Source organism: Globicephala melas, chromosome 1, assembly GCF_963455315.2.
Source record: "Globicephala melas chromosome 1, mGloMel1.2, whole genome shotgun sequence".
NCBI classification, from domain to species: Eukaryota; Metazoa; Chordata; class Mammalia; order Artiodactyla; family Delphinidae; genus Globicephala; species Globicephala melas.
The window spans coordinates 163825487-163894801 of NC_083314.1; the positions used below are offsets into that span (position 1 = coordinate 163825487).

At 54.6% G+C, this 69315-nt stretch overlaps 2 protein-coding genes across 2 annotated transcripts; both read left to right on the forward strand.

Annotated features, from left to right (window-relative positions):
- The first annotated feature begins 1807 nt into the window (after positions 1-1807).
- On the forward strand, positions 1808-27024 carry LAPTM5 (lysosomal protein transmembrane 5). Its single transcript, XM_030871855.2, has 8 exons — positions 1808-2020; positions 16747-16840; positions 17525-17601; positions 19211-19345; positions 20400-20522; positions 21716-21811; positions 24484-24576; positions 25851-27024. Exons 1-8 carry the CDS (start codon positions 1934-1936, stop codon positions 25938-25940), a joined length of 795 nt encoding a protein of 264 aa, XP_030727715.2. The 5' UTR covers positions 1808-1933; the 3' UTR covers positions 25941-27024.
- Positions 27025-37936: 10912 nt separating this feature from the next.
- Positions 37937-45781, forward strand: MATN1 (matrilin 1). The gene is made up of 8 exons (XM_030865493.2): positions 37937-38027; positions 39745-40091; positions 41210-41432; positions 42388-42513; positions 42983-43399; positions 43966-44118; positions 44999-45079; positions 45732-45781. The coding sequence occupies exons 1-8, from the start codon at positions 37937-37939 to the stop codon at positions 45779-45781; spliced, it is 1488 nt and encodes a 495-aa protein (XP_030721353.1).
- Positions 45782-69315: the final 23534 nt, after the last annotated feature.

The window sequence follows — 69315 nt, forward strand, 5'->3', positions numbered from 1 at the left end:
ATATTACTCCCCAAATGGAAAATCACAGACTTCATGGGCTAGTTATATATATTTTTATAATGCACATTAAAATGAATTTATCATCATAAAAATGAAAAGTATTCATCCTTTTACCATGTAAAATGATCTCTTCTCCATTAGTACATTTGGCCCTCTGGGAACTGGCTCTGGTTTCACACACCTGCTCTGGTTTCACCAAATCATACTACTATTCATGGCTATCGTTTATTACAGTATTAAATTTTCAAATGTCTTCCCAGCACCATTAAATCCAGACTCCTTAGGCTGGCCTCAGGGCTCTACTGGCCTCTGCTGTCCTCATCTCTAGCCAGTCTGGCCTTGCTGCTCTTGGGCAAAACGGGGCTTTTCTTGCTTCATTGGCTACCCAGCTAGGAGGTGCCAGGGTTTGAACCCAGGCACGAGCCTTGGAGCCAAGCTGATAATCACTACACTGTACCACCTTTCTATGATGCCTGGTCTCAGCAACGCCTATAACAGAGGAAAGACAGGCCTGAAAATGAAGTAGTGAAGGGATTGGCTGGGTCACCCAGGAGCCCCAAGCTTGTAGAGCCCCCCTTGGTCTCATTGGCAAAGAGAAAGGCTTGATCAAGTCCTCCAGCCAAGTTTTGTAGGTCCAATAGAGCAACTCCTGCCAAGGGGGAGGAGCTAAGAGACCTTTTATAACCTCTCCTGGTGTAAAAATGATGGGCAGCTGTAGTGACCAATCCTAAATCTGAGATCTCATAAGAGGGTGGGACTTCACGGCAGGTCCTGCTGTGTTCTCCATTGGAAGATTCACATAGTGAGCTCAGTGTCTGGGCAGAGCAGACTTCTTACAGGAATTCTGCAAATGCCTCATATTCCCTTCCTTTATTGCCCTATGGATGGATAATTTATCATCTGAGAAGGGAGTATAGATCCCAGTGTAGCTTGCTTAATAGTCACGGTAGATTAATTCCAACTTTTCCCAGGAATGAGGTGGGGGGGATCCCTGATTGCCTGGGAGCATCAGGGGGCCTTGAGGCTCACAAAGGGGGGCTTGACGGCAGGTCTCCCAGATTGCTGTGACGCATTAATGACCCAGCTGTGGGAAGAGCCTAGCCCAGGGCCTGACGCACGTTGATGGACTTGTTTAGTAATTATTCTTGTCCTGGTTTGGACAGAGTTCAAGAAGACATGCTTCTCTCTGAGGCTTGGGGTAGAGTGAAGAGAACACCAGCTCCGAGGGGACAGCTTCTAGAACCAGTCAAGCCTTAGTTCAAATTCCCACTCCTCCACGGGCTAACTGTGTAACCTCGGACAAATCACTTCCCCTCTCTGTGCCCCAGTTTCTTCATTTGCAAAGTGGGGATAATAATAGTATCTCTCTCAAAGGGTTGAGGAGAGGATTAAAGGGGTGGTTAGAGGATTCAAGGTGAGGATCCAGGACCATGCTTAGAACATGTAGGAAATACTAGACAATAGCTATTTTTGTAGCCGGACAGACCTGGGTTTGAATCCTGCCACCAGCACTGACTACTGTGTGATTTGGCTGAATGCCTTGACTTCTCCGGACCTCTGTGTCTGTATCTGGAAATGGGATTGCTAACAGTCCTTGCTTCCAAGGGTGGTGGTGAGCATCCTCTAAGCAAGGCATGGGTGAAACTGCTTAAACCCCAGGACTGGCAAGTGGTAGGTACCGACGGTGTAAGGGAAGCCCCTCCTGGGAGTGGCAGGGGCCTGCTGCCGTGCTCTGAGGAAAGCTGGGGCCCTTCCCAGCTGCCCCGCCCCAGTTGTGACGCCCTTACCCCTGCCTGTCTGAGGGGCAGGAAGGAAGTGAGGAGGGCGCCCGCAGCTTTCCCTTTTCTGCCCTGTTTCAGGCTCCTGGCTCCTTCTCTGCTCCAGGCTCCTGGCTCCTTCCCTGTCAGTGCCTCGGAGGAGGGGAGGCAACACCATGGCCCCCCGTGCGGCCGCCATCCGCCAAACCTGCTGCTGCTTTAACGTTCGCATCGCCACCACTGCCCTGGCCGTCTACCATGTGGTGAGTGTGCAGGCGGCCCGGGACACTGTGTGCGTGTGTGTGTGTGAGGGCGGCCCCGATCTATGGAGACCCCTCGAACGGGAGGACCGTTGCTCACCACCTCCTCTTGGAACCCTGGACAAGTCCCTGCCCTGCTCCGGGCCTTGGGCTCCTTCTCTGTCCAAAGCGGGGGAGGGGACCCTGCAGCAGTGGCAGGAGTGGGAGGCGGGGTCCTTGTTCTAAGCAAACGTACCTCACATTCTCTCTGAGGCTCAGTTTCTGCCTCTGTGAAATGGGACCTTTAGCAGCCACAAGTTCATCCGGGTACAAACGGAGCAGCAGATGTGAAAGTGCTTTGGAAGCCAGGAATCTTGAGAGACATGTGAGCTGGGATCATTGTCAGGAAATGGGGTCAGGTCACAGGCATGGGGCCTGGGCCACTGGAGGGGATGAGAAGTGCGAACCTCCCCTTTGTGCTTCCAGAGGCGAGGGAGGGGGCTGTATCCTCTTAGCTTACATACGAGCAGGGTGCCTGGCCTGGCCTGAGCGCCTGTGGGCCCAGCCGAGGAGGAACGGACCCAGAGGTTCCCCTTTGGAGGCTGGTGTGCACAGCCGGGTACGGAGTCTTGTCTCTTATTAACTCAGAGTGACTCTGCGTGAGTCACAGCCCCTGGGGCCAGAGGCTCCCCCTCTGTCTTGGTGGCTGGAGGTTGGGGTCTCTGTTCTGCCCCGTCCAGAACTATCCCCTCAGCCCACAGCTCCAAGCCACACTCAGCTCCCCCAGACCCGGGGGCCTTCCTCCCAGGGTGACTCAGGGCCTGTGGTTAACAGTTCTTTTATGAGCCTGGAAGGTCTTCCTCAAAATTAGCCTAAATCTGGCACACTGTGATGGGCCGCTGGAAACTGCTCAGACCTGGCTGCATCTGCTTCCTGCCGCACGCAGAGCAGGCAGGGCTGCTGGCAAGAGCCCAGCCTTCGGAGGGCTGGTGCTCTTCAGTGTTTGGTGCACAGCCTCTGGATCCAGACTCCTGTGTGCAAATCCTGGCCTCATCACTTCCTAGCTGTGCAGCCTCAGGCCACTTCCTTAACCTCTCTGAATGTCCGTTTCCTCGTCTAAAAAATGCGCATGAGAATAATAATACTTCTCTGTTAGGGTTGTTCTCAGGATCAAGGGAGTAAATATCTACAAGGCACAGAGCAGTGCTTGACAGGTGTTTGACTGCTTTATTATTAGCAGTGCCTCAGACACGGAGCCTGCTGCCAGCACACCTGTAAGTCAAGCAGTCAGACCCCAGAACACTGATTTTGGGCGGGGCCCAGAGGTTGCTCTGCCTAGCTTCTCCAACGCAAGAGTGCTCCTGAGAGGAGTGAATGGCTCTTGACTGTCCCCAGACCAAGTCCTTAGGGCCTCTTCAAGCTCTCAGATTGTGCAACATTCTTGGAAACACAGTGTAGTAAGCAGGGGTGTCGCCGTGGGAAGCAGGCCCCTGGGTCCCTACCCCTGCTCTGCCACTAACTGGCTATGTGACCTTGGACAAGCTGCTCCCTTGGGCCTCAGTTTTTCCTTTATAAGATGATGGACAAGAGGGTATGGACCAGCTCAGAGGTCTCAAACTCCAATGCCTCCAGGGGCCAGGCAGCTCCTGTAAGTGAGCGTAGTGGGGCAGATGGACCTTGCAGTGACCTGGGGAGCCTGTTCTGGGTCTATTCTGGCGGCCACTCTCTGTTTCCGCTGATTGTTGCCATGGAGGAATGTGGGCCCCAGCAGCCGCTCTTTTGACATTTGGAGAAACAGGAAACAGAGGCTTTTATGTCACAATTTCTGCTGTTTCCATGTTGATGACTGATTTGAGGTAAAAAAGAAATCCCTGTGCAGACCAAGTCAAATCCATTTGCAGGCTGCTGGGTCTGACTTGCAAACCCTGGGTTTTGTAACCCTTGCGGTTTCTTTTTGATCATGCCGTCTGAGGTCCTCACCTGTACACAGTTAAGTGACATCAGTTCCTGCCCAAAGAGCTGGAGAATGTGTGGGCAAGTGATCAAGGAAGGCTTCTTGGAGGAGGTGTCACTGGCAGAGGTGTAGAGTTTGGTTGTGGGGAGTATGGATGGGGAAGGGATAGGTGTGCAGAGGTGTGGAGGCTGAGGACAGTGGCTTGTGCAGGGGACCCTACATAGACTAACCCGGGGGCTTTAGGTTGGGCAGCGAGAGGTGGGAGGGATTTGGAGGGACAGGCTGGAGGCTGGGCCTTCACTATAGGGCACTATTGATATTTGGGACTGGAGAATTCTTTGTTGTGGGGACTGAACAGTACATTGTAAGATGTTTAGCGGCATCCCTGGCCTTTATCTACAAGATGCCAGTAGCACACCGCCAGCTGTGATAACCCCAAATATCTACAGATATTGCAAATGTCTCCTGGGGCTGAAATCACTCCCAGTTGAGAACCACTGTCTTTAATGTGGGTCATGGGGAGCCATGGGATGTTCTAGACCCGAAGGCAGGAGAACAGAAGAAAAGTCTGGAAGCTGTACAACTGGCCCCGGGAGGTCTTCTCTGGGCTGGGGTCCTTGAGTGATTCCAGTGGAGGGTCATCCTCCTGCTTCCTCTGTAAGAGGCCTCTGCTCCTTCCCAGAAAGGGCAGGGCCTGGGGGCTTTCTCTGTGGCCTGGCAGTTGGGCGGCAGGTGTGCTGTCAGGGCCTCGAACATCTGGATGGAAAAAGAGAAGCTGCCATCCAGATGTGTTGATCACCCAGATTGGTCGTCGTCTGGAGCCAGTCATGGGCGACGGCCCTGCACACGGAGAGCTATTCGTGGACCGGACCCCTCTGGGGAGGGTTAAATCGGGCTCTTGGCATCCTGAGACAATGCCCCACTTTACTGAGTCATCGGGCCGTTATTACTGGAGGACCTCCGTGTCCAATGGCTGGAGGACCTTCCTCAGCATTTCACTGGGTTTGTGTAGAGGATTCCCTGGTTCATGAACATTTTCTGACTCCAACTTGCACACACAGAGGAGTCAGAGAACTTTTGTAAATTGGCCTCTTTCGTTCTGGTTTGCCTGGCGAGCCAAAGCATGTCTGTCCCAAGTTAATGGCGGGAGAGAGGGACCCAGAAGACCTTTTTGCCTAGAAATATCTCCCTCCCTAACCTCTCCTGTCCAAGGCACCTGGAATTCCATTAGAAATGTGTTGTCTGATCAAAAGCTTAAAGCTGTGGCGATTTCAACCCTGTAGCAACAGGATACACCAAAACAGGGCCGGGAGGAAATGAGACTGATGCTGGCCATGGCTTGTCTCTGGGTTATAGATTGTGAAAGCTCTCATTTTTTGCTACTTTTCTGTATTCTCTGTATTTGGTACAATGAACATGTATTACGTTTTAAAATAAACGTTTTATTTTAGAACAGTTTTGGATTTACAGAAAAATTGTATAGCACAGAGTTCCTGTATACCCCACGTCTGGGCTCCATGACTGTTAGCATCTTATATTAATATGGTACGTTTGTCACAACTGATGAGTCAATATTGATATACTATTATTAACTACCGTCCATACTTCATTCCGATTTCTTCAGCTTTTCTCTAACGTCCTTTTTCTCTTCCAGGATCCCATGTTATATATAGTCATGACACCTCCTTAGACTTCTCTTGGCTGTGAGAGTTTTCAGATTTTCCTTGTTTTTGAAGACCTTGACAGCTTTGAAGAGTACTAGTCACGTATTCTGTCAAATATTCATCAAATGGGACTTGCCTGCTTTTCTCATGGTTAGACTTGGGCAATGTGTTTGGGGAGGATGACCACAGAGGTAAAGTGCCCTTCTCCGCACTTCATATCAAGGGGGTGTACTTCCGCGTGTCTTATCACTTGATGTTGACCTTGATCACCTGGCTGAGGTCGCGTTTGTCAGGTTTCTCTACTGTGAAGTGACTTGCTCTACCGGTGCTCTGGGGTCTGACCACTTGACTTACAGTTGTGCTGACAACAGGCTCCGTGTCTGAGGCACCGCTAATAATAGAGCACTTAACCTCCATTATTTTAAGGAGCCTCCAGTGAAGGCAGATTTGTTCTCAAACGTGTCTTTCTTTTTGGTGCCCAGCCCCAGGCCAGCACATGGGCCTGACTCACTCCTGGCCTCTGCCCTCTAGGGATTCCAACCCGCCACGGAAAAACTGTGATAATGGCGTTGATGGATGACAGTGCTGGCTCTTATGGGGGCACAGACGAGAGGCCTTAGCCCAGCCCTGGGGTGGACGCTGGGGATGCAGCGAGGGCTTTTGGGAGGAGGCCGGAGTGATAAGGATGAGTGGGACTTTGCTTGGGAATGTTGGGGGGAAAAGGGCATATGCTTGTGGAGGGAGCAGAGAGCAAAGGCGGGGAAGTAGGAAAGGTCAGGTGATGCTCTGGAAGCACGGAGAAGCTCATAGAGCTGGGGTCAAGGGCAGGATGGTCGTGAGGTGTGGTGGGGGAGGCTACAGAGGCCAGCAGGGTTAAGACTGGACCAAATGCCTGACTTCTTTCAGGTTTCATGGTAGAAGGATGGATCTCTGTCCCAGTTCTCTCATTTAACAGATGAGTGAACAGAGGCCCAGGAGGGTCCCTGACTTGCTCCAGGTCACACAGGGAGGTGGGGGAAGGTCTTGCTCCAGGCCCCAGCTACCAGCACCCTGGTGTGTGGGATGAGCCAGCAAGTGAACAAATGAATTCTTTACCTGGCCCACGGCCCAGGGGTGGTCTGTCTCTCTGAGAGACCCTTCCGTCACCCAGTCTTCATTTCTTCTTTATGGTCCAGCTCATGGGAAGTCTCCTCCTCCAGGAAGCCCTCCTGCTTGTCCTCCTCAGAATTCCAGTGGCTCTTCTCTCTCTGCTCCACTTTGGGATGGAAAAGATCACAGACCTGTCTCTATTACTCACTCATGATGTGACTTTGAGCAGGCAGGTGCCTTTGCTGTCTGAGCCTCAATTTTCTCTTCTGTTAAATGGGGCCAGTGGTCCCTGTCTCAGGGTGACTGTTTTGAGGTATTGAGCTGATGTGACCCCACTGGAGAGGAGGGCTGGCAGGCGAGTGCCCAGTGTGGGCTGTGGGACGTGACCAGAGGCCACTCCCCTTTCGAGAGCTCATCTGTTTGGGGCCTAAAAATAGGTCCCAACTGTTAGGTCGTCTGTTAGAACCTCTGCCTTCACGCCTGATGCTCCCATGTGGGGTAGAGTGGGAGCCGTGGCCCCTCCCCAGTGCCCTGACCAAGGGGCCCTGGTGGGAACTCAGTTGTGCTCCCCATCTCTGGGGTGTGCACTCTGCCTTCTAGCTTATAAAATGTTGGAGCCATCGAGAGGACCGCTGGACCCCCTGGGCCAAAGCGGGGTGACACGCAGGGCCTTCTGGGGGCAAAGTTGGTCTCTTCCTGCACCAGGCCTGGTGGGCTGAGTGATGGTGACCAGTCATCTGTGTGAGGTGGGCCAGGACAGGCCAGACCCCAGGCTGGGCCTTATCCCCTCCCCACTTCCTGGTTCTCAGGCCCAAGGGAAGGGAAGGGAAGGGAAGGGGCTTCTGGGAATGGGGGGTAGGGAATGGTGGTTCCAGACATCGGGCATCACCTTGGTCAGAGGGACCCACTGCTGTCAGAGGGCCATAGCTGGGAGAGGCACCAACCTGGGGGAGGGTCCAGGGGCTGGTGCAGGGGCTGGGGCCCCACTCAGACCCGGCCCCGTGGCTGGAAGGCAGAGCCTGGGTGGGCCGAGGTTCTTGGTCACCACCCTAGTCCAGAGCCTCCCAGGAAGTGAGGCTTTTATTTTGAGCCCAGGGCAGTGGCCTGGAACCAGGGCTTCGCTCTGAGCTCACTATGAGGCCTGCATTGGTCTCCCAGGGGACCCGCACCCCACCAGGGGAAGGGGAGGGTGCACAGAACCTCCAATGAGGCAGGAAGCTGAGCAGGGAGCTGTACAGAGTGAGGCGCCGGCTCCCGCCTTCCACCCGCAGCCCTGCTGCAGGCCCGGCGTGTCCCTCCCCCTCCCCGAGCCTCAGTTTCCTCCCCTGTCAACTGGGGGCCAATAACTGTGACCTGCAAGGTCAGAGACTCAAAGGAAACCAGGTGGGAGACACACCTAGCGCCCAGCGAGTGCCTCACACATTGTAGCTACCCCTGGAGCCCCCATGTGACAGAAGAGGAAACCGAGGCTTGGACAGGCCAAGCGACTCTGCAGCCCGGGGTAGATAAAGAACAAGAGCCCGGGTGTCCTGCTCGGGGCCCAGGCTCCCCTGCTGCTGCTCCAGACCGCGGTGGGGGAGGGGCAGGCTTCTTGGCAGCAATGGGGTGAGGTTCAACCGTAATATCCGGGGGGCCTCGTTCTTAGAAACACGGAGCCCACATGCAAAGATGCAGTCTCAATGGCACCTGCAAAACGGGGGGAAAATGGGAATAATAATTGAAGTTGCCTCATAAGGCTGAGGTGAGGACGAATGAATGAGTGTGTGTCAGTGTTCAGGGGACCTGGCCTCTCCTAAATGCTCCAGTAATAGTAACATTTACTGTCACGTGGGGACCTTTGCCCTGAAGGTAAATAAGGAATTGATGTTTTATGGGGATTGTTTGGTGGGTGCAGGGTACTTCTCTAGATACTCAAGAAGTGGAGGAGGATGGGGGTGTGGACCAAGCCTGGAGGCTGACTCTGAGCTCCCAAATGGGTGCCTATAAAGGATGACCACCGCTCCCCCTACCAAGAATGACAGAAGCCACTGGGATTCCCTGGGCCAGAAATTTTGCGCTTAGTGCCTGCTCCTTCAGGGGAAGGCTTGCCATCCTGTCTTCTTTCATGGGGGCAGGTCTGAAAGGTCAAAGGGCAGAGAGCAGAGGACAGGCCTTGCTGGGCTGTCACACGCAGGGCACAGGCAAGGGACAGGGCTCAGAGGATGACACGCTGGCTTTCCTGGACGTGGTGCCAGAGCGAGCTGCTCCCGTCCTGGCCCTTCCCACCCTGCAGGGTGATGAACCTTGGCACACGCCATCCGAACTGTGTTCTCTGGCAGCTCCCGGCCTTTGTACAAGCTGTCCCCTCTGCCCGGGGTGCTCCTTCTCCCACCCCTGCTGACCCCAAAGTCACATCCCTGTAAAACCACATGTCCCCCTAGCATCTCCTGCATCCCTCCACTGGCCCAGCCACCCAGAAGCTGCCATTTCCTGGGGGCCTCCTCTGTACCTGGCACATGGTAAGCCCAAGTCACAGTTCCCCAAGAGAAGCTTCTTGCAGTTTCCTAAATGCGTCTCACTCTCTTTTGCTTTCGCCCCTGCTGTTCCCTCTGCCTGGAACACCCTTCCCACTGCCCTTTGGGAGAAATCTTCTTTTAAGACTCACTGCCTCTCAGAAGCCTTCCTGGAGCCCCAACTCCTGGACCCTGAGCTCCCAGCGTTTCCCTCCATCCCAGGGCAGCTCCCACCCCCACCTGCTGGGGTCCTGGGGGTCATGTGGTCCGCCCTGGAGGCCCGGAGGCTCACCCAGCCTGATCCATCTGTGTAATCCCCAGGGTCTGACCCGGTGGCAGCCAATCTCGATTTTATTTTACTTTTGCAAACCTTTTATTGATGCATAATTTATATAAGTGCATATCTTGGTGACCTTTTTCAAAGTGAACAGCCAGGTAACCTCTACCCAGATTGAGAAATAGGATGGGACCAGCCCCCAAGGGCCCCTGGTGTCCCCACCTCATCACTACGTGGGCCCCACTGACTTCTTCCAACACACGTAGTTCTAGAAGTACCCAGGGATGAGATTACACAACATGGGCTCTTTCTTTCTCTCAACATTGCATTTGCGACCTTCCTCCGTGTGGCCGTGTGTATCCAGCTCATTTCCCCCTTGCTGTCTAGTATTTCACTGCATGAATATATCACAATGTATTTGGCCTGTTGTACTGGGGGAGGACATTGGGGTTGTTTCCAGGGTGGGCTATTACAACGGCCACGGGGACCTGTGGCTTGGAGTCCACACCAAATGCTTCTGCTGGTCACTCGATCTTTCTGAATCATCATCTTTGGTAGCAGACATATGTCACGTCATGTCCTCCTTCCTCACTACAGCTTTGCTAGTGGGTGGAGCCTTCTCTCTGTTCTACAGATGAGGAAACTGAGGCACAGAGGAGTAAAGGGGCCAGGCGGGGTTGTGGGGGGACAATTAATAGTAGGAGGGGGCGGGGATGGGAGGGTGGACAGCAGAGCCGCAGCCTCCAGAGGAGCCAGGCTCCCAGGGAGGTGAAGGCTGCCCGGCTGGGGCAACAGCTGAGCCTTGGCTTTGGCGGGGGGGCGGGGGGGGGGAGGGGGGGCACATCGTGATGTTTATCTGGGCCAGCTGGGGAGGCGGCTGGGGAGATAGTGCTGCAGCGGCGGGGGAATGATCCCCACGCAGTCGCCCCCGATAAGCTGTGACAGGAAGTATGGGGTGGGGTTGGGGGAGGGGAGCTTCCTCTTGACGCTGACACATCTGGTTCTTTGCTCCCATCCTCTCGCCAGACAGCCCCAGGGGACCCCCAGGGAAAACAGGGTGGGTGGGTGAGGTAGAGGGGACTGAGCTTCAGGGTGGGGGCGATGCTGCTGCTGCTGAAGACGAAGAGGACGACAGTGATAATAATAACAGTCTGAGTGTCAGAGCCCCTGAGTTCTTAGGCCGCCAGAGCCGGAGGATGTAGGGTCAGGGTGGAGCAGCCCTGGAAGGGGAGAGGGGCAGGAAGGGCTGTGCACTTGGGACCGGTTTCCCATTGTGCAAACGGCGTTATCTCTGTTGGGAAGGGTTGAGGACAAGCCCAGGCCGGACTCCTTGTGCCGCTTCGGCCGCGGCACCCACAGTCCCTGTTCTCCTTGGACGTAAGTGGGTAAACAGTCCTGACCTCACAGACTTGTGAGGAGAAGTGGAGTTAACAGACAGGAAAGTGTCCACGCACTGGCTGGCACATAGTAAATGCTCACTGAGCATTGGGTGTCCCTGTAAATTTTATCCCCCGGAAGCTCAGAGGATGGGTTCCTGCCTGCCTGCTTATGAGACGGTGTGTCTTAAGCCCCCCAGGAGGTCCGAGAGGGTGGGCCCATGTTCTCGGACCGGGAACTGGTGTTTGATCCCCAGAGCCAGGGGATCTGGTGTCACCACCATCAGAACATGCCCTCACCTCTGCCATCAACAGCAGCAGCACAGCATGGCCTGACTGTCATTGCAGTTAATTACCACTTCCCAGCAGCCCTGTGGTTACCTCTATCACCAGCACCCCTGCAGCATCCACCGCCACCTCTATTATCACTGCCCAGAGGGTCATAACTGTCACCGGCCTGCCAAATGCAGCCACGGGACGGCCAGTTCCGCCTCCCAGCATGTCACCATTGTCAGTCCCACCTGACCCTCATCTCTCTTCCATTCAGCTGCGGCATCGCCATCGTTATGGCCACGGCCATGTTCAGTAGTGCTCTCATCCCTCCACCCTACCTGATTCTTCCTCTCCTCCTACAACTGCTGCCCCCTTCATTTCAGCTCAGGCTGCTGGTTGCTTCTCAGAGCCACCAGGAAAACAAGTAGAAATTCTCCTGGCCTCCCAGCCACTTCCTCCATTGCTCAGCTTAGGGAAGTTGTGTTTGTTACTGAGAAAGAAGAGTCGGGGAGGGGATGAAAATGAGAACTGAAACCAGGGAGAAGCCGAGGGAAGAGGTGAGAAAGGGGAATGGAGAGTGGAGGTGGCAGTGGGCGTGCTGAGCGTGGCCAGGACTGATTCGGTCATGCAGCCCGAGCCCTGGTGTGGTGTCAGGAGGACTGAGGCTGATTCTGACTCTGCAACACGCTTGCTGTGTGGCCTTGGGCTGGCTACTGCCTCTCTCTGGGCTTCACTTTCCCACAAGTGACATCCCCTCTTTCAGGCAAGAGGCCTTCCCTGCCTCTTCCCTGCCCCCGGGGTTTCGCTGGGTCTGTACTGCTGGCTCTGGGCCTTTACACACGATGATCACTCTGGCTGGAATGCTTTTCTCTCCTCTCTGCCACGGTCAAGCTTTTCCTGTTTGTGAAACCCTCCCTGTGCCTTCCAAACAGCTGTCATCACTCCCTCATCAGGGGACTCTGAGTCCCCTGCATGTCCCATGTCGTGATTCTAAACACACTGGTCACCTGTTGGGTTCCCCTGGGGACTGTGACACTTGCAGGCCAGGGTCCGTGGTTTTCCCAGACAGGGCCTGGAGGCAGCATGTGCTCAGAGAGTGTTTACTGGATGAAGAAACGAGGGAGCAAGTGTGTGCCTGCCCAGCAGTGTGCACTGATGGAGCACTTGCTGTATGCCAGGGTTGGCGCGGGCGCGTCATTTGACCTGAGAGCAACCCTACGAGGCAGGTCCAGTTATTAGCCCCATTTCCCAGATGAGGAGACTGAGGATCATAGAGGTTAGTGGCTTGCTCAAGGCCACAGAGCTGGGGCTGGGGCCCTGGCCACTTGATTCCAGCACCTGGCTCTTAACCACGTGATCTCACCATGTGGAATTAAGGTACAGTGAGTGAGGAGATGCTATTATGGAGGAAAAGTTGGGCGAGTGAATGCCATCTGCCTGGGCACTGTGGGAGGAGAGAAGCCCCGTTCTTGTAGCAGGAGGGCATGAGTCATGGCCCAGGCAGGTCCTCAGAGATCAGGGAGAGGGCAGTTCTGTGTCCAGGTGGAAACCAGGGGCGTGAGGGGAAGGGGAGGGCCAGGTGGCCTGGGAAATCTTGACTCTTGGAGTTTCCTGGCCTCTCCCAGCTTATGCTACAGGTAAGCCAGGCACTTTCTGGAATTACAAACAGCTCTTGGTTGGGGACTTGGGTGGAGCAGTGAGGGCCTTCTGATGAGTGGGGTGCAGCTCTGGGGTGGGAGACCCTGGGCAGCCTAGGTATGACGTGCTGCAGTTGGCAGGAGTTCAATCATTCCAGTGCGAATAGGGGTGACTCTCCACGTTGACTGGAGGAGGTAAACTGAGACCACGGAGGAGCCAGGACCTGGCCAGCGTTACACAGCCGTGAGGCAGTGGGAGCGGTCTCAAGTTCCAGCTGCTGTCCTCTGAGCTGCGGGTGTCCAAGGATGGGGATCAGCTGCCAGATGGTTGGTGAGACCAGGGCTGGGCCCCAGAGCAACCACTCAGCCTTGAGTGGAGCCTGGACCCTGGGAACCCAGGCAACAGGGATCACATCCCAGCCTGGCCACGTGACACAGGGCGTGTGAATTTTCCTTGCTGAGCTTTTATTCCTCATCTATACCATGGGGAAAATGTTGCCTCTCTTGCAGGGTTTTGGGAGATGGTGGTGCAAGCCTGTGTGTACAGGTCCAAGCACACGGTAGGTGCACAAGAAATGTCAATTCCTCTCCACCCCATCTCCTAGGGAGCTGAGACGCCTATCTTTCTCCTGGATCAGGGACTGGTGTCTTCCATTGAAGGTTAGGGGCCAGCAGAAGGTCTGAGTCAGACTCTGAGGTTGCCCTGCTCTGTGACCTGGGGCTAGTTCTTGCCTTCGGTGAGACTCAGGGTTCTCGTCTGGCAAATGGGGACAGAATTATCTCCCTCTCTCTACAGGATGGTTGAGAAGGTGAAATGGAGAAAAGGATGAGGTTGGTTTTAAACACAGGTGGTTTTTACAAAAGTAGAAATGCTTCTGGTGTCTGCTGCTGCTTCTTGCACAAGCTGTGGGAGGTGGAGGAGACGGCAGAGGGAAGAGGAGGTGGGTGCCCTGCTGACTCTGCTGGGCACCCACATGGGAGTGGGCGAGGAGGGCAGGCCTCAGGCAGAGCTAGGAGGCTGGGAGATGCTGGGAGGACAGTGGAGGGGGGAAGAGAATCAGGTCCAGGGCCCACTGGCCTGGGTTTGAATCGCGGCCCTACAGATGATCAGCTGGGGGGCTTTGGACAAATTACTGGACTTTTCTGAGCCTCGTTTTCCTCATCTGTGATATGGGGGTGGGAGCATTAAGAACAGTCTCTTGGCTGGGTTTGGGAGGATCGCTGGGATGGTGTGGGGCAAAGCTGGCACGGAGTCGGGCTGTACAAATGTCCCTCCTCTTCCCTCCCCTTCCTGGGGTCCCAGGATATTCAGGAGGTGTGGTTGGAGAAGGGCAGCTGGGACGCTAATGGCAGGATTGCAGACACGGTGGCAGGGCTGTGGGAGATGTTGGGGCCAGAACTGAGGATCTGGGGAGTGGTTTGTGGGTTAGCACTGGTCTCCAAAGTGGGGTGATACCCAAGGTGACCACTGGGGCCTCAGAATGGCAATATTAGAATTTCTAAATTTGTCAATCATGTTCTTTGTTCATTTCTGGATTTTTTTGGTATGTGTGTTTTATGATGTTCATTATAAATCAAGACAGGAGCACATGCATATAGTTTGGAAATCAAGAAATAGAGAGTAGTGTGTGCAAAAGGTTTTGTTGACATAGGCACATGATCAAAATATCTGAGCCCTCTGGGGTCGGGGCTAGCAGGGCTCTGAGGTGACTCGGGGAGTGGGGTGTGTGGGAAGGCATCAGGACAGCACTGGGACACTGGGACTCCGGTCTCCACTTTGTCCCCAACTTGCTGTGTGTCCTTGGGCGAGCCACCTAACCTCTCTGAGCTTAGAAAACAAGCAGAAGGAACTTATAAAATAAGTGGGCAGAGGCTCTTTCCAGTGATTGGACGTTGGGGTTGTCTGATTCTGAGCTTCTATCTAGATCTCAGACAATCCTGGACTCTTGGGACTTCAAAAGCCTTCTTGTGCCACGGCTGATGAATGCTAGCGCCCTTCTAAGCCCAGCCATGGTGACTCATTTGTGCTCTGCTGGCACACCGCAGGAGCCCCAGAGCTCCCAGTCTTTCAGGGTGCCCTGTTCTGTCCTGGACTGAACCGTCATCTGCCTCCTTTTCTCTCTTCCTCATTACAGGGGAAACTGGGAGAAGAGGGGCTGGAGCTCCAGGCTTTAGGGGATGAGGAAGCCACATTTCTCTCTCCGAGCTGTTTCCTGTGGGTACCAGCCACAGCCCCCGCCATGTCTGCTTTCCGCTCTGAGCTGTTTTCCACTCTCCTGGTGAAACAAAGCCTTTCTGGTTCACCCCACACCACGTAGAGGGGGCAGCTAGAACAAGCTCACTGTCAGCCCCCTGGCACTCTCCTCACGGTACTGCTAGACTGCCCCACGTAAGCTCACACCAGCCAAAAGCAGATTATACTTGCTGAGCACCCGCTGCCAGCCTCCAAGCTCAGTGCTTCGCAAATACAATGCAATTTGTTCCTTATTAAATCCAGTGATTGCCAGTTTCCAGATGAGGGAATTCAGAGAGGTAAAGTGACTTGCCCAAGGTCACATAATGACCTGGATACAAATCCACCTCTGACTGGCTCTGGAGCCCAGTTCCTCGTCAGTCTTCTCTGTTGTCCCTTTCTGTCCCCTGAACAAGATGTGATATGGTACGAAGACAAATCGAAACCTATGTCTGAGCTAAAAAAAGCCACACAATCGGCTAGGGGGAAACAGATGGTGGGCGTCTATTTGCTCGTCAGCCGAGCGGCAGTTACTAGCGGAGGGCCGCCTAGAAAGCCAGTGTGAACTTAGGCCATATTAATAGAGGTAGGACGTCCGCTACAAGGGAGGAGACATCTCGTTGGCAGAGTGGGCAGATGGCATCTGGAGAAGTGTGTGTGTATGGTGGGGGGAAAGCCTTGCTGTGAGAACATGGACACGCAGAAGGTTGTGGGTTCCCCGTGGTTGGAAGCATTTAAGTAGAGGCTGCATGGCACAGTATTCTTGCATTAGAAGATGGAGGGCAGGGGTAAGGTGACCTCCAAGGTTCTTTCAATCTGCAGTTTTGTGGCTGGACTTCAGTTATTGCCAGGGCCATGGCAACACTCATGCCCATTAGATTTGCCCCTTCTCTGTCATTCTTAGCAAGGTTCCCCTGAGGGAATAGGGTTTATTCGTTCATGCATCCATCCCTCCATCCATCCTTCTGTTCATTCATCTACAACAGCTAGAGCAGTGAACAAGAGAGACACAGTCCTTGCCTACCTAGAACCTATAGTCTAGAGGGAATAATAACAATAATAATAGCACAGATTGAGCGCTTACTATTTGGCAGGTGAATTATCCCATCTGGCCCCACTACAACCTCATGAGACAGGTGTTACTATTATCTCCATTTGCCTATGGGAATTGAGGGGCCATGGGGGCTGGGATTCACAGGTCAGATGCTCCCAGGCCTGTGTTGATGATCCCAAGAACTTGAAGTTCTGTGATGCTCAGATGCTGTGACTAAGATCCCATGATGCTCAGAGTTTGTCATTATAAAACAAGGTGCAGAGCAGGGGCCCAGTCACTGGTGAGAGCCCTCAGTCTCCCCCACTTCCTCAAGCCTGACCTTCAGAGGTCACAGTTATCACTTTATGGATAACTGGGTGTGGTTCTAAGCGCCCTCTTGGGATGTTCTCATTTACTCCTCCCATCTGCCTCCTTAGGAAGCTATCAGTATTATTCTCATTGTACAGATGGGGAAACTGAGGCACAGAGAGGTCAAGTAACTTGCCCAAGCTCACACAGCTAGGAAGAGGAAGAAGGAGGAACTACGAGCTTGAGCTGTCTACCTGTACAGGCCACACTTTACCTGGGGTGCCCCACTGACCCGCATTCCATCTCTTCCAGGACCCCTCCTCACAGGCCCTGACTGCACGCCTTCGGGGTGGGAGGGGTTGGTGGCGGAGCTGTGCAGGCCCCGGCTCACTGATGCTCTGTTCTGTCCCCAGATCATGAGCGTATTGCTGTTCATTGAGCACTCAGTGGAGGTGGCCCACGGCAAGGCCTCCTGCAAGTTCTTGAAGACAGGCTACCTCAGGATCGGTAGGTCCAGGGGAAGCCAAAGTGGGGTGGGGTAGCAGGGGGATGGGCACCGGCTAGGGGTGGAGTTGAGGCTCTGCCACTTGTCCTTTTTGACGTCTGCAAATGGAGAAATTCCACTTGTTCACACTGAAGTCTCCAGGTGTGAGAGCAGATAGGATGGCGCTTTGCAAACCAAATCAGCTTAGAACGGTGACAGCGGGACTCTCCTGCTCGATAGCAGCCCGTCACCCAGAATAAAATCGCAGCTCCTCGTGGGGGCTCCAGCCCCTGCTGCCCTCCCTGGCCACATTCCCACACCTCGTGGCTCCGTCCACGCTCCCCCTCACTCCCCGCGCTCCAGCTGCGCTGACCCCACCAAGCTGGGCCCTGTCTTGGGGTCCCTATCTGGACTCCTGGCCACTCGGCCCACAGGCCACCTCCTCAGAGGCCTTCCCCCACCTCATCCTGGTAAAGGCAGACCTCAGGCCCCCTTCCCACCCTGCACCCTGTGTTATACTGTCCTGTGTCAGCTGAAATGTTCTGTGTGCCCCTCAAGACTGAGAACGGCAGGAGGGCAGGGCCTGGGCTTTCTGGTTCACGGGCATAGTGCCCACACCAGTGGTTCCCAAAGTGTGGTCCTTGGAACCCCAGGTGTGGGTTCCTGGGGGCACTTCCGGGCCCCTCACCGCTCTCTTCTCCTTTCAGCGGAACTGATCTCCAGCTTCCTGCTCATCACCATGCTTTTCATCATCAGCCTGAGCCTGCTGGTGGGCGTGGTCAAGGTGAGTGCCGGTCGGGGAGGGGAAGGGGAGCCAGGATCTGCGGGCTGGCAAGGAGGCCCAGCTGCCCTCCCGGGTCCCTCCTATTCATACCCACTATGTGGACAGCACTGGATGCTGGGAGGTGGGAGGTGGGTATTTGGAGGAGATCCGATCTGCACCCTAGAAATCTTCACACTTACTTTTTGGAAACCCCCTTTTTCACACCAGATCCGTCAGGTTGGAGGCCTCGGTTCCCTGTGAAAATACACCCTCCATGCACGGGGGTGTGCACAGCCGGCTGCGGCCACTGCCGATCATTGACACTTCGGCTGAACTAGCTGGCAACCCGCATTCTTTTGAACTGCAAATGGTGGCAGGGAATTTGGTAGAGAAGAAAAGAAGGGTCATTTTGAGGCCTAGGTAGAGGGGAGAAAGCAGTGGGTTTTGAGATCAGTGAGAGGAGCAGAGGGGAGGGTGTAGATGCGTCCAGCTCAGTGCCATCCAGCTGGCGATTGAGAGGGAGAGGCGGGCTGTGACTCAGCCTCCTGCAGAAAGGAACCCGTCTGTCCCTTGGCCCCCAGCAGGGCAGGAAGCTAGGGCCCCGCCACATAGCCATGAGAGCAGACCTCGGAAAGAGAATACTTCCTGGACAGACAGTGGTGGACTGGCACTCCCAGGGCCAGCAGGATGGGGTGGAGGTTTGGTGCTAGTTTGGAATGTCTCCACCTTGCCTGAAATGCCATTGTTCACTCCCTAGCTAACGCTGCTCTCTCGGGAGCCCTACACCGCAGGGAGTGATTTCACCTTGGTTGCCGGTGGTCCACGCAGAAACACAAATGGTCCAGCTAGGAAAATGGGTCAGGTCATCCCTGAAGCCTCTGAGCTTCAGTCTGGGCTGTTTCGGCTGCCTCCTGAGTGATTTTAGACAACCACGTGAGAAACCACGAAACCACCTTTTCTGTGATTTTTGTCCCCAGCTGTGGGTTCCTACCCATTTATACTGGTCATAGTGGTCACTTGCTTTCAGTTGAAGGAGAGGGATTTCAGCCTCAGCCTCCCAGGGTCCCTCACTATGACTGAACATCCCCGGGGGTGGCCCACACAGAGTCAAGACCCACTGTTAAAGCAGCACAATTTCTTCACCTCCGGGCCTTGGCTCAGGACAGCCCTTCTGCCACCAATACCCTCCCCTTCCCTCCTGCTTCTTTCCAGCTCTCGTCCTGGTGCCCGCACTTCCAGGAAGTCTTCTCTGATCCCTCCTCATTTGTCAAATGGACACAAAGTCTTTGGTCACTGGGTTCTTAAGAGCGAGTTGAGGCAGACCCTGGTCCTGGAGCCCCCAGGCGCTTATCTCTGTAGATGGGAACTATTCCCGGTTCCTCCTGGGACACCGAGACTGCTCACCCTCAGGACCTGGGCCTTACCTTCTCCCCGCGCCCAGAGCCTCACTCAGAGGAAGGCATGTGGATCCCCATGGGGTGACCTCGGCCAAGATCCACAGGTGATTCAGGAGAGCACCGAGTTCCCCGGGACGGAAGGGACCTGTGGGCCAGGGGGCCCGTGGAGCCATCAGGCTGCATGGAAGCGCCTTGTGCAAGGGACCCCTGACCATGCTGGGCCTGCCTTTCAGAACCGGGAGAAGTACCTGCTGCCCTTCCTGTCCCTGCAAATCATGGACTTCCTCCTGTGCCTGCTCACCCTGCTGGGCTCTTACATCGAGCTGCCCGCCTACCTCAAGTTTGTCTCCCGGAGCAGCAGCCGGGCGGTGAGTATGTCCCATGTCCCATAGCCGGCCAGCGGGGGAGGTGCAGGAGCCCAGGCCAGTGAGCGTGGGAGCCCCCAGGGTCCTTTCTAGTCGGTGAGCTTGAGCAAGTCCCTGAGCTCCTCCAAGTCACCCCACATTTCTTATTATTTTTTTTAAATTTATTTTTGGCTGCGTTGGGTCTTCGTTGCTGCGCGTGGGCTCTCTCTAGTTGCGGCGGGGGGTGGGGCGCTGCTCTTCATTGTGTTGGCGTGGGCTTCTCGTTGTGGCGGCTTCTCTTGTTGCGGAGCATGGGCTCCAGGCATGCAGGCTCAGTAGTTGTGGCTCGTGGGCTCTAGAGCACAGGCTCAGTAGTTGTGGTGCACGGGTTTAGCTGCTCCATGGCATGTGGGATCTTCCCGGCCCAGGGCTCGAACCCGTGTCCCCTGCATTGGCGGATGGGTTCTTAAGCACTGCGCCACCAGGGAAGTCCCTCACCCCAGGTTTCTCCCTGTAAAATGTGTCTTGAGATCATGTCTCATCAATATGTCTTATGAGCAGTACATGAGGAAAGCGTGCACAGGGTGCTTAGCACGTGGTAAGAACGGAAAAAATGCCAACCACGTGTGAATTTACACCATAAGAACCGGGACATGCCCCGTTTCCCTCCCCAGCCCCTGTTTTGTCTCTCCTTTGTAACCACGTTGAAGAAAGGAAGGTAAGGATGGTGAACATCCTTGGTGGGAATGCCCGCGACGCCTGGTGCCAATCACAAACGCAGTTCCCCAAAGTTGCTTTTCACACTTCCCCTGACTGTGGTCCTTGAGGAGGCTGAGAAGCTACATTATAAGGCCCTGGGCTGGGAGTCAGGAGACCCTGGTCCTAGTCCTGGGTTTGCACCAGCCCATGGTGTGAACGTCTGAGAAATGGACCTCCATTTCTTTCTGGGTACCATGGACCAGGGAGTCGTCGATGTCTCTGGCTGACAGTCTCTCAAGCTGAGGGGCCACTGTGTGCCCCGTGGTACCCGGGCCGCTGGGTTGGGGCTGACTTGCTTGTCTGTCTTCTTCCTCCAAAGGGCCCCTCCAAGGTCCCACTGATGACCCTGCAGCTCTTGGATTTCTGCCTGAGCATCCTGACTCTCTGCAGCTCCTACATGGAAGTGCCCACCTATCTCAACTTCAAGTCCATGAACCACATGGTGAGTCTGGGCTGAGGGTCTGCTCCTATCACTGGCTCTGTGGCCTTGAGCAAGTTGCTCTCCCTCTCTGTGCCTCAGTGCTTAGGCTGGGTTCTCTAAAAGTGGAGCTTGGAGAGGGATTCTTGTGCGAGTGATTTCCTGAAGGAGAGCTCTCAGGAAGAAGCTTGAAAGGAATGAGGGAAGCAAGTTAGACAAAAGGAAGAAGCCAGGCAGACATGTGGCTTTAGAAGTAGTGCTGCTGGATCCCAGAGGGTGCCCTGGAGTATGAACTGCAGCGCAGAAACGGTATTGGTGTTTTCATTGCTGTCTAACAAATGATCCCCAAACACAGTGATTTAAAACAATAAACAGTTGTTACCTCACATAGCTTCTGAGGATCAGGAATGTGGGAGTGGCTTAGTTGGGTTGTTCAGACTCAGGGTCTCTCTTGAGGTTGCACCTGAGATGAGGATGGGGCTGTGGACGCCAAGGGCTTGACTAGGTCTGAAGGATCCACTCCCAAGCTGGCTTACTGGCGTGGCTGTGGGATCTTTGGCTTGATTCCCCACCGTGTGCGCCTTTGATGAGGCTGATTGAGCATCTTCATGCTGCCGGTACCACCCCCCCCCCCCCCCGCCGGTGAGTATCCGAGAGAGAGCAAGGAGGAAGCGGCCCTGTGGTCTTGGAGATCACACTCGCCTCTGCCACATCCTATTATTTGTGAGAAGTGAGTCTCTAGCTCTAGCCCACACTCGAGGGAAGGATGTCAGAGGATGTGTGCACGTGTTTGCAAATGCCACAGCAGTTGTCCCACCAGAGCAGGAACCTTCCATCAACAAGTCCTGCTTGTGAGGTGCCCCTGGGGGACGAGGCATACCTCCCAGGTATTTCAGGATTAGGTGGTTCCGTCAACCAAGACTATCCTCCAGAGACGGACACGGGTGTGGCCCACCAGCTGGGGGATGGGGCAGCAGCCAGATAATGGTCACCTGGACAGGCATCAGCTGCATCTGTCTCCCTGAGTTTGCCCACCTGTCAGATGAGGCTGATGGTAGGTGGCCTCCTAGGGCCCTTGAAGGGTTGGGCCAGGATAATGGCGGTGCCACTGCACGTTCCTGTGTGTGTGGAGAGCTGGCTTTTAGTCCTCGATGTGTGGGTACTGTTAGAGTTCCTTATGGCCAGAGACACTGACGTGGCTCCCACATCTGTTGCAGAATTACCTCCCCAGCCAGGAAGGTATGGCTCACAACCAGTTCATCAAGATGATGTTCATCTTCTCCATCGCCTTCATCACTGTCCTCATCCTGAAGGTGAGCGGCCCCTGCCCCACGGCTCAGGGAGGGGTGGAGAGGCTGAGCTGCCCCGGGCCCACCCATGCCAGACTGTTAGGAGGCAGGGAAGTGTGTCTTCCACCCCCGCCCCCCCTGCTTTTGGCTCCTAACTCTAGCCCTCCCCACACCAGCCCCTGTGCCCACACGTGGGATCCTCGGGGACGCCCCCTTTAGAGCAAGTGGATCTGTGAAGACCCACCTGTGTTCAAGGGTCGGGGACTTAATGTGTGACTCAGAGAGACCTGATCCAGGGGAAGGAGGAGCTATTTTGTCTGGAATTAGATTCAGGAAGTCCTGGGTCTGAATCCCAGCTCTCCCCTCACTAGCTGTGTGGTTGGTTTTCAAGTCACTTCTCTCTGGGTCTTGGGTCTCACCTGTGAAAGGGCCACCCTAAGTCTTGCTTTGCCCACGTTAACAAGCTTTACGTGATCCAGGCACCAAAATGTAGATGAGCCCTGAGGTCATATTACTAGAGGTTTGGTGATGAGAAGGGTGGAGGGGATTGGTTTTATTCTTCTCACGGGTAGTCAGGCCCAGAGGATAGAGTCCTGTTTCAGGTCCCAGTTCTTGGAGAAATGGTGACAGACAGGAGTGCACTAATAGCAGCACCACAGGACTTCCCTGGTGGCGCAGTGGTTAAGAATCCGCCTGCCAATGCAGGGGACACGGGTTCGATACCTGGTCCGGGAAGATCCCACATGCCGCGGAGCCCGTGTGCCACAACTAAGCCTGTGTGCCACAACTACTGAGCCTGCGCTCTAGAGCCCACGAGCCACAACTACTGAGCCCACGTGCCACAGCTACTGAAGCCCACGTGCCTAGAGCCTGTGCTCCGCAACAAGAGAAGCCACCACAGTGAGAAGCCCGCGCACCGCAACGAAGAGTAGCCCCCTCTCGACGTAACTAGAGAAAAGCCCGTGTGCAGCAATGAAGACCCAACGCAGCCAAAAATAAATAAAAAAATTTATATTAAAAAAAAATAGCACAACAGGAGGGTGAAGAGGCAAGAAAACGCTGCCGTCTTCGGGAGTCAAGGAAACCAGGGCAGTTCAGCTTGGGAAAGAAATGACTCAAGGGGGACCTGATCGCAGCCTCCAAGTACCCAAAGGACTCTCATGGGGATTCTAGAGGCCACAATGGGGCCCTGTGGCCGGAAGCCACAGGGAGGCTGATGTCGACTCAAGAAAAGGAAGGGCTTTTAAAAGTGTTCTTTTCTGATTGTGAAAGTAACATATGATCACTGTAGAAATTTAGAAACTACAGATGAGCAGAAAGAAGACGATCAGCCCACCAACCACCGCCACTCGGAGAGCAGCACCTCTGATATCTGGGTGCATTTCCGCCCCCTCTTTTTATGTGGGTGGTGTAGCCAGACATCACTGCCTCCTTACATCCCAGGCCCTGAGCAGTCTCTGCTCTCACCCGGTGCCAAACTGGAAACAACTTCGCTCCTTTTAACCTTTCCTCAAAGGACTGACCTAGCACAAGCGCATTAGTGCTGCACAGTGAGAACATTCCTGAAGGCTTGGGGGGACCAACGTGGAGGTTTACGTCATAGACTCTGCTAGAGAGAAACTGCCCAAACCCCACCACACACCTCCATCCCTCCCCACCCCTCTCCTGTTCTTTATCTTCATCCAGTGGGAGTTCTCTCTGTACCCCGACTCCCAACCCTGCCTCACTGGCTACCCTTCACCTACTTGCTTTGCCCTGGCCCTTCGTACTTCATTCTTTCATAATTCATTTTATTTATTTCTGCTCCTTTTAAGTCCCCATCATGGGGCTCCATAAAACAAGGGACCTTCTAGATGCCAAGACCTGCTCTCCTTCCTTTGGGGGCAGAGAGAGACTTATTGGCTATTGTTCCTTGAACACACCCCTGGGGACTTCACTCCCCACCCTGGAACCCTTCTCCCCAATTCTTACATCAATTGCTAAGAGAAAGCCGTTGCTCACATTATCTGACAGATATATACATCCATACATATAATTTTTCTGCATTTATAAACGTGGGATACTACTGCATACACTGTTGGATAATCTGCTTTAAAAAAACAACATATTGGGCTTCCCTGGTGGTGCAGTGGTTGAGAGTCCGCCTGCCGATGCAGGGGACACGGGTTCGTGCCCCGGTCCGTGAAGATCCCACGTGCCGCGGAGCGGCTGGGCCCGTGAGCCATGGCTGCTGAGCCTGCGCATCCGGAGCCTGTGCTCAGCAGCGGGAGAGGCCACGACAGTGAGAGGCCCGCGTACCGCAAAAACAACAACAACAACATATCGTAAGCAGTTTTGAAGACAACATTTCCCACTGTCAGCTCTGTCTCAGGATGGGCGGGGCCACCTCAGGAGATGGTAAGCTTCAGTCCTCAGGGGCGGAGAAGCAGAATCTGCAGGATTATTGCCGGTGGGCTGGAGGGTGGTGCAGGGGCCTCTAAAAAGCTCCTTTCTGTGATGAGTCTGTGGGGCAGTGAAAAGGGAAACACCTGGAACACCTGAGACGGGCAGGTGAGGCCCCCTCCAACCAGAAGAGGGGTCTGACCTTTCAGGGTAAGCTGGGGGTCTCCAGGAAGCGCCCAGCATCTGTCCTGAGTCTGCTGGGGTGGTGAGAAGGAGGGTCACAAAGCACAGCCTGACCTGGGTCTCTTTTCTAGGTCTACATGTTCAAGTGTGTGTGGAGATGTTACAGATTCATGAAGTACATGAACTCGGCCGAGGAGAGGAGCAGCTCCAAGATGCTGCAGAAGGTGAGCCTGCTGGGGGGGTCAAGTCCTAGCTCTGCCACTCACTGTATCATTTAGGGCAGGTCTCTCTGCCTTGCTCGGCCTCAGTTTCTCCGAGGCCGAGGGTTGGACCAGAAGAAATGGGAAGATCTCTTTCCACTCTGATTGTCTAGGATTCTATTCATTCATTCATGCGTTAAACATTTTATGCTTCTTACTCTTTCCTGGACTCATATCCAACCCTTTGGATGCAGAGAAAATTAAGATGCCACCCTGTCCTGGAGGAGAGTATAGTCCAGAGTGAATCTAGACACAGAGATCCAATTACAACTTGGTGTGAAGCACAGGGGCAATGGGAGCATGGAGGAGGCACCTGGTTTCACCTGGGGTGTCAGGGAAGGCTTCCTGCAGGAGGTGACACTTGATCAAGTTTTAGACTGTCAGCGGGTACAAGTTAGCTGGGAAAGGGGAAGGGGCCTTCCAGGCAGAGGGATTAAGTGCGCTTAGAAGCAGCTGATTGGAAAAGTGATGGGAAAAGTGCAGCTGGTTTAAATTACTGGAGGCTCACTTTCCTCAACTGTAAAATGGGGATTGTATTAGTCAAGAACTTTTTGGGTTGCAAGTGTCAGAAACCCAACACTCTCTCACTTATGTAAAAAATAAAATGAATTTATTAGCTTATAGAACTTGAAAGTCCAATGTAGGTCTGGCTCAGGCATGGCTGAAGCCTGATGTCCAGACATGATCTTATTTTCAGGATGAAAGGCAGCCCTTTCCTCATGGTAGCAAAATGGTTGCCCAAATCCCTAGGCTGTCATCCCACCCTCTCAGCAGCCCCAGCAGTAAGAAAGACATCCCAGAAGCATGTCTGATTGGTCCAGCTTGGGTTACAAGCCTATCGCCAAACCAGTGACGATTGCCGGGGGATGAGATTCTACTTTGAGCGACCACCCCATCAGACATGAGGTCTCATGTCCACTTCCCCAGATCAGAGGGCTGATCAATTCTTCTGAAAGCACATGGACTGAGGATGTTTTCCCAGGGAAAACAGTGTGTTGGTATCAAAACAAGGGGGCTTGATGTGGAACAGGCAGAGGCAAGTCTGTCCATTACAGGAACAGAAACCGTACCTGTCTTATGCATGCCATGCCTAGCACATAGTAAGTGCCCAAGGCATGCTAGTCATCATCATCATCAACATCATTTTGCCAGGGGTGGGGGTTGGAGCCCCTTAACCCCAGGTTGGGGTAGAGTCCCATCTGGTCAGTTCTCGGCCCTTATCTCTCTGTTTCTCTCAGGTGGTCCTGCCATCCTATGAGGAAGCTGTGTCTCTGCCATACAAGATTCCAGATGGGGGCCCAGCACCACCCCCATACTCAGAGGCGTGACGTTCACCAGGCCCCAGCCCTGGTGCTGGGAGGGGCGGAGCTACCTCGCAATCCGCTTCTTTGCTTAGGTGGCCCCTGTGGCCTGGGTGAACCACCTGGCTGACTTCAGGACAATCCGCTTGTGTCCCGCTCGCTGGCCTGCTTTTCCTGCGGGGCCTGGGAGATGCTCACAACTGGGTCAACCCCTTTAGGCTGAATGATTGGGTCTCAAAAATTCAGTCCAACAGCACTCAGCTTCTTTTGATCAGCTCTGACGTTGGTTTAAACGATTGGTCTTTCTAAAGTCAGTGAGTTTGGTTAACTACCTCTCAACTTGACCAGTTTTACCAAGTGGCTGACAAATCAAAAACACACTTGTCATTTCAGTGAAAACAATGTGGTCAAACAAAAGAGTCCATTGTGTCAGTTTGTAAATAGTTGTCAATTCACAGAGCAATTTAGTCAAGTAATCATCAGTTAGTCCTCCCCACCAAATACATCCATCCATTTTCTTCCAATAGTTCCTTAAGCAATTATTAAGTCAGCCAACCCTCAGTTAATTTAGAATAGTGATAAAATCCAATAATAAAAAAATCAACTTAGCCCCCCAAACCATTTAATTCAATCTAGTCCAATAACCGGCTGCCCCCTGTGGTCAATTCAGTACTTGTGAGTCCTGACCCACAGCCCATCCGTTGCCAGATAGGTTGTAGGCCACCCAATTCTGCCCGACACTTGTGGTCGAGCAGAAATTCAGCGCTGAAATCAGGCAAACCCATTTGTTGGACTAAATCCACAGGTTAGTTCAGTCAAAACAGGCAAACCCTTTGTGGGCACAGTCCCCGCCCGGGGGGTTCGTGTTGGTGGGGCCATAGGGGAGGTTTTGGTCCCTGCACCCCCTCTTTTGCCTGCTTCCCTGGGGGTTGGGATTCCCGAGGTCGCTGACCCAAAGGCGGAGATAAGGCCACAGAGGCGGGTTCTCTGGGGTCTGCGAGGGGGGTGCAGAGGGCGAGGGCTGTGCAAGGGGCTCCCCACCGCACCCCTGTGTCATTGCTTTGTGTGACGGGGAAGAAGTTTCAATAAAGCAGCAACACGCTTCTCTCTGGTTGATGTGGTTCCTAAAATATGGTGTATGGCCAGGCCTGGGAACACATCCTCCATTACCTCAACACACACACACACACACACACACACACACACACACACACACACACACACACACGACAGTTGATTCAGTCCAGAAACTCTCAGAGGCCATGTCCAGCTAGGGAGTGTCATGACCTGGCACTGTTTCTGATCGCAAATCGTGGCCCCTCTAAGCACCCTGATGTCTCCTTGATAAGGCATGGACCCCACTCACTTGGACAGCACCCACCTGGAGCCAGGTCCTACACTGGGCACTGGGGTGGCCACAATAGGTCAGACTAGCCTCCAGTTACCCCCCATCTGGGGAAGGGGAAGACAGACATGTAAATGATTATCATGGCCTGTGATGATGATAACCCCGTCACGGGGAAAGTCTGAGGGACCTAGGACAGCCAGAGGAGGCTTCTTGGAGGTTTCACCGAGCTGAGTCTGAAGGATGAAGGGGCAGCAGGGAGCAAACTGGGGGAGGATGTTTTGGGCTGAAGTGGCAGGATGTGGAAGTGGGGAGAGGAGCTGGAGAGGTAGCCTAGTGTGGCTGCAAGTGGGGAGGGGAGGGAGAGGAGGCTGCCAGGGGCTGGGGGCCTGGATCACAAAGAGCCTTTGTGTACATCAGGGTTCTTTGGCTGCAAGCCCACCCTGGCTAACTTCAGCCAAGAAGGGCCTTTACAGGAAGGAGATGCTTGCAAGTAACAGGAACCTTAGTGAACCAGGTTTATTGAAAACAATGACAACAACAACTGAAGGGTGGTCGTGATGTTTCTTGGCTCACATAAATGAAAATCCAGGGAATCTGGTCAGGCGTGGCTGGACCCAGGAATCAAATTCTTCAGTCACCTCTTTCTCTCTTTCTCCACCTCTTGCCTTCTTCCTCCCGGGCTGAGCTGCCTGAGAGTGAAGCTGGCAGAGAGCACGAGGCAGTCTGAGTTGGGCTCCATCCCCAGTACCAAGTGAGACCTAACAGAGCCTTGAATGCTGTGCCCAGGAGCATGGGCTCATCCTGGGACAGGGGGAGTCTTTGAGGGTTTGGGGGCAGGGGAGTTACAGGATCAGGCTTGGGCTTTAGAAAGGAAGAGACCAAAGTCAGGGACCCATAAGAAGGCTGGTGAAGTCCTCCTGTGGAGGAGAGAAGGGGATTTGAGAGGAATTGTCAACCTTCTGGAGTTGTCAGCTTTTCTTGGGGACAGCAGATTTCTTCATGGGTTTTATCTGCTCTTTATCAGATTCCCCAAACAACTGATAAAGTGAGGCTCTAATAGAGACGGACAGCGACCTCCCTTTCACACATGAGGTAATTGAGGCCCAGAGACATCAAGTGACTTTCCTGAGGCCACACAGCAGTCAGGGGTTAGACTAAGTGCCTTTTCATTCTACTTTAAGTGGAGGCTAAAAGGGCTGGGGCCACAGTCTCTGTGAGTTCTTGCTTCTCGTGAAGATCCATATGAAGAGGCCCCCCCAGAAGCCACCATCAAATGGGGATTGAGGGCAGAGGTCACAGGAGGAGGGGACTAGCCTTTCCTCCAGCCTTGCATCCTCATCAAGAAGATGCCGAGGGGCCATGACCGTGTATCCTGAGGACCAGCTGAGGTGATACCCCCATCCTCATTCCCACCCCAACCCTGGCTCGAAGCCAAAGAACGGGCAGAGGTGTATAGTGGAATTGTGCCCTGTGGCCAGGCGGCTGGGAGGGGGCTGGCCCGAGGAACAGGAAATAGCTGTGTTTGGGGAAGTCACGTGGCCCGGGCCAAGCCAAGGCAGCCCACCATTGCTGGGCAGCCCTCACCACGGCCCTATCAATGCCCCATTTGAGGCTCATGCAGGGGTCCTTTGACGGGGCAGGTTGGACCCACTGAGAGGGCCTGTTTGAACCAGATGCCTGGAAAGGGGCTGGCCCCAGGAAAGAGGGAATTCGTGCAGGCCAGGCAGGTGAGCGCCATCCGGACGGGCTGTCTCTTGGAGGGAAGGAGAGTCGACAAAGTCAAGCCCTTGTGGCGGAGCGGGAGGGCGCACCCCAGTTTCTCAAGGCTGTGATGGCAGCAGGAACGGTCACTGAGTGGGCACTTCTGTGTGTCGTCTGTGTGACTCTCCCACCTGCCCCACGTGCAGGTGCCATGCAAGGATGCTTCCTGGGGCTCAGGGCGGGCAAGCCACTTGCCCAGAGTCACCATTGATTAAGGGGCAGAGCTGGGCTTTGACTCCGACAGGCCTGATGGAGCCCCAGCTTCTCCCTCTGGTCCTTCCTGGCCCACCTCAGGCACCTTGCAGGGTGAGCAGAGTGATGACATGATTCCGAAACTTGAAGAGCCCCTTGAAGATGGGGACTGAGGCATAATTATCATTGAACGTCCCAGCACCGAGGACGTTCTAGGCCTGGCTCTAGAGCCCTATGCTGCTTGCGTTAGAGGAGGCATCCGTTGTGGGTGCAGGACCCAGACAGAAGCTGACAGGGGAAGTGGTCCAGGTGAGGTATGTTGGGGGCACAAACTCAGGCAGTGGACATGGGGCTGGGTAGATCCATGAGGCATTAGGGAAGCAGGACCTGCAGGGCAGAAGTGAGGAAGAGGAGGTTCACGAGACTGGTGCCCAGGTTTGGAGAGTCTTTGGGATGGCGGTGCCTAGCTCTGAGCTGAGGGTATAGGACGGGGGACAAAAGAAGATGCACTAAGCTTGCATTTGAGCTACCCTGGGGACCACATGATGGCAGTTACTCAGGAGGCAGCTGTGTCTATAGGTCTGGAGTCAGGAGAGTGAGGAAGGAGGGAGGTTGAGATGTGAGTGCCATCTGTGGACACGTGGGTGCGATGTCATGTGGATGGCGTGTCACCAAGCGGTTGGGTTCACGGAAGCGTTAACCCATCAGCAGGACGTGATACTGGCCCATGGCCTCCCAGGGCATGCCCTCACGTGAAAGCACACGTCTCCTTGCCCTGTCCAGCCTCTGGCTTCCAGCCCGCCTGACTGCTTGTAGGGACTGAAACCAAGACAGCTTGTGTGAGGTCTGACGGCCCATGAGAGAGAGTGTTTCACATACACAGAGGCTGTGGCCTGAAGGGGCCATAAATCTGGACAGCGCAGCTACACTGCAACAGCCCCGCGGGCGGTGGGGATGATACCCGCATGGCGGATGAAGAAGCCTTGCCCTGGATTTATGGGCAAATTCTCCATTTCCTGAGGTCTCTGCTGACTTTGGGGAGACCAGGGATTCATGTCCAATCAGGCAATGAAATCTCCAATTTGCAATGAAATAGTTTTAAGTCTTAAAGACTCAAGTTTTAAGTCCCAGGTTAAAGGAAGCTGGGCCCGGGGGGTGTGAGAACACCTACGCTTGGTGTGAGAAGCTGCTCCTGTGGGTCTCTGCGGCCACAGGCCCCTCCCACTGCCCACCTGGATGGGCTCCCACTACCCACCTGGATGGGCTGTCTGGGAGCTGGCGCTCATATTCCAGCCTCTCCCCTGGGACTCCCGGAGGAAGCGGGCCTCATTAGCCACAAGGGCGTTTCAATAGGCAGTGGGCTTGGCAGGGAGCGGCCAGCACGAGGGAGCCGCAGCCTTAAACAAATAGAGTCCATCTGGTAAACAGTTTTGCTGCCGTCTCCCCGGCCCAGGTGGTTAAGCAGGACACTGACCTTGCAGCTTCCTCTGTTCCACGTGCTGGGGGGACAGTCCAGGCAGGGAGGCAACCTTGGCAAAGGCCTGGAGACGCGACCACAGGTCAGAGGGTGACTCCAGCCTGGGAGTCTCCCCTCTGATAACTCACAGCTTACAACACCATAATTCTTTCAGCCTTGACCTTGCCAGGGCCAAGCTGCTGAAATTTTACATGTAGGTGGAGCTGAGCTCCTGTCAGAGGGTTTGAGGAAAAGCCAAGGTGTTCTAAGGGGCTTCAGGTGGGACAGTGGAAGGAACAGGAACCTGCCAGGGACATCACTGTGCACCTTCCCAGCTCCTCTGCCCTGAGAGGTGACGGCAGTTGTCGTAGGGAGAGTGTGGGAAGGAAAGATCTAGATGTTCCTGGCTTTGGGTGTCCTTATGGAGGCTGTAGGTGGAACAACCTTGACACTGTAACATCCCTCGGTTGCCCATGGTCACTCTGCGAGTGAGAACAGGGCCAGACCTTGCTCTCAGGTGGTCAGACTCCACAGGGTGCTGCCCCAGCAGCCTCCATCGCTGAAGGCACCGGAGGCGGAAGGACCTACAGACTCAGTAACCACCAGGTGCAGTTTTGGTGTAATTATCACCTAGTCCTCCCCCTACTGACCCTGAAGCAACTTTTCCTGAACTGAAAAATGCTGTATTTCTTTCTTTCTTCCTTTCTGAGATCCAGTTTTTTTTTTTGCGGTACGCGGGCCTCTCACTGCCGTGGCCTCTCCCGCTGCAGAGCACAGGCTCCGGACGCGCAGGCTCAGCGGCCATGGCTCACGGGCCCAGCCGCTCCGCGGCATGTGGGATCTTCCCGGACCAGGGCACGAACCCGTGTCCCCTGCATCGGCAGGTGGACTCTCAACCACTGTGCCACCAGGGAAGCCCCGAGATCCAGTTTTTATCTTTTTAGATATATGTCTAGAAGTGGCCTTGTTGTAGCATAAAGTTCCAAATCGATTTTTAATTTTTTGAGAAATCGTCATCCTGTTTTACGTAGTGGCTGAAATGATCTACATTTCCCCCAACAGGCAAACAGGGAACAAGGATTCCCTTTTCTCCACGTTCTCACCCATGCTTGTTTTACCTTGTCTTTTTAATGATGGCCATTTTAACAAGTGTGAGGAGACGTCTTGGGGTTTGATTTGCATTTCTCTGATAGTGATGTTGAGCATCTTTTCAGGTATCTGTTGGCCATTTGTGTGTCTTCTTTGAAAAAATGTGTATTTACTGCCTCTGTCCATTTTTGAATCAGATTTTTTTTGAAGTAGATCTGATTTACAATATTGTGTTAATATTATTCCCTGTGTTATACGGTAAATCGTTGTTGTTTATCTATTTTATATATAGTCGTGTGTATCTTTTAATCGCATACTCCTAATCCCTCCCCCCGCCCCCTCCCTTTCCTCTTTGGTAGTCATAAGTTTGTTTTCTATGATTGTGAGTCTGTTTCTGTCTTTGTAGATTCACTTGTATTATAAAAATGTTGTATTTCCTTGTCAATCCCCTGTCCTCTTCCCTCCCTCCCCTTGTTCTATGCCTATATATACCACCGGGTGGGCAGAATTCTAAGAAGCCTCCAATGACCTATGACCTTGTCTAGTTCTCTCCCCTCGAGTGTGGACGGAGCCTGGGACTCTGATGGGACAGTCACTCCTGGGATTGGGTTATGTTAGCTGGTAAGTTGACTTTGAGAAAGGGAGATTATTCTGGGTGAAACTGACCTGATCAGTTGATCCCTTAAAAGGGACTGGGCTCTTCAGAAAGAGGAGGTTTGGCATGGGAGAGATGTGACGCGTGAGAGGCCTTGGGGGAGAGCACATGACAAGGACTGTCGGGTGACCCCTGGTTGCTGAGTGGCCCCTGGGTAACAGCCTGCAAGCAGAGGTGGGGAGGGAGTTCAGTCTGACAACCGCAAGGGAATGAATTCTTCCAACCACCGTGTTAGCTTGAATGAGGATCCTCAGCTCCAGAAAACAACAAGGCCCAGCCTTGATTACAGCTTGATTTCAGCCTTGCGAGGCACTGAGCAGAGAACCCAGACTTCTGACCTTCGGGAACCATGAGGGGCTATATTTGTGCTGTGTTTAAGCTGCTAATTTTGTGGTCATTTGTTACATAGCAATGGAAAAAGAATGTAGCACCCCTTCCCGATTTGGAGGAAGTTTTATTTTTCGTCCTTCAACGTCTAAGTGACGGCAGCACCGACAATCCTGTACGTCTGGAGTCTTGGTCAGTGTAGATCCAGTTTTGAAAGATGAAACAGGTAAGCCAACCATTGTTTACACAACCTCAGGTGGTCTTCTCAGGTCTCCAGAGGCTCTGTGTTGAGGCTGAGGGGACAACAGCAGGGATTTCAGGCAACACAAAGGGAAGTTAGGTACCTTAGCAATTGGGAGAGAAAATATATTCTGTTCTGCGAGCCAGAGCATTATATTAAATTCAGAGCTCACATTTTTAGGAGGGGGAGAGACAAATTGAAATGCCACTGGTCATGGGCTGAAATCCATGTGTTGTAAAGGATGGTTGTAGGATGTGAGGACGTTTTTATTCGGGAAGAATCAGCTTAGTGGGGGTGTGGCCATGATCTTCAGGTCGTTGAACATGGTATACCGGGAGACTGGCTCGCTCTCAGAGCCGGATGGAAAATACTTTGGGAAGCACCAAGCTCCCCGTCCAAGAGGCTGAACACCATAGGCTGGACGACAGCTTTCCAGAGAGAGACTTTATGTTTCGTATGGGAGGTTGGGTGAGATCGGTGGTTTAGTTACATCAGAAGCACCTTAGAAATGCAGATTCACTGGGTCTGGGAAGGATCCTGGGAATCTGCATTTTCTTTCGAACCACCTTAACCAAACTATCGACAGTTTGCGGGTAACTGAAGGAAGTATAAAACAGAGAGTGACCTGCAGGTGCATCTGAATGAGGATTCTGCTTAGTGCCCCACAGATCCTAGCTGCCCTTGGGGTCCTGTAGGGGCACCTCCCTTCCTGGCCCTCCCCTTCCCCACCTGTTGGGGTCCTGTTCTTCCCGACCCCCAGGACGGCCCCAAAGGCATCCTCATCTTGGACCCCAAAGCTTTACCTTCGCTTAGCTTAAGTTCCCCCCAAAGCAGATGCTGAGACATGAACTTGGGTACAGGTTGTTTATTTGGGAGGTGGTCCCAGGAAGTAGAGTGAGCGGGGAAGTGAGGCAGAGAAGGGATAAAAGCCAATAAAAATGTGCAGTGAGAGAAGAGGAGGAGGGAGTGACTCATTCTGTGGCAGAGAAGAGAGGGGGATGGTGGGGGGAGGGAGAGAGACTGGCAACGGCCTGGAAAAGGTGTCAAGAAACAGATTTTGAAGGACCTTAAATGCCCAGCTAAATTTGAATTTTCATCTAGAGGTGATATAAGGCCAACAGAAGCTGTTTTTCCTTGGGAAGCGTGATAGAGCACGTCCTTCTCACTAAACACCCACATCCCACCCCTTGGAGTCATTCCATCCCCAGGTGGAGTCAGGTGATGTGTGCTCCTTTTCTCTCTCTTGTCCGTGTGTCTGGAGACGAAGGATGAGGAAATGATGGGCTACCAAGAGAGAGGCAGCTTTGGGGAGGTCCTGTCTAGCGCTGGGCTGCGTCACAGGAGAGAAACAGACCCTTGTGTTGAGCCATTGTGATCCGAGGGCTTGCTTGTTGCAGTAACTTGGCCTCTTCTATGCTGATTAATACAAGAAGGCACTGTGAAAGCAGTAAGCATGGATGCGGCACTCAATACCTTTCGTTCTCCACCATCCTCTGACATCGGCACTGAGATCCCCACTTTATAGACATAGAACTGAAGAGCAGAAAAGTGAGGGGATTCATCTGATGTCAACAGAGCTGGCAGGTGACAGAACGGGGGCTCAAACCCAGCTCTGTCTGATTCCAAAACTTTTTCACTTCATAGGATTCCTCAATGTCTGGCATGAGCACCACTGACAGAAAGCAAGATAATTTCGGTGATACGTGGAAGAAAAAGTTAAGTTTAATTAGTTTTGAATTTATTTGAAGGCATTTTGGAATAAGTGTGTAATCGGTACGTCAGACCAGCGATTTCACGCCTGTTGTTTCAAATAAGAAAGAGGAGAAATTTTTGTCCAAAAGTGAGTTGGTTTAATGTTAGAAAGATTAATCCAAAAAATAGTAAAGGTATATGTGGGTCCAGCAAACGGTGATGATGGTTTGGAAGGTCTAGGGGACAGGCAGCCCTGGACTGCCCCGCGTTGAGAGATACCCAGGTTTGCTCTTCAGGAAAAGAGCTGAGCTTGGGGCACAGGAGGGGGAGTCCTGTGTGCTTTCTCCTGACCCACACTGTGCCCAGGGGCCTCTCAATGGATCACAAAACCTCTCTCTTGGATAAAACACTAAAGTCTTTAAGTTTCTGGAAACCCGAGGTGTGTGAAAACAAGGAGGGAACAGGGGGAGCGCTTCACGGCCGCCTGTGTGTCTCGGGAGCTGCCTTAATGGAGGCCCCTCAGCGCGGTTTTTCTCCTTGGCTAATACCGGCCACACTGTTCCCGATTTTGATTCCTGGGGTAAAATGTTTCACATTTTCAAAACACAAATATTTATTTTCTTTCCTCAATGTACATACTCAACTTCCAGGTCTCCTCCCCACCAAGCCCCCACTCCCACTATGGAATGTTAAAACTGCCCCTTTGGGGGGAACCCATCTCTGTTCCTGAAAACTTACCTGTAGCAGTTTCTGTGGCTCTGTTAATGAGCGAAGTGACACAGAAAAGGCGCTTCTGTTCCTCTGAGGAGCCCATAGACCTGCCATTCAGAGACAGAGCTGAAAGAGATGTTTCATGGGCCCAGCTGCTGCCCTGGCCAAGAGGGCTTTGTACCCTGAGCTCCGGACACAGTTCTGTCCACTGGGGAGAGGGGTGGTGGGCTAGCAGACTCCAGCTCACGTTCTGCTCGTCTACCTGCAGCAGGGGAGTGGGGGGCGGGCACTGTGCCTCTCTCGCCATTGGTCACCATCACCAACCCCAGCCTGACCTTTGATGGTTAACATGGAAATGGACCCAGTTCATCATTACTTCCTTCTTTTAATTCATTTCTTCATTTGCTCACCAGATACCCTGTGATAGGCACCAAGCTGGGTCTGGGGGGTTTACTGGTGATGAGACAGACAAGCCCCCTGCTGGGAGGGAGCTGACATCCTCTGGGGCAAGGGTGGGGGTGGGGGCCAGATACCACATTCATAACACAATTTGGGGAAGTGATAAGGGCCACAATGACCACACCCTGTGGCATCTCTGGAGAAGAGAATTAGACTTTCAAGTTGCAGAGAAGAAAAGAAATCCATTTCAACTGATTTTTGGAACTGGGGAGGACTGTGAATTGTGAAAAAATGAAATAAAAATGGGAAAACTCAGAGGGAAATGCTTTTAACTTCCTTGCTCTCTAAATAGGGGCAAAGGGGAATGAGACCTGATTTCTAAGCTTGGCTCTGCCCCTAAACAGGCTGGGTGGCTTCAGGCAAGTCACGAACCCCTCTGGGCCTCAGTTTCCTCATCTGACAAATGGGCTAATATAGTTGGATCTGCTGCCCTCACCGGTTTGTTGGGGGAACAAAGGAGACAGGGTAATAGAGCGAGTGACTGTGCCGTGTCACACGTGGAAGGGACTGTTACCATCATCACCGCTGAAGATTGTGACAATATTTGTTGGATCAGCTGTGCCCGGCAATCACTTTTTAAAAAGCACCTGTACACTTCCTTTTATTGAGGTATAATTTATACAGAGTGAAGTCAAAGGCCTTAAGTATTAGCGATTATACCTCCCAAAAGATGATAACCTTTCAGTCCCCAATCTCCGCTTCCGTCCTCTCATCGACTCCTCACAGGGTTCCAGTGAGGCAGGCAAGCCAAGAGCTACCATTCCCTTATCATCTTGTACGGCAACGAGCTGAGGCTCAGAGAGGCTAAGTCACCAGCTCCAGGTCACCCAGCTGGTGAGCAGCAGAAGTGCATTTGAACGTGGTTCTCTCAGATGGCCAAGCCCATGCTCTCTCTGCTCTATCCCATCAACTACTGGACCCAGATGCAATGGTGGGGACCCTTCCTGATTATACTCCTTTACTTACAAGCCTTATTTTTGCCTCCTCTGTGCAGACCCTGGGCTGGTCCCAGACGCAGAGATGAATCAATCAGACACTTACCCACTCATGGATGAAATGGTCAAGGCACGGAAGCACAGGGAGGGGGTCCTAACCCCAGGGGAGCCACGGGAGAGGTGGGCATGGAGAAGGCCCCTCCCGTGCAAGCTTTACCCGTGCAAGCAGGGTGGCTGAGAATACTGGTTTGGGGACCTTTCCTGGCACTGACACTGAGCTGCACTTTAGACAAGTTACTTCAAAACTGTTTTTCAGTTCCTCACCTGGGAAGTGGGAGTAATAATATCAGTTGCCTCACAGGGCTGGCAAGAGAATTCAGTGAGATGGTTCATATAAGTCTGCTCTTCCAATCAACCCCTCCCGGTGTTTCCAGATGAGGAATCTGAGGCACAGAGAGGTGAAGTAACCTGCCTACAGTCACACAGGCAGTACAAAGCCAACCCAGGTCACCTGGCTCCTAAGTCTGAGCTTTCAACCACCTTCCCTACTGCCCCCCACATACTAGGGGCTCGGGTACATGTTCGCCCCGATATGACCTTGCAAGATGGTTAGGCAGAGAGTGATCGGGAGGAAAGGGCATTATGGGTAGATGGTCCTGCGTATACAAAGGCTTGAGGAGAGCTCAGAATCCAGGCGCGGCTAGAGAGCAGGGCGTGTGTGGAGAGGCAGCGGAGGCCGACGGGGAGACTGGGGTTGGAACGGTAGGGGCGAGAAAAGCGTGGCTGCGGGATGAGGGTGCGGGCAGTGCAGGGGAGCGAGCCGCTGGACTCAGGTCTCCCTGCGCTGGGAGTGGCAACTCGGGCCAGCGCAGGCTCTGCGCCCTGGAGGAGCCGCCCTCCACCCACCTGACATTTCCTGGAGTCCAGCTGCAGCTCCTGCAGGCCAAGGAACCCTTGTGGTCAGAGGGGCCTCCGGAGCCCAGGCCGGGCGGCTCCCTCCCTCCCTGGCACACACACCTCCATTCAGCCCGGCCCCGCCCCCCGAAGGGGGCCGCCCCACGTCAGTGGGGGGCCGTCTGGGCAGGCAGCGAGCTTGATAAGACCTGGCCCCCACTGGTCCCCACCACTGTGCCGATACCGCCCGCGCTGCCAGAACCATGAGGGCACTCTGTGGCCCCTGCCTCGTGCTCTGCGGCCTGCTGCTGCTGCAGGTCCCACGCGTACCTGGCCTTGCGCCCCTGTCCAGAGGTGAGGGGGCCCATGTGAGGTGGGGGACACCGGGCACCGAGACAGACAGAGGCTAAGTGGGATCCAGGATGGGGAGGGGGCAGGGAGGCAGGGGTGGCCTGCAGGCTGACCCAGGAGCAGACAGAGATGGTGACAGTCACGAGGGCTCGGGCAGGGTGACCCTGTCTGTTCTTTCCAGGGACATGAGTGGGGTTCTCTGAGCCTCTCTCTGGGCTTTGCAGCTCCCAGGCTGTCCTCAGGGACCACGCAAACTGCAGGGCCCTCGGTCTTCTGGGTCACCAAGGGCAGACACTACCCAGAGAGCCCGCTGACATCTGGGGCTGCACCAGGCCCAGGGCTGAGCTCACGGCTCTCCAATAAGTGCAGACGTGGGGGTGGCCAAGAAGGGGTTCCCCCTTCCACCAGCCCTTCCAGCAGATTCCCGATTGGCCTCCCCATGGGCTGTACCCCTCTGAGTTTCAGCCTTGGACACAGAATCCTAGAATGCCCAACTCCTCCTGTACAGATGGGGAAAAAGAGGCCAGAGAGGAGAGGACCCCTCTAAGACCACAGAGCGAGAAAGCCTCAGCCCCTGGGCTCCTGACCCACTGCCAGTTCCCTCACCCTCTCTGGGCCTCAGTTTACCCATTTGTAGCCTCAGCTAGTGGAGACTGGGGAGCCAGCGGCAAGGTGATTTCTGAGGTCCCTTGAGGACCTCTGACGCCTGGACCTAGGGCACTGTGGCTGGGGGCTGGGACAGTCCCGCACACCTTGCCTTTCCTGATTCTTCTTCCTGCATCCCTGTTTGGGAGCAGCTCAGACTCAGTGTGGGACGGAGGGGGCTGGCCTTTGTACGAAGTCCCACCAGGCTGCAGGTCCAGGCCGGTGATAACACCAGGCATTAGGCCTATTCTTCCCTCCAGACAGATGAGAAAAGTGAAGCTTCAAAGGTGCAATGATCTGCCCAGGGCCACAGAGTGGCTGAGCTGGGCTTCGGACCCCTGTCTACCTCACTCGGGCTCTGTGTACCACCCAGCACATGGTGCTGCCTCCCAGGCTGTCTGGGAAGACATTGCTCCTTGGGGGTGTGTCTTGGGGGCCCACTTGGTCAGGCTGCCAAGGTGACCAGTAGGAACTCCTGCCTGTTCTCCTGCTCTTGGACACCAGCTGGCAGATCGACGCAAACTGGGTCCGCTTTGCTGATTTGCTTTAATGCTCAGATGAAGGAGGCCATGTTGACAGGTGCTGCGTTGGCCTTCAAGGCCGCGCCCGCCCGAGGGCCCACCCTCAGGGCCCTCCTGCCCAGCCAGGGGAAAGAGCTGCCCCTTGTTGGCGGTAGCCACTCTGGGCTGAAACCTGAGACATGAAGGCTGTCTTCTCCTTTGCTGCCCCCTGAACACCCTGCATGCCCAGCCCTGTGCTGGCACCCTACGTGCCTTTTTGCTTGTCCTCAAAGGATCCTGTAAGGAAGGGACCACCTGCTCATTGTACAGAAAGGAAACTGAGGCTCAGAGAGGTGAGGGCGCCATTCGAGCCTTTGTCTTTCCCACGGGCTGAGCAACCTCTGGCAAGTTGCTTGCTCCAGTGTCCCCACGCTGATGATAGGACCCAGCCAGCCTGGTTCATGTCTGGTCTACTCTGTCTGAGGCCTCACGTCCAGACCTAAGTAGCTGCTGGTGCGCTGCTCCTTTGTCTTGAGTGTCTCTGGTCCATCCTCCTGACCTTTGCCGCCTCCCAGGGCACCTCTGCCGGACCCGGCCCATAGACCTGGTGTTCGTCATCGACAGCTCACGCAGCGTGCGGCCAGTGGAGTTTGAGAAGGTGAAGGTGTTCCTGTCCCAGGTCATCGAGTCACTGGACGTGGGGCCCAATGCCACCCGCGTGGGCGTGGTCAACTACGCCAGCTCCGTGAAGCAGGAGTTCCCGCTGCGGGCCCACGGTTCCAAGGCCATGCTGCTGCAGGCCGTGCGCCGCATCCAGCCGCTGTCCACAGGCACCATGACGGGCCTGGCCATCCAGTTCGCCATCACCAAGGCCTTAAGCGATGCTGAGGGCGGTCGCCCCAGCTCACCGGACATCAGCAAGGTGGGGACTCACGGGAACGTGGCAGCAGGTGACAGTGAAGAGCTAGGTTTTCAGTGCCAGGAGCCTAGGCCTCTGGAGGGGAAGAGATTGTGCAAGGCTGCTCCCCAGGGGCCCCAGAGTAATGATATTAAAAATAATGCTGCCCCTTCCGGGCTTCTTACCATGAATCGTCTCATGTGGGCCTCACTACACCCCCTTTATCCAGATGAAAGAACAGGGGCTCAGGAAGGTGAGCTGTGCCTCATGGAGCTGCATTTCTAACCCAGGCCTGTCAGATCACCAAGACCCAATCCAAGGGGTTGGGCATCTGGGCCAGGGGTGGGGACTCAGGAATCAGAAGCAGACCCAGGTCAGAAGGAGAAAAGCAGCTAAGGGGGCTGGATGCCGAGTCTCAGACTCCAGCAGAGCTGTGAGGACCCAACTTTAGGGCAGGCTCCGGCAGGGGGTGATGAGGGCCAGGCTCAGCGCCAGGGTCCCCTCCTGTTGCCCTTTCTGGGGTACGGCACACAGGTGCCTTGTGGGAGGGGAAGAGTGTTTTCCTCTTAGGAAAGGGCAGGTAGTATCTTGGGGAATGGAGGGAGAAAAGGCAGCATCTTCCTTCATTCCTTGGGCATCAATGTGGGAACAGCTCCTTCCCAGGGCATACGGGAGAAAATGTCCAGACCGGAGGAAAAACTGCCATTCCGTAGCCTCTGCCTCCCTCTGGTGGCCAAAGGGTAGAACTGTACGGTGTTGAGCGCAGGTTGGGCCTGGCTGTCAGAGGCCCTCGTTTGACAGGGGAGACGAGGCTCTGCCCTCAGGCGGTCATGCCCGAGGGAGGAGACACCCAGAGCCCATAGTCAGATGAGAGAACAGCTCAGCCATGTCTCTCAGTCAGAGAAAACCTGTTGCCTCCTCCGCTATCCAGGTTCTTTTCCCTAGGCCCAAACCCTGGTGTTGGTGAGGGGCCAGATCCACCTGCTGCCGACTAGTTGTGTGACCTGGGCTAGCCACTCCGCCCTTCTGGGTCAACCTCCTCTTATGCCAACCATCCTAAGGGTTTACTGGAGGGCCAAGCGGCCCACCCAGCGCGGGGAGGGTGGTCGGGTCCTCACACACGCCCCGCGTGTGTATCGCAGGTGGTCATCGTGGTGACGGACGGGAGGCCCCAGGACAGCGTGCGGGATGTGTCTGCGCGGGCCCGGGCCAGTGGCATCGAGCTGTTCGCCATCGGTGTAGGCCGTGTGGACAAGGCCACGCTGCAGCAGATCGCCAGCGAGCCTCAGGACGAGCACGTGGACTACGTGGAGAGCTACAGCGTCATCGAGAAGCTGTCCAAGAAGTTCCAGGAGGCCTTCTGCTGTGCGTGGGGCGGGGGATGGACCAGGCTGGGAGGGGTGCTGGGGGAGTGAGGTGTGTGTGTGTGTATACCGGTGTCTGGGCGGGGCCAGAAAAGGGGCGTGGCTTAGAGTGCAGCGTGGGGGCGGGGCCTGGGCTGGAGGTGCCCTATACGGGGGCAGGGACTGAGACAGAGCCAACCTCGGGGGCGGGGCCAGGGCTCAGAGCCGCCTGATCTGGGGGCTGTCCCCTGCCTGGGGTTAAGGGAGTTGGGGAAAGGCGATACCAAAAAGAAGTCCTTTTCGTGGTAGAGTACTGGCAGGGACCAAGGAGGGGCCAGAAGCCAGTAAGGGGAGGGCCTAAAAAATCCTGTGCTATTTGGACAGGGGTGGGGGTGGGGGGGAGTGTGTGTGTGTGTGTGGGGGAGCGGAGGGTAGAGGGGGTGGGGGTGTGTGGGGGGTGTGGGGTATTGGGGTGCCAGAGTCTTCTGTGATGTGAAAGGGTCTGAGGGACCTGGGCATTGGGCAGGAGAAAGTTCAGAGTCTTCTGCAGAGGAGAGGTGTGTCTTGGGCACGGGGCGGGCCTAGGAAGAGTATGAGTCTGACTGTGAGAATTCCATGCACAGTACAATGCTCAGTACGTGGTATCTAACAAGTGTTCGTTGAGCATCTTCTCTGTGCTGTGTTCACTGCTGCACGTGTTGTTCTAGACGCTTGGAATACAAAAGTGAACAAAGGGGATTAAAGGCCCCGCCTCTTTGGCCTCTACATTTTTAGCGGGAAGTTTTAGCTTATTATCCGCAATATCACCTTCTCCGGGGATGTCAGCACTGCTGCAGTGATTCTGGCCCTGGGCTAAGGGTCTGGGACCCCATCCAGTCGGGGGCCTCAGTTTCCCTGAGCGTGTTGAGAAGCCATCCTTGCCAAGATGTCCGAGGCCCCGTGACCATGAGATTCTGAGTCTCCTCTTGTCCCCACAGTGGTGTCAGACCTGTGCGCCACAGGCGACCATGACTGCGAGCAGATGTGCCTCAGCTCCCCGGGCTCCTACACCTGCGCCTGCCGCGAGGGCTTCACCCTGAACAGTGATGGCAAGACCTGCAATGGTCAGTGGGCTGGACACAGGCAAGCCTGGGGAAGGTGGCGGGCAGGGGACGGGGCCTTGGCCCCTCCCCAGGAAGCCCACCTGAGCCTCTCTGTACTTGACCTCTGGACCAATCTGCAATAGATGCCTTCTAGAGTTTGGCGTCAGCAGTTCTCTTCTCACTACTGTCCCTCCTTCTGTCACAGTGGGTGGTAGGTTTAATATGGTGGAAGGAGTTACATAGTCTTGAGTTCATATCTTGGTGCCACTACTTCTGAGCTGTCTGATTTAACAGCTTTTAGAGCTTCGGGTTTCAATGCTGTAACATGGGGGCCAGGAACTTAGGCTTCACAGAGGAAGTTTTGAGGACCAAATGGGATGATCCTCCGTACAGATCTTGGGTGTGGTGCGTACCCAGCCAGTGGCTGTGATGAATGACTATGAACTTGAGCATCACTCCCCTGCCTTCCTATCCTGCCCCCCCCCACCAGGCTGCAGCGGTGGAAGTGGCAGTTCGGCTACTGACCTGGTTTTCCTAATTGATGGATCCAAGAGTGTGCGGCCAGAGAACTTTGAGCTGGTGAAGAAGTTCATCAACCAGATTGTGGACACGCTGGATGTGTCGGACAAGCTGGCCCAAGTGGGGCTGGTACAGTACTCAAGCTCTGTGCGCCAGGAGTTCCCGCTGGGCCGCTTCCACACCAAGAAGGACATCAAGGCAGCTGTGCGGAACATGTCCTACATGGAGAAGGGCACCATGACCGGGGCTGCCCTCAAGTACCTCATCGACAATTCCTTCACTGTGTCCAGCGGGGCCAGGCCTGGTGCCCAGAAGGTGGGCATTGTCTTCACTGATGGTCGGAGCCAGGACTACATTAATGATGCTGCCAAGAAAGCCAAGGACCTTGGTAGGTGCTGTCTGAACCCTGAACACCACCAGTGGCCAGGGGTACACATGGAACAGCTCAACTATAGTTTATCTTATGTCTGTTCTGATGAGTGCCCTAAACCCAGATTCAGTGTGAATGAGGAGGGATTGGTTTGTCCAGCTCTTTTTTATACTAATGAGAAAACTGAGGTCCCAGAAAAGTAAGTGGCTGGCTTAATGGTCCTTTGGTAGGTGAGACTTGGAACTTATATAGTTGAATGTTCCCAAAAACATACCAACTGTTGGCAGGCAACCCCACTTTGGGACAAGCCTGAGTTTTATCACCTATTAAGTGAGAATAATAATAACCACCAGATGGATGGTTATTAGGGTTACATGAGATTGCAAAGTTCCCAGTACAGTCAGTACAGGTCTGATATATGGTAGAAGCTCAGCAGATGTTGATTTCCTCAATCATTGTACCTGCAATTCCAGCATCTGCCACCAGGAGGTGTCTGCTGTTGATTGCCTGGGGATTCCCCGGGAGGCTCAGCTATGGCTGCCTGTCCCCATGGCCACTGCTACTCATCTTGTTCCTCTTGGCAGGCTTTAAGATGTTTGCTGTGGGTGTGGGCAACGCTGTGGAGGATGAGCTGAGGGAAATTGCCTCGGAGCCTGTGGCAGAGCACTATTTCTACACGGCTGACTTCAAGACCATCAACCAGATTGGCAAGAAGTTGCAGAAGAAGATCTGCGTGGGTGAGTGAGGCCAGAAATTGTGTTGATGGGAGGAGCATGTGGGGCTCTGGGAGGGGTGTGTGTGTGTGTGTGTGTGTGTGTGTGTGTAACCATCCTGGACTGGATGTGGGTGGGGAAAACGGGAGCTGGGGTGGCATCATGAGTTGGCAGAATCAGGAGGAAGGCTGGCCAGTCAGACTTTAACAACCAGCAACTGTATATTGAACGCTCTTACACATGTGGCACTCTTCTCAGTGCACTCCAAATATGAATCATTTAATCCTATTTGGTAGGAATATTGTTATGTCCATTTTACAGACAGGAAAGCCAAGGTCAGAGGGGTGGAACCACTTAATAACTGGAGGAGCCAGGATTTGAACCGTGCTTCCTCCCCTGATCCTCCCCGGTGACCTTGCCAGCTGGTTCCCAGTGGTAAAGAGTATGGATTCCAGAGCCAGACACGCCTGGGTTTGCATGTTTGTTGACACTAACTAGCTGTTGGCCATAGGGCAAGTTGTTTTCCTTCTCAAGTTCTTCATTTGTAAAATGGGGTTAATGACTTCAACCCCAAAGAATCGGGGTGAGGAGTCACCATGATGACCTAGAGGCCCCTGATGACAGTGTCCTTTGCATAGTAGGTGACCAGCGTGGGGAAGCTAATATTGGAGTTCTTTATCAGGGCTTTGAGGGAGCAGGAAGACATTCAGGGATCGTCCCCCCTCCATCATTCCTAGGAGCTCTGTCTTAAGAATTTCACGTGTCTCTCTGCCTTCTCGCATCTCCTAGGCCCCACACTCCCCCAAGACACCCTAGTCCTGGCCTTGGGCAGTGACCACCCGCCTTTCTGGCAGGCAACCACTCACCATCCTCTTTCTCTTTCCCTACTTTCTGTCCACCCCAGAGGAAGACCTGTGTGCCTGCGAGTCCATCGTGAAATTCCGGACCAAAGTGGAGGGGCTGCTGCAGGCCCTGACCAGGAAGCATATCCTTTTCCAGAGGCTGCTGCAGGGAGAGGGAGGGGGAGGGGAGGGGGAGGGGAGGGGGAGGGGGAAGGGGAGGGGAGGGGAGGGGAGGTCCCTGTCGGGAGAGGAGAAAGCCGTGCCCCTTGTGTGGTGTGATGGGGCAGGCTCCTCCTTGCCTGCCTCCTGCTGAAGACGGGCTGGATCCTGGCCAGGTAGGCTGGCCCCGGCTTTGATACTGACCCTGCCAAAGCAAAGGCAGGAACCAAGCTGTAGACTGGACACACACAGAGTCCTGGACACGCTCAGGAAAACATGGTGCCCACGGACTTCCATTGCTCAAGCTCTTGGCGACATGACTACCCACCGGTCTCCACTCAGATGGGGCTGGAGCCCTCACAGCTCCCCTGGCTCAGGCAGAACTAGGTGGGGACCCAGCAGGCCTACACCTGCAACTGGACAGCGCTGGGCTTTCCGGGCTCACTGTAACTGCTTGCTTGTTTTTGGAAAGCACCATTCTGAGGGCTGTGGATGGATAAGTTTTGACATTGGGGGGAACACACGCTATGAGGGGGAAGTGAGAGAAAGTCCTGGAAGGGGGGCCCTGAGTGCAGGTGCCACTCCGTCACTGCCCTGCTCTGGCCAACTTACACATCTCCTTAACTCCCAGTCCACTGGAAGCTGTGAGTAAGCGACTGGCCATCCTGGAGAACAGAATCGTCTAAGGCTACCTGTCCCCCACGACCTCTCCATCTCCCTGCCCCCAGTGCAGCTCACAGAGCCCAGTGTGTGTCCCCTAGAGCCTGAGTTTAGTCTAGCTTTGCCATTTCAGCGAGGCGGGCTTGGGAAGGGTGGGGCCCTGGGGCAGCACCAGGTCTCTCCCTCTCCCACCCTGCGAGCCTGGGGGGAGTGCGTGTTTGAGTGTGTGTGCAGGGAGCGTGTGCATGTTTGGGAGTGTGTGTGTGAGTGTGTGTGTGTGCGCGCGCCTGAGGCTGGGTGTGTGTCTGAGAGCATGAGTGAGAACACAGGGGTGAGTGTGGGAGGAACTGCGTTTGCATTTTTTTAATCAAAAGCTTAATATATTCCCATATTTTTTAGTTCACCCTTTCTTGACTGAGAGCACTGTAATCTCTTTTCTGATTTCTCTATTCCCCTTCAAAAAACCATAAATGTGACTTAACTTAAGCACTGAATGGGGCCAGTGGCAGTGTGGTTATTTGGGGAGCAGGAAGAAGGACCGTGAGGGTGTTGGGTGATGGGGATGGTCGCAGGATGGCAATAGTGGTGGTAACGGGGATGAGGGCCACTGCTCCCAACCTGGCTCACGTTTGTTCTGCCTTTTCAGTTACAAATTCCTTGATGAGGTCTCATTTCATCCTCCCAGCAACCTTACCCAGAACAGACTTGAGTTGTCCCCATTTTACAGATGGGAAAGCTGAGTTCCTGAGTGATAAGATGACTTGCTCGGCAGTGAGTCAGTTGGAGAGACAGGGCTTGAATCCAGGACTGTGAGACATCAAAAGAAAAAGGCACCGGATAGGGCCATCCACCATTCATTCATTCGTTTATTCATGCAGACAGCAAACACAGAGCACGTGCCCTGTGTCAGGCGGTGGGGAGATGGTGGCCTATGGGACAGATACTCTCCCATTTCTTTTTTTTTTTTTTTTGCGGTACACGGGCCTCTCACTGTTGTGGCCTCTCCCGTTGCGGAGCACAGGCTCTGGACGCGCAGGCTCAGCGGCCATGGCTCACGGGCCAAGCGGCATGTGGGATCTTCCCGGACTGGGGCACGAACCCGGCAGGTGGACTCTTAACCACTGCGCCACCAGGGAAGCCCTACTCTCCCATTTCTTAAGGGACTTCAGTTGAGTAGGGCGCCCTGTCACCCTCAACCCAGCTGGAGGAAAAGAGAGACGGTTTGGATTGCACCAGGAGCCCTGGGGTGAGTGCGTGTGTGCGTTCACGGTGGGGTTGGTGAGGAGCCTCGGCTGGCCCACCGCCCCCTGCCCGGCCCCTCACCCCCTTGGAGTCTCCTCTGTTGCTTCCGGGTGCGTCAGCAGCCTCGGTCCCACCCCCAACACAGACAGCTGCAGCCCCTGCCTCAGGGACAGCGCAAAGAAAGTCTTTGACCCCCATGTCCCGCTGACCCTGTCCCAGGCCCCTCTGGAGTCTCAATCCCGCGCCTCCCAGAGGGGGAGCTTGGCTGCTTTTTGGAACCCATTCTGGTTTAATGGAGCATTTTTAGCATAAGAACTAGATTCCCACTTGAGAGCACGTAAAAGGCTTTTATAAGAAGCTCAGACCGTCCTGAAAGATCTTCCTTGGAGGCAGTTCAAGGAGGTGGAATAACACCACCAGCAACACCCAGGAGCCAACCTGGGAGTTGGTAAGACAGCACAACCTCATAAGAGCAACGTAAAAGTCACACAACCACGCACAGCTTTCATCCGGCCCTTTCTCTGTGCCAGGCCCTGGATGAGGGGTTTTTCTGCTGTCCAAAGAGGCACCTTGTCACAGCCTCTGTGGTAATTGCTCAGCCCACACTTCCTGTCTTCTGAGATTATCCCCACTACTGGCCCCCTACCCCACCCTACCCCTCCATGGGGGAGGGGTATCAGGGCCATGTGGGTGCAGGGTAACCCTGCCTCTTGGACTCAGCTGATGGGTTAAAGGAGGTCACATGACCCAAGTTGGGCCAATCAGTGTCTCTCTTCTGGGAATTTGGACCTGAGGACCCTAGGTACCTGGCTGCTGGTGCTGGAGCTGGGAGGTCTCTCTCATCTTCCAGATGTGCTGATAGTTTTCCAATCCAAGGCTGTTTCAGTGACATTGCTGTGTAACAAACCACCCCCGAACTTAGTGGCTTGAAACAACCACCTGTTATTGTGCGATTCTATGGTTGACCAGGCTCAGTCAGGTGGTTCTTCTGCTCTGCCTGGTGTTGGCTGGGGCTGCAGTGGTCTGGGTCCCAACCAGGCTGGAGTGTGTCCTGCTCACATGACTGCTGCCTTGGTGAACACACTAGCCAGACTGGGTCCCTGACTTTGTCTCTGTCTCTCTCTCTCCGTGTAGTCTCAGGACCTTACTTTCTCCATGCGGGGGTCTCCAGCAAGGGAACTGGACTTCTTACATGGCAGCTCAGGGCTTCCAGAAGCTTCTGAGGCCCCAAATTGGCGCTGCATGTCTTTCACCATATTTTGTTGGTCAAAGCAGTTATAGCCCAGCTCAGATTCAAGGGGTGGGAGATAAACTTCACCTCTCCTCCTTGAGGGGAGAGTGACAAGGAATTTGTGGCCATCTTTAATCTACCACCTGGGGTCACTCCCTGGTCCCCCTGGGCCTGGCTACACTCCCTGCCTGGCCATGCATGAGACACCCAGGAAACCTCAGCAACGTTAAACACGGTCAAGTCAGTTTCTGTTTCAGGCAATGCAAAAGCACTGACTTGGGGCTTCCCTGGTGGCGCAGTGGTTGAGAGTCCACCTGCCGATGCAGGGGACACGGGTTCATGCCCCGGTCCAGGAAGATCCCACATGCCGTGGAGCGGCTGGGCCCGTGAGCCATGTCCGCTGGGCCTGCGCGTCCGGAGCCTGTGCTCTGCAACGGGAGAGGCAGCAGTGGTGAGAGGCCCGCATACCGCAAAAAAAAAAAAAAAGCACTGAGTTGGCTGTCCCCTTACCTGTATTTTCCCCCACCACGTGTGGGCTTGGTGTTCTGGTTCTCAGCTTTCAATTCTGGGAAGTGGCTGGAACATCCTGGCTTCTAACTCCTCAGCTGCCTGGCGACTTGGCAGGGCCTTTCACCTGAGTCCCGCAGGCTGTGTGCCTGGAAAAAAACTACTGGCCCCGCCCCAAGGGGGGTTGCAAGGGGTGCCTGAGGAGCGAATGGAAGCACTCAGCACAACGCTCACCCACACTTTGTGTCCAGAGTGGAGCTGGCATCACTGGTGCCGTCTGGGGGATGGTTTCCTGGCCTCAGGGAGGCACCCACACCTGTCAGTTCCTCAGCACCTCCTTTGCTCCCATCTGGTACTGGTGTCCCTCGAGATACTGCAGCCACCTGGCGTCCAGTGACTGTACCACCTGGGACACCTGTTACCTGCTGGGAGGCCACCCCAGAGGGTGTACCACAGCCCCCTGTAAGCCTTCTGCTCCTCAGCAGGGAGCTCGGCCGCCCTGTGTCATGGTAACAGGTGCCCATCCCCTGGCCCCTCCAGGAGGCCAAGATGAGGACAGCCTTCCCTCTGCTTCGAGCAGCGCCGGCCCGAGTGCCAGGGCTCAGGAGGCAAGGCGGGAAGGGTATACAAGCCTGCAGACTCCTGGGGACAGTAGCCAGCTCCACCGCATGGTCTCATGGCAAACGTTTGTACCGCACCAATGCCAGGCCCTCTTCTGGGCACTAGAGATGGAGGAGAGAACAGAATAGACCGAGGTCCCTGTGCTCATGGGCTCACATTCCAGCCTCACGTATTTCTTTCTCTGTGAGCCTGGGAAAGTCATCCCACCTCGCTGCTGGCCTTAGTTCTTCATCTGTTAGACGGAGAGATGATCCAGAAACAAGGAGTAAATGAGGAGAAATCTCCAAATAAGTGTGTGGTGTGCCCTCAAAGATCAAAAGCTGTCGACACTTCTTTGATGAACTCAAAGAAACAAAGGTAGCCAAGTGCCCGGGGGCGCCTGTCTGGCCTGGCAGAGACCAAGCATTGGCCTCGAGTTTCCAGGAAATTTCCCACGGGGAGGTGAGAGCAGAGGGGTGAGCAGCCTTGTCTTTGGAGCCACACAGCCCTGGTATGGGTCCCCTACGGCCCCCTTGCCTTGAACAAACTCCTTCGCCCTCTGACCTTAGCTTCCTCAGCAGTAAAGGGACAACAGCACCCTCCTCGCAGTGGTGATCACCTAGACAGACAGAGGGCGTGGCATGAGTGTGGCCCGCCCCACAGGGCTCCCTGGAGGAGACAGCGGAGGGGGATTTGCAGGGAGCTGGAGGGCTGGATCTGCAGGGGAAATCTGGAAAGTGAGGTGTGTGGGGAGGGAGCTGCAAAGGGGCACGTGGCTGGGGGCGGGAAGGGAGCCGTGAGTCAGGCTGTGAGGCTCCAGGGACAGTTCTGGTCTGATTCCTCCCTCCTTCCCTACCTTCTTTCCTTCCTTCCACGTCTATTAAGCATCACCAAAGGCCAAAACATACACCAGGCACTAGGGACAAAATGCTTACAGTCTGGTGGGGCAGACAGACATTGGACAGAAAGTTGCAGTGAGAGCTTGGCTGTGATAACAGGACGGAGGAATTTGGGTGTCGACAAAAAATATCAATAAACAATCCATAATAAGAATAGAAAAGAGTTTTATTTGAGCCAAACTGAGGACTATAGCCCGGAAGACAGCCTCTCAGATTACTCTGTGGACCTGCTCTGGAGAAGCATGGTTTTCAGCACAGTTTTATGTCTTATTAGAACAAAGAACATTAAACAAGTTGGGGATACATTCCTTCAAGGTTTCAGGAAAACAGACCTGCACGTCCACAGCGAGTCAGCATGGCCTTGGCATCCGGGAAAGGAGTCTTAACATCGAAGGAGGACCGGCACTGGGGTCCCAGGAAGAGAGGCATTTGATCTTTACTTTTCACATGGACATCCTTTACTTCTGGTCAACACGCCCTTTTCTTTAATAATTAAAGCCGGTGTACAATATTTGATAAGCCAGAATGACTTCCCCAAACCCCAATATGTGAAAGTTTGTTTGATCAAGGGTGTGCCGCAGGGGCTTGTAACAGACAGTAATCAAGCCATGCAGAGGTAGGGAGGCATCCTGGAAGGTGGACCTAAGCGTGGATCTGAAGCTGGTTTAAGAGGAAGGTGAAGGGAGGGGGTGATGGAGAAGAGCATGTCACGTGGAGGGAGCAGCACGTGCAAGGGCCCTGAGGCAGGAATGCATGTGGTCCTCCGAGGGTCTGCATGCAGCTCTACGTGGCAGGGAGCAGCCAGGAGCAGCAAGGAGGTCCAAGACCAGACTGGGCAGGGGCTTCGTCTGCCGTGTGATGTGAAGCTGTGGAAGGGTTTTAAGTAAGGAGGTGAAAGGACCAGAATTCCCAATTAGCGATAAGACGCACGTTTCTTCCATAAACCCTTGGATGGAGTGTAAGGCAGGCTGTGAAGAGGCCTCAGCTGGGATGGGCAGGGACCAGACATCCATGTCACACCCCCGAGCAGGGGATGTGACCTTGAGGCTGGCCCTGTTGGGTCAGGTGCGGGCAGCTGACCCGCCTGTCAGGGTGAGGCAGTGAGCCCCGGGCTGGTTCAAACCCTTACTTGCAGGGAGAGTTGAGAAACTACTCCCGAGGGTGACACTGAGGGCCCCGATGAAGCCGTCCAATGACCCTAGGAGGCAGCATTAGTGTGATGCATGTTCCATGTGACGAGACTTGTCCAAGTCAGTGGAAGAGCTGATTCCTCAGTTTATCTGATGCTGAGGGCTTTCTCAATGACAGCCCGTACTTAGCTCTGCTGCCGTGATTATGGATGTCAAGCCGGGGGCACGCAGTAGGTGCTCAGCAGACCCTAGTGGCCTCTCTCTCCCCTCCCCCACCCCCAGGCAGTCTGCAGGCTCTCATTCTGGCAGAGGGTGGACCTGGTCTTGGAAGAGCCGGAGGCTGGACCTCGGAGAGCAGAGGGGGCAGGGTTGGACCCCAAAGGTGGGGACTGGTGGGGGCCAGGTAGGGAGTAAGGGCCTAGGGCTGGAGAAGGTGGTGACCACGGAGAATGCACAGAGCCCAGTGCCAGGGAAGGGCCACAGAGTGAAGGCTGGGGGAGGCCACAGCTCACAGGCTAGAACAGGTGGGCCTGAGGCTGCAGTTGGGCCTCCTGTCTGGTCAGGCCCCAGTCCAGGTGGAGCTGAGGTGGGTTGGTGATCCGGGGTCTCTGGGGCTGAACCTTAGGGTTTTCCATGAAAGCAACAAACTGAGCGGTGAGTGGGCCCAGGACACAGGCATTTCTGCAGGGGGTGGTGGGTGGGGAGGGCTGCTTCCTGTTTCTAGCACTCCTGCCTGAGGGATTCCATGCCAGGAGGGAGAGTAAGACGCAGCTGGTGGGAGAAACAGCGTGATCAACCACCCGAAGACCGGACCACAGGCACCGTGGGTCAGAATCGGGTGAGTTAGGGCTCCCGGTTGCAAGTGACAGAAACTCCACACCAAGCAGCGTAAGCCTGAGAAGGGAGTTGATGGGATCTGGTGACTGAAGGTGCTGGGGGGACGGCGCTGGGCTCAGGCCTCCGTCTCTCTCCACTCTTGACTCTGGTTTCCACCATGACGGCCTCAGGCCCAGGCTGGTCCTCTCCTCCAAAAGGCCCCACAGCCCCACGCTGACACCCCGTCAACTCTAAGGGTGTGGACATCCCCGTAATTCAGTCCCCTTGGCTCTGATTGGGTCCTGTGCTCATCCTTGAACAATCACTGTGGCCAGGGCGATGAAAGGCTGAGACTGGCCAGGCTTGGGGGCTCTGCCTATCCCTGGGTGATGGGTGGAGCCAGCTGCACGGGATTCTCTAGGTCTGAGAAGACTGGTCAGTGTTTCTTTAGGGGGAGGGGTTGTTAGATGAGCTCTTAAGGGACCACGCCCGTCAGTCTCCAAGGAAGGCAGGGGTTGGCATCCTGGGATCTTTCAAACCCAAACTCCTACTGCTAGCTCATCTCAATTCTGCCCACAGCTACTCCAGGTCCCCGTGCCATTCCCCCCTTCCATGTGATTTCCCCGGCTCTCTCTGCTTTAAGTTTGATTAACAGAAGGTTATAAACAAGTCCCTGAAAGAAGGAAAACTGCATCTCCCCAGGGCAGCTGCAGTCTTTTGGCAGACGGCAAGTTACTGTGTAACCGAGATTTTTGTTTTTTTAATTTTTGTATAGATAAACAGGACTAAACTAACCAGGATTTTTTTTTCTTTCTTTCTTTCCTCAGGTCTTGGAGGACAATGGAGTCTCTTGGCCCCTAAGTGAATTGGTTACCAGGTTTCAATAAAGGGGTTTGTCTTTGTAATTACAGTTTATTAATGGATTTACAAGGGAGGGAAGATGGCAAAGTCCGCTCAGGGGTTTGTTTTGCATTTCTCCTCTTTTAATTACATGATTTTCTCCTGAACCAACGCACTGTGAAATATGGCAGGGGGTGGGGAAGTCCCAGCACCCCATCTGTTCCAGATGTAATTGCAGTTAATACAGGAGGAGGCAGGAGATGCTCAGAGGCCTCCTGCTACTGGAGCGTGGCTCCCTCCTCTCAGAGCTGCTGCGTGGTGGGGTGGGGGGAGAGGGGGAGGGGAGGGGGCTTGGCCACCATCAGGGTATGTTGACCTGGGGAGGGCACAGCTCTGCCCACGGGGGCATGGCAGCCTTTGCATGTTTGGGGTCAGAATCACATTTAGTTCACCCACTGAGTTACCTTTTTTTGATCATCCATTAGGTGCTTGGTATGATAATATACACACGATTCCTAATTCAAACTTCTTAGTGATCTTTTTAATATCAATACTTTTTTTTTTTTTTTCACGAATGGGGAAATCAAGGTTGCCAGATATAAAGCATCACCCAGCCGGTAAGTGGCAGGGCTGGGATTTGAACTCTGGAATCTCCAGCTCCAAAGTTAGGGCTTTTTCCAGGACCTTCCCTCTCTGAGGTCCAGGCTCACTAGGATGAAAGGGGGTTCTAGTCCTTTCTCCACACTGCAGGTTAACTGTCTTTCCTGCCTTGTCTTCAGTCCATTCTGCATCCTGATACCAGAGTGATGGTCCTACAGTGCACATCTAATCAGGTTACACTCCCACTCAAGAACCTTCTCTGGCTCCCTATTATCTCCAAGATAAAATTCAAAGTAGTTGAACATTCTAGGTGCTGTATGGTCTGCTTGTTGCTCAGACTTGTTGGACAACAAATTTCCTACTATTCCCACTCACCCTTTGCTGCTACGTGGGTGACCTTGTTTCCCCACTTGTGAAATGGACCCCTGACACTGGGCAAGAAGATCTCAAGAATTGTCTTGGACCTTGGAGTGAAGTGATTGTAGTGGGGCTGAAATCGCAGACCTGGGGCTGCTATGGCAGTATCTGGCCGCAAGATGGCAACATCAGCCCAGGAATGGGGTAGCCAGACTGGCTGGGGCCTGGGGTTCAGCAATCCTTACTGTGAGCTGGGCTAGTTCCATCACTTGTCACACTCAGTAGCACCGAATCTAATCCCTTTAAACTGCCCCTCCCTCCTGTACACAGAGACTCCCAAGGAGGTTAGCGGCCACTCTCCAGGGCAGACTGTGGGTGTAAGTCTGCTCAGAGGTGGTTGTTGCCTTCCCACTCCTATCACTTGCTCTGAGGTGCCCTGAGAAGGGCCTGGGCTGGAGGCTCCTCTGGTGTCCCAGGGCCTGTCCAGGGCCTTTGCTGGACTAGGGGTGGCAGCTCAGACATGAATTTTGGGGAAGGGTAGGGGCTAAGTAGGAGCGCCCCCAGCAGGCATCTTCCTGTTCCCCTACTCTCTCTTGTTCCTTTGGGCAACGGTCAAGCCTTCTGTCCCAAAATCAGGGTATAAGTGTCTTCAGGACAAAAATAACTGCAGCCTGGGGGCAAGGGGGTGCGTATTAGAGACCCTGGAGTAGAGGTGACTGGGGGCCCCGAGACATCTCACAGTCCAAGGAGTTGGTGTGAGTCCCAGCACCGTCCCCAACGTGCTGTGTTGCTTCGGGCACGTGACTGTCCCTCTGGGTCTCAGTTTGCTCACCTAGGAAATGGGGAGAACAATTCCCACCTGGCTGGGGCGTGGAGACCGAAAGGAGACAGTGTGTGGGTGCCGAACACAGGGCGAGGGGCCTGAGGGGCTCAAGACAGAAGCTGCATCTTCATCAGGGTTTGGGTCCAGGAGCCCCGTCTCAGTCACAGGTCTCCCCCAGGGCTTCACGGAGGAGCTGCACCTCCTCACATCAAGAATGGTCCTTTCCTCCCTCATAGAAAACCTGCTAACAGGTCAGGACACGTCCCCTCCCATGTACCCCTCAGGTCCCGGGGCCTGAAGTGGCTCCTTTCTGTCTGCCCCCCTCCTTGTAAAGTGTGAGCGGCTGCCCTACTCAGTGACGGGGCCCGTGGGGTCTGCAGGGGACGGCCTAGAGGGTGGCCACCCTGCCTGTGCCCGGACCTGGGTGTGAGGCTCCTCACTGAGGCCCTGCGTGACTGTGGCACGTCCTCCGCCGCCCTGAGCCTCATTTCATGGATGACACCGGGGACCACACCAGGCCCGCAGGAGGGACATCATCCCTGGGACTTGAACTTAGAACCCCAGCGCCCTAACGGCTTCCAAGGTACCCACCGGAGCAGGTGTGACTCTGCTCAGTCAAGCCCCAGCATGAGCTCTGCTCTGCTTCCCAGGGCCTTGATAAGTATGTGTATTGAATGAATGTGGGAAGGAATGAAGGTATCCGAGCCACTCAGAACATATCTGCTCCCTTGGTCCCCCTAGCCTTGTAGTGGTAACAGAAAATAATTTATAAACAGCGATTTATGGTATATTACAGTGTATATAGTAAACCTCTATACTTACATGATACTTACATATACTTAATACTTACATAGAACACATCATGACATTTAAATTAAAATCAATAATATGACCATGCAAGTAATATAGATATAACATATAAGTAAATAAATTATTATACAATAATATACTTACAGTATAACTGTAAATAGTAATTATAAATATAACTCTATGAATAGCTAACATATATCTGTCCTTACTGTGGGCTAAGCCTTGTCCTAAGAGTGCTGACCTCGTTTATTCCTCACAACCACTTCGGGCGATGAGATTATCGCCATTGTACAGGTTGGGCACGTGAGGCTCAGGGAGCAGAAGGGACTTGCAGAAGCAAGTAGAGGCTCCGGGACTTGAGCCCAGGCCTGTCTGCCTCCCATGATCCCTGAGTCTTCCTTCCTCCAGGAGAAAACCCCTGCATAGTTTGGGGTCCTGGCCCCAGTGTTTCTGCCTCTGGACCCCAACCATTTTGGCCACATCCCCTCTTCAGTTTGGACTGGAACAGACTCCTTGCCTGGTCTTGCAGCCTCCACTCCCACCTGGAGGCCTCTCTGCCTGCCGCCTCCCTTCTCCCGCCGCCCCTGGTTGGCACAGCTGCTGCTTGGGCATGTGGCCACACTGGGGAAGGATTGGTATCAAATTTTCCCTTGCAGTTTCCTGCTTTCATTCCTGGCAGGAGCCCTTGGCCCATGGACAGCAATCCCTCCCAGCCTGTCTCCTGTGTTTGGTGCAGAGCCAGGAATTCTGTCCCAAGCCTGGGGGGAGCAGATGTGGTGAGCACCCGCATAGACATCCCATTGGAGCTATCACGGCCTTTTGGTCCCTTCCCCCAGGGCCCTCCCTCATGGGGCCTGTGGTCAGTGGACCCCATCCAGCTGCCACGGTGTTTCCCTTTCCAAGACCCAGCCTGGGGCGGCAGATGAGGGTGGGGCCTCCCCAGGAGAAAGAAACGGCCGCTGCCCTGGGCCGGGCTGGGCTGGGAATGGCCAGGCCACGTCCAGTGCCCAGATGCCACCTTCTCCCCCTCCTCCCGGCCTCTCCAGCAGCAGCCCCGGGGTCTCCCAGGGAGTGGGGGTCTGAGAGGTGACTGCAGGTGCTGCATGGACAAACATTAGTATTTTATATCTTACCAGTCATGTATTTATTTTAATGGGTATCAGAAAAAATACTCACACGTAATTAATGCATTAAACCCTTGATTTCATGGACGTTACTGCTCAGGGTGAGGCAACTTGAAAAAGGGAGGTCATTTCAAGTCAGTTTAAAGGGACTGATTGAATCAAAATCAATATCGGGCAGGTGGAGGGTGGAGGCGGCGAATGCACGGGAGGGTCAGAGAAGCTACTGGAGCTCGGGAGGCACTGAGGGGGCCCATGAGCCTGAGCGAGATCCCTGGGGTCCAGCCTGGCTCTGCCGGTGGTGGGACGGGGGACCTTGGGCAGCTCACTGCACTCGTGAGCCTCAGTTTCCTCCTCTGTAACGTGGGATGAGCAGTAGCAAGGGCTCGCGGGTCAGTGGCGGGGGTCGAAGCAGGTGAAGCGGGTGGAGGGCTGGCCCGGAGATGCGGCAGCAACGGATGGTGGTATTAGTATTAGTATTGGTGTCACCGTGAGCATCGGGAGCTTATGCTGGGTGAGGTGACCCGGTGGCTTTCAGCCAGGAAGAGAGCTGTCACCCAATCTTCAGCACAACCCCAGGGGCGCAGCCCCAGGGGCGCCCTCCTCGCATTCACAGCTCTGGGCCAGGCCGCCCGGGTAGTTCGGCCGCCCGCCGGGGAAGTGATGGAGCCACTGGGAGCCACCATGTCTTTGATCGTAGACTGAGCTCAAGAGACCCACCTCACAGGGGTGTGGCTGCGAGGAGCAGCGAAACAGGCAGGTGGAGTTCCCGGAACAGCATGGCTTCATCCTGTGTGACATTTTGTCTTCTCGTCGGGTGAGGATCTGCTGGTCACGCAAGGGTAGTTTGGTGCAATCTGGGGGGTTCTGAACCAGCTCTGAGTGTTGGATGTGTTGTCCTTGACACGCTCATGTAGCCACCATCCATCATCCACCCAGCCTCTATTCATCCTCCATCCATCCATCCATTTATCATCCCCCTATCCAGCCATTCCCATCCATCTATCCATCCAACCATCCAGTCATCTCTCCACCACACTCATCCGTCATCCATCTATCCATCCATCCAGTAAATGGTGGTGGGGGCAGCAGAGCTAGGCCAGGGAGTTGGGATGTTATCCTGAGCATGGCATTGCTATGCAGGGTGTGAGCAGGGGAGGGACCCAAGCAGATTTGAGTCTGAAGGTCCCTCTGGCCTCTGTGTGGTTATGGACAGGGCTGAGGGTGGGAAGAAGCCAGTCACGTGGTGGTGGCTGCAGGCTGGAGGTGGCTACTGGCTGAACCAGCATGGAGGTCAGAGTGGCCTCAACAAGAGCAGTGTCACAGGGGCCGCATGGGGTCTGTGGTGGGCACAGGAGTGTGGCAGGGAGACAACCAGTGTGGACGACTGGTTCAGGAATTTAGGTTGTGAGGGGAAAGAGAGGGACACAGCTGGCAGGGACATGGGGTTCAGGTTTGTTTGCTGTTTGTTATAAGGAGAGAGAGACTTGAATATAACCAAATATGAATCAGGTGTGAGGGAAGGAGCCGATAGAGCTAGAGAGACACAAATATAGATAGATAGACAGACAGACAGATAGACAAAGAGATTAAAGCTGCCCCTCCCTCTTCCCCTGGACAGATTGAGGAGGCGAGTGGGAGGGGCCTGACAGCACGTCTGAGCCCAGGCAGAGGGAGGGGACCATCTCCATCTCCAGGAGAAGGAGGAGGAGGGCGGTGTGGGTGCCGGGGGCTTTGTATGTTTGGTGTCAGGAAATCTAGGGAGCTTCTGTTTTGAGGCTTGGGGTTTCTCTGGGCAGAGGAGTGAGCACACCTGCTGAGAAGGACAGGGAGGGGGAGGGGCTGGAACAGTCCCCTTGGTGATGAGGCCCTTGTGGGGGGCGGTGGGGGGGTGGGAACTGGGGGAGGCGCGGACTCCAGGAGTCCCTTGTACCTTGTGGGGCTGTGTGAGCTGTGCGTTTGTGGTTTTGGTCACGCGCTGGGCTCTGGGTTGAACTGACCCTGAACCACTGCTCAGCCCATCCGCCCAGCTATTTGCACCCGAGTCATCCAACCTGTGGTCCCTGTGTGCCAGGCAACCCTCTGTGAGAGGAAGGCCCTAAAGTACTGGGCCCAGGAGACGCACCAGCCTCCCAGCTGGTCCCCTCACTCCTGTCCTGCTGCTGGAAGGTGCTTTCTAATATGTGAATTTTCCTGCCACGCCCCAGCTCAAGAACCTTCAGTGGTTCCTGACTGCCTGTGGGCTCAAGTTCAACCTTCTTGGCCTGGAATTCAAGGCTTCTCTGAGTCTGGCCCTGTCTCCTTTCAGGCTGTGTCTTCTCCCTGCTCCCCCATGACACACCCACCGGGTGCTGGACCTGGGATCCAGCCGCAGTGAGCTCTTCCTCACATAAGCCAGGCTCTTCTGTTCCTCCTTTCCTCTACGCGTGCCGTGCCTCTGCCCAGGATGCCCTTCCTCCTCTGCTGAGGCTGGTGGTGACTTCGCTCCTCCCTCCTGCAGTGCTCCCTCGGGACTCCACCAGACCTCTACCTGTGGTCATTCTCATGGGGCTGGAAGGGCCTTCGGGCATCAGTGACAGTCTTATCCCTCATAGTGTCTCCCTCCTGCACAAAGCAGTTCTAGGTTCATGCTGTAAGTCAGCAAGAGAACAACTGGATGGATGGATGGGTGGGTGGATGGATGTGTGGATGGATGGGTGGATGGATGAGTGGATAGATGGATGGGTGGATAGATGGATGGGTGGATGGGTGGATGGATGGGTGGGTGGATGGGTAGATGGATGGACAGATAAATGGATTCACAAAGAGTTAGGAACCAGAGAGCTCCAGGAAAGGAGCCAGCAGAGAGCTCAGAGCCCAGCCTCAGATCCTGCCTCAGCTGATGTTTATTGACGGCCCACTGTGTGCCAGGCACACAGGTCTCATTCTAACCCTCATGCTATCCCCACAGTTAGAGTCGTCACTCCCATTTTACAGATGAGGAAACTGAGCCTGAGGGAGGCCCAAGGCATGCATCTAGGAAGTGAGCAGGCCACGGTTTGAGCTTCAGTTTCCCCACTCTCAGTCCAGGGCCCTTCCTGGAGCTTACACCTGCGGGCCTGATGCCTGTGCCTGATGGAGCCTGTCAGTGTTGGGTATTCCATGTCTGCTTTTATTGGGGCACAAGGAAAACCACCTGCTGTGGAGCCAGACAGGCCTGGGTGGGAATTCTGGCCCTGTCACTGAATGGCTGGTGAATTGGACATGTCATATCATTGTGGACACTCAGTTTTCTCATCTGAAAAATGGGGCTAATAACAGAGGCTCCCAGGGCTGTTGTGAGTGAGGATTACAGAAGACGGAGTGTGTGAAGTGCCTGTCACAGGTGAGGGGTGGGGGCTCCGAACACAACCCCCCTCCGCCCCCCTCCCCCTTCTCTCCCAGGCCAGCCCCTCCCTCAGGCCCCCAGGCCCTGGGTTCTCTTCCCTCGGCCCTGACCCCAGCTGCCTGTGTCACCCCGGCTGTCTGTGCGGTTACTGTAGCCGCCACCTCAGCCCCGTGAGGTGGGAAACAGGCCAGAGGGTAATGAGGCTGCACGGTTCTGATCTGTCCCATGATGCTCTGGCCTCACAGCATCTCTCAACATGGAGGCAGCCCGGTCTCTGGTCCTTGACCCAAAGGCCTGTCCTGCTTTGGCCTGGGGTGCGGTCTCCCCTCTGTTCACATCTGACCAGAGGGGCCCGGGCAGCAGCTGCCAGAGATGCTCCTGCCGTCTGGACCACAGAGAGCAGGTGGGTGGGTGCCCTCGCCGCCTGGCCCCGAGGGACTCCCCCTCCCTCACGTGCAGGCCTCTGCACCCAGGCTGCGGTCGATTTAACCCCAGCCGCCCCTGGTTCTCTCTTCCACGGCCAAGTCTGCTGGGCTCTGGGCTCCGGGTTCCCTCTCTGCCGCAGGTGCCCAGGACACCCACCTGCCCACTGTGGTCGGGGTGGGTGGGAGGGGGCCACCCTGGGACGTCCTGGAGGACCGACTGTGGACCCAGCCTCCAGAATTCCAGCCCCTCCCTGCCTGTCTCCCATGTCTCCCTCCCTGGGATCCAGTTCCTTCCAGAGAAGCCAGAGTGAACCCGGCAGGACAGCCGGTGCTCAGAGCCCACTGAGAGCTCCCAGGTTAAACAGTGAACATAGGAGAAGAGCTCCGTGGAGCAGGCCGAGAGGACCAGGAAACACAAACAGAACAGAAATGAAAGTGGTCCCTGGCTTCTTGCTCCCTAAGGTGTTTATTTTGAGTGAAACTCACCGGAAAAATTCTGCTTGGCCTCCAAAGGCTGCTTCTCTACTATTGTCACAATTAACACTAGAAGAAAAAATCTCTGAGGTGTTTGTCTGGGACCACATCTGCCCAAAGATTTTTCTAATGGTTTTTGTTATCTATTAAACCCACCCATGATGTGGGGGTGTGTGCAGGATCCCCGTGGTGACTTTACCTGGGTTATCACAGGGGACAACCCTCACCGAGAAGGTCCCAACCACAGGGCAGCAGGGGTGCAGCACACACTTGCGCCCAGGTTTGGGAGCTGGGGTGGGGCGAGGGGTATCCCAGCCCTGGTGCTCCAAGCTGGGGGGTGGTCCCCAGGGGAAGTGTATGTGGGAGAATCCAAAGAAGCAGTTTGTGATGGGACTTCCCTGGTGGTCCAGTGGTTAAGACTTCACCTTCTAATGCAGGGGGTGCGGGTTCGGTTCCTGGTCGGGGAGCTAAGATCCCACATGCCTCCAGGCCAAAAAAACAAAATGTAAAGCAGAAGCAACATTGTAGCAAATTCAATAAAGGCTTTAAAATGGTCCACATTAAAAAAAAAAAAAACTACTCCTATATATGTGCGGGCCTTTAAAAACCAAACAAACAAACAAAGAAGCAGTTTATGGATTAGTATCAAGGACCAAGGGACAGGTCTGTCTCTGCTGGCAGGTTACCCAGGCTCAGGTGGAGGTGGGGAGGACGTGAGGGTGAGGACTTCTGGAATGTTTCATTCCACTCTGAGGGCTCTGGATCCTTGAAGAGAGAGAACGGGGTGAGCCAGGCGAGGATGAGAGAAGGAAGCGAATGGAATGGGAACACCCAGTGACTCCACTTTTCAATGCTGAGAGGTCCCTGGAGAGAAACCACTGAATAATCTCCTAAAGACACCGGAATGTGAGAAGCCCAGGGTCTTCGAACCTACACTTCCCTCATGTAGCTGGAACATTCTGGAATATGCCGGTACCATTCAGAGCACCTGAGATGCACAGAATCTTGGGATTAGAACGTCTTTCAGAAGGATGCATTTTATAGAAGCTTTAAACTTCAAGATCTGAGCATCTTGTCTTCGTATAGAATCCTAGAATTATAGGAGCACAGGCGCATTCACAGACTCGTAGGCCCACAGAAGCTGAGGATTTAGGAAACTCTACAGAAGACTTGGAATAACATAAAAGCACTCAGAGAAACAGAGTTGAAATAGAAATTTTGGAACCAGGATATTAGCACAGGGAATAACTTTAGTCCAGCTCCCTCTTGCAATATAGGAAGCTCTGTCTTTGCTGTAATAACGTGAACAGTTCTAGGGACAGGGAGCTCATCATCTGACAGGGCAAATTGTCTCACTGTTGAGCAGATTTGCTGCTGATGCTGAGCCTACATCTGTCCCCATGTGAGTCACTCACCCCCCTCTCCATGGCCCTACTCCTGGCCTTCCTCCATTCCCCTCAAAACACTGAATGGGCTGAACCAGTAACATAGACACTAAGACAGAAATGGAACTATCTCCTGGCTAAAAATAATGACTTTTGAGGGCATTGGGGCTCTGGAAGGCATAGGCCATGAAAACTGGCAATGACACTCACCCCTTCCTTTGGTGTTCTGCCCGGGTGAGAGCAAGCCATTGCCACCTGCAAGTCCTTATCCTAGCCCTCCAGCTCTGCAGAGGTGGAAAGTTGAGCAAGCTAAAAGCCACTGGAAACAATCATCGAAAAGGCAAGATCTGCTCCCAGCCAAATCCCAGGCAACAGCAAGAAGAGCGATTTGGTGGTAAAACCAAACATCATTCCGAGTGTGGGAGCTGGATATTATTAGGTTGTTCTGAATGTTGACTGGGGGTGGGGGTGGGGTGGGGTGGGTTGTGATGGGAAGGTCCAGTCCTGCTGATGAGCCTTGGCCATGATACGGGCCCAAAGCAGAGCTGGAAGTGTGGCTAGACTGCCTAGTTGGAGCCCCAGCTCTGCCCCACACTAGCTGTGTGACCTGGGGCAAGCTCCTAACCTCTCTGTGCCTCAGCTTTCTGTCCTCTGAGGAAAGAATAATGGGAATATATCCAGTATGATCCTAGCCTTGGTCACTCAGGCAGGCTTACTTCCTGCCATCCAATAATCCGCACTCGTATGTTCAATGCATGCATTCCTTCTGGCTCTCACCCACTCAGCCCATTCATCCATTCACTCAGTCACTCATTCATTCAGGCATCAGTTCACTTGTTCTTCCACTCCTCAGTGCATTGATTCATTCGTGCATCCTGGCATGCTGAACCCCGCTGTCCAGGCTTTCTCCAGCTGGTGGGTGGACAGTTGGGGCCCAACAAGGGACTCTGGCCTTGGGGCTGGTAGAAAAGCTGTGATCACTTCCATGTCACTTAAAGGTGCTGAGAATTGTAAGGATCTAGGGCATGACTCCGTCTGGTTCTCATGGCCTCAGATCCCCACCCTGTTTCCTCCTCCATCCTGTCACTTGGGGATAGAGTGACCCATTAATGGCAGACCCTGGAGGGTTGGTCAGAGCAGCCTGTCTGGAGGGTTTCTGTGTGACGTGGACCAGACCCTCTGTCCCAGGAGTCCCTTCACCACTGGTGAGGGTTGCCTGAGCACCCGAAGCTCTAGGCCAGGAGACAGTTCTGCCTGTAATGTGTCTGCAGAGAACAGAGGCCTGTCATCCATCCTGTTACTCGTTTTGCTGAGGTGCATTTTGGTGTAAGAACACAACCTAGCAGACTCTTTATTCCAGTAAATTAAAGAGTCCTTTTCCCTCGAGGATCCCCCTCCCAGACTTGGGGGCTGATGGTTGGGGGCAGAGCCCAGTTCAGGGTCAGCTCTGTTGACCCAGGAGGCGATGAGATGGATCATTTCCAAAACCAATTCCACTTTTTACCTTGGTTAAGGGTATCCTTCAGCTAAGTGCCCACTGGTTGGTTGCACTAATCGATTTTATTGCCCACATTTGAGCCCTCTGAGCCCTGCATGCCAGTATATTCAAATGACCAGAGGAGTGGGTTGAATCCAAAGCCTGGTGGGCGTCCGCCTAGACAGGGCTGATTTATCTGCTCACCTTACCCATCACGATCCTCCCGCGTTCCCGGGGAGCAGAGAATCCGGAGACGAGCAGGGACCCGAGAGCCAGCAGACCTGGGTTCCAATCCCAGCCTCACTCTTAGTGCCCTGCGCCATCCTGGGCGAGTCCCTTTCTCTCAGTGTCGCGTGGCCCCCACCGTGCAGGGGGGATAACACTCCGGGCTGTGCGGGGCTCGGGGCCCAAGGAAGCAGGCGCTCAACACCCAGAGCTCACGGTATTGCTATAGCAGCCGCCCAGCTCGGAGCTCCCACATCGCGCATTTCTGAGGCTTCGGGGAGAAAAGTGCCTTCTCTCTGGGTTTGCAGCCCTGGAAGAGCGCGTGCTCCTTGGAAGGAGAGCTGCGATTTCCCTAACGAATGCCACCTGCTCCCTGATCGAGTCCTGACCTCCTCTTCCTGTCCTGTATCCTGTGCTTTATGAGTGACCTTTGCCAAACACAGCCATTCCTCTTTGGGTGTGGGAAGGATTTTTTTTTTAAAAGATTGGCATTTAAACATCCTGAAAGATTTATTCTCTGTAATGGATGGAACAAATACCACACAAATTATGTTCAGAGCAGCAGGGCTGAGGTGGGCTGGAAGCTGGGCTGGGGCCTGGGAGGGAGGGGCGTGGCTGGGGGTGTTTGGAGGCTGCTGGATAAAGGATTCATTTGGAAGCTCTGAACTGGATGCAAACTACAGTTTGCTGCCTTTGCAGGGGACGGGGGTGGGGCCTACTGTGTGCGGTGTGGGGCACATGCTGAACCCTATCAGCCTCGCACTGCCCCCCCCGCCCCGCCCCATGGGCACTGCTGCTCCCACTTTTCTGCAGGGGAGTCTGGACTCTGAGGGGTGAGCTGACGGGTCCCAGGTCACTCGGCTCACCAGTGGCAGCAGGGGATGAGAGCCCAGGCCTGGATGACCCCGGGGTCCCGGCTCTTTCCCTGGCCCTGTGGAGGAGGGACACGGTGACGTGTGCACTGGGGGAACTGGGACCCAGACATGAGTGGTGGGACTTGTCACTGACCCATGCTCCGTTCGCTGAGTGTTGAGCATTTCCTGTGATGCCTGGGCTCTGAGGAGGATCCGAGAGAGGCAGGTCCTGGGCCCCTGGGAACGTGAACCTCATCGGGGGCCAACCTCCAAACAAGCAGCTGGGGAGAGAGGCTCAGGGGTTTCTTGGGGAACCCCAGGCCTCCCTGAAGAGCTGGCTTTGGGGACCGCAGAGCACTGGCCACATACGGACTGGGAAGGGTGTTGGGGGAGGGGCGCTGCAGGGCACAGCTGGGAGGCGGGAATCCAGGGGCAGATGTGTTCACTGAGCAAACCTTCATCGACCCAGCCAGGCCCCGCTTTCTCAGGTTCTGGGGACAGAGGGAGGACTCAGGATGACTCTCGCTTGATTCGCTCACCACCTAGTTGGGGAGACAACCTGGGACACTGTTAATCACCCAAAGCAGAGAGGTGGGGAAGCCACTGCTTCTTGGCTGTGTGGCCTCAGGCAAGTTGCACACCTCTCTGAGCTCAGTTTCCTCATCTGTACAGCAGCGATAATAATGATACTGCCTCACAGGGTGGGGGTGAAGATTAAGCGAGATGACACAGGTGACGGGTGAGCATGTGTTATTTTCTCTACCAGCTGCTCTGGGGCAGAGTTGAAGGAGCGATTAGTCTGCCTGGGAAGGGCTTCACCAAAGAGATGAAGTCTGGGCTTTGAAGGATGCATAGGAGTTTCTCAGAAGGAGGGGGGGAATGGGGATACAGCTGGAGAAAAGCCTTGGTAGGGTGGGGATGATGTTAGGGTGTTGGGTGCACAGTGAAGACCTGCTTTGCTTGCAGTTTCTGGGCGGGGGAAGGATGGAAGTGATGGTGGGTGGTAAAGAGTACGGAGGCATGATGGCCTGAGGCAGCTGACAGTGGGAGCCACAGCAGGTCCTAGAGCAGCCATGCAGGTGATGTGGAGGATGGCTGTTCTGCTCGGTGACTCCTGATGTCAGGCAGGGAGAGGGGTGGAGCGAGAGTGGAGTCTCTGCATCAGGGCTCATGACTAAACCAGTTGTTCTGGTGCCCAGGGTTCTGGGGAAGGTGGAAGGTCAGAGCCCAGTGCACATGAGGGCTCATCAAGGTGAATTCTCTTCCCCTGTCCAAGCCCCTCACTTCACCGATGGGGAAACTGAAGCTCAGAAAGGGCAAGTGACTTCCCCAGGGACACACAGCAGGTCTTGTTCTGGGACCCCAGGGGCTGCCTTCCCCTTGGGGAGGGGGTAGAGAGGGAAAAGGGGGAGGGGAAGCCCAGGGAGGGGGCATGGGTCTGGGGGCCTTTGGGGTGTCTGTGTCAACATGACAATGAATTTAAAGTGGTTCCTCCCCAGGGAGGGAATGAAAGTGACTCAGCAGAGGAAGGTGGAGGGAAATTCTGTTCTGCTACTTCAGCCCAGGGAGGAGTGAGGAGGGAATGGGGAGGGGGCTCAGTCACCCTCTGAAAGCCGAGGCCTCTGTCTCCGGGAGAAGGTCAGGGCTGCTGGGGTCCGCTCTCTCCAGGGTATGTATAACTGATTCACTTTGTTATAAAGCAGAAACTAACACACCACTGTAAAGCAATTATACTCCAATAAAGATGTGAAACAAACAAAAAACCCCCCAAAGTGCCCAGGCGGCCAGGCTGCAGGAAAGGCTCACACTCAGACAGCCCTATTGTGGCCCCCGCACCGTCTTCAGCTCCTTTAATCCTCAAACTGCCCTGGGAGGAGGTGGCTGTTAATATGTCCCCAGTCAATGACGGAACAGCCCAGAGAGGGTTAGTGACCTGCGCAGGGCCTCCCAGCTGGGGAGCACGAGGGCCCAGGTTTGGGTCCAGAGTCTGGGCTCTTCGCATGTAGCTGTGCTCACCTCCCCTAGGGCCACAGCCTCCTCACATGCCCCCTCCCACTACCCACCCACGGGTTGCCCTCCCTCAGCTGGAGCAGCCTGGTCCTCAGTTTCCTGAACAGCCTTGCACCTCCTGCCCCAGGGCCTTTGTACTGATTGTTCTTTCCAGCTCAACAGTTCTTCCTCCCCCTCCTCTTCCTCCTGGCAGGATCAACCCCTCTTACACCTCCAGGGCCCAGAGCAGACAGTCCCTCCTCGGGGAGCCCCGACACCCCAGGCTGGTTAGGGGTCCCTTCTGGCTCCCACACCACCTGTGCTTCCCCATCAGATCCCACTGCATCCTCATCATTGTCTCCCATGGGACTGGGGGCCTGGAGAGCATTGACTGTGTCTCCATCCCCATGGCTGACACAGGGCCAGCCTCCATCATCTGGACAAACCTCCATCTCCTGACAGCTCAGAGCCCCGGTGTCCTCATCTGTAAAGGGGGTGAACTCACATCCCCCAGGATGGCTGTGGTATGAAACGAGCCGCGTGCGGAAAGCACGGTGCCGGGTGCACACGGCAGTGCGTGCTCCCCAGACACCAGCCCCCTCCCTCCCTCCCGCCTCACTTCTTTCCAGTCTCACCTCAGCCTCTGATGGGACCCAGGGCTCCTCTCCCCTGCACGGCTCCCCACCGCCTACCTTCTCCCTACCTTCAGAGCAAAGGTAATTAGAAACTTCCTCCAGGACTCACATCCCTTAAGTTCTGTGCTTAATTAGCGGGTCCTGTTCACACAGGGGTTCTGAACGCAGCCTCCCAGCCCTGGCGGGTGTGAAGCGCTGTGACACCTGGCTTCTCCCTGACAGTGTTTCTCTCTTTCTAACCTCCTGGCTTTTTGTCTCCCTGAATCTGAGGTGCTTTTACTGCCATGGCATTTGGAACTCAAGGAGCGAATGACAATGCTTTATAACGAGTCACAGACAAGGGAAGTGAGGCCTGGAGAGGGGGGGCCCTGGTGGGAGTCACAGAGCAAACACTGTCAGAGCCAGTATTCAAGCCCATTAATTAACTCAGGTAAAAAACATGTCTCAAAGTCCAACTACGTGCCACAACGTGGAATGCCCCCGATTCAGTAAAATCCACCGTTATCTAAGGGCTTTGAACGGACCAACGTAACACCTGTGTGCGGAGCGTCGCCTGGCACTGGGCTCTGGGCTGGCTTCCTTCCCGCGTGGATTACGTTCACTCTCACGGCCACGTGGGCAAGAGCACAGCGTCATCCCTGTATGACTAAGGATGACACTGGACCTGGGAGGGGTGAAGGGACTTGAAGGCAACCCGGAAAGTGTTGAGGTAGGACCTGGCCCTGGGTCACTGGGCTCCCAGTCAAGGGCACTTTCCAAGAAGCTGGAGAAGGGGTCAGCTGTTAGGAGTGGGCCAAGTCACAGGGCAGTGAGGGCAGTGTTAGGGCAGGAAGGCCCCAGGCTGGGATTGACGGGTGGAGGAGGGAGCTCACCTCACTCCTGGACAGTCACTGAGGCCGGTGCATTCTGCCTCAGAAAATCCCTTGAACCATTTTGGGTTTGGACGTGGGCTCTGCTGCTTAGTGGGGAAGACTGTGGACACATCCTCAACCTCACTAAGCCCCAGATTCCTCACTGGAGATGCCCTGACTTATCATCTGGGGGCTGGGAAGGTCTGATGAGGAGTGGGTGTGAAATGCCCAGGGCAGAGCCTGGCACACAGTAGGTGCTCAGTGACTGCTAATTAATGAGTCAATTCACTTCTCCCTCCTCTACTGGGGAAGCCTCTAGGGGTGCCTCAAGGTGCCCCAGTGGGCATGGGGATGCCAGGGTCCGTGCCAAGAAGGCCGTGTCCTTAAGATCCTAGAGCTTCCCATATGCTGACAGCGAGGCTCAGAGATAAATAAGACCTGATTTGAGTCCTGCATCTCCCAGGCTTGGCCGCTGCCCGGCACCCCACCCCCACCCGCCAGCTTCCCAGGGATAGAAAGTACAGTGTCCCACTGTGTGCTGATCATTCAAGCCCTAGAGGATACCTGTCGGCCTCCCACAATATTTGAGTAGCTCTGTGGCATTAGATAGGGGAGGCACACAGAGATAAACTGATCACGATGTAGTTGAAAAGGAGGAAGCTACGTACTTCAGAAACAGAAGAGAGGAGAAGATTTACCTTCCAGGGACAGCGAGAAGGCAGGGAGGCTTTCCAGAAGAGAAGGTCTCTAATCTGGGTTTTGCTGGATCAACAGGAGTTTGCCAGGTGGACGAGGAGGAAGAAGGCATCTTGAGAATAGAATGCATAGTGGAAACAGGAACCGGGTACGGTTCTGGGTAGTAGGTCCACCAGGGGAGAGGGTGGTTCAGGTCAAGAAAGGCC

What these genes read in the sequence shown, in the direction of transcription:
- LAPTM5 (XM_030871855.2), top strand. Translation starts at nt 1,934, where the DNA reads ATGGCCCCCCGTGCGGCCGCCATCCGCCAAACCTGCTGCTGCTTTAAC. An exon ending in GACAGGCTACCTCAGGATCG is followed by an intron (nt 16,841 to 17,524) that starts GTAGGTCCAGGG and finishes TTCTCCTTTCAG; the next exon opens with CGGAACTGATCTCCAGCTTC. An exon ending in GCTCCAAGATGCTGCAGAAG is followed by an intron (nt 24,577 to 25,850) that starts GTGAGCCTGCTG and finishes TGTTTCTCTCAG; the next exon opens with GTGGTCCTGCCATCCTATGA.
- MATN1 (XM_030865493.2), top strand. Translation starts at nt 37,937, where the DNA reads ATGAGGGCACTCTGTGGCCCCTGCCTCGTGCTCTGCGGCCTGCTGCTG. An exon ending in GTTCCAGGAGGCCTTCTGCT is followed by an intron (nt 41,433 to 42,387) that starts GTGCGTGGGGCG and finishes TTGTCCCCACAG; the next exon opens with TGGTGTCAGACCTGTGCGCC. An exon ending in CAAGAAAGCCAAGGACCTTG is followed by an intron (nt 43,400 to 43,965) that starts GTAGGTGCTGTC and finishes TCCTCTTGGCAG; the next exon opens with GCTTTAAGATGTTTGCTGTG.